This window comes from Aulonocara stuartgranti (assembly GCF_965226115.1).
Source record: "Aulonocara stuartgranti genome assembly, chromosome: 4".
Lineage (NCBI taxonomy): Eukaryota > Metazoa > Chordata > Actinopteri > Cichliformes > Cichlidae > Aulonocara > Aulonocara stuartgranti.
In genome coordinates, this window is record NC_138942.1 from 15,930,497 (window position 1) to 15,998,720 (window position 68,224).

General features: G+C 39.7%; 8 protein-coding genes across 10 annotated transcripts; 4 read left to right on the forward strand and 4 right to left on the reverse strand.

Annotated features, from left to right (window-relative positions):
- Positions 1-6,279: 6,279 nt before the first annotated feature.
- Positions 6,280-8,968, forward strand: LOC309704267 (lipid droplet assembly factor 1-like). Its single transcript, XM_082529325.1, has 5 exons — positions 6,280-6,437; positions 6,693-6,806; positions 6,919-7,087; positions 7,176-7,321; positions 7,917-8,968. The coding sequence occupies exons 2-5, from the start codon at positions 6,714-6,716 to the stop codon at positions 7,983-7,985; spliced, it is 477 nt and encodes a 158-aa protein (XP_082385451.1). The 5' UTR covers positions 6,280-6,437; positions 6,693-6,713; the 3' UTR covers positions 7,986-8,968.
- A 5,261-nt stretch (positions 8,969-14,229) lies between these two features.
- On the reverse strand, positions 14,230-20,311 carry LOC309704343 (ER lumen protein-retaining receptor 2). Its single transcript, XM_082529433.1, has 5 exons — positions 20,004-20,311; positions 17,865-17,965; positions 17,609-17,767; positions 17,240-17,492; positions 14,230-15,561 (listed from the first exon to the last, which is right to left on the reverse strand). Exons 1-5 carry the CDS (start codon positions 20,092-20,094, stop codon positions 15,527-15,529), a joined length of 639 nt encoding a protein of 212 aa, XP_082385559.1. The 5' UTR covers positions 20,095-20,311; the 3' UTR covers positions 14,230-15,526.
- Positions 20,312-21,272: 961 nt separating this feature from the next.
- Positions 21,273-24,695, forward strand: LOC309704342 (uncharacterized protein). Its single transcript, XM_082529432.1, has 6 exons — positions 21,273-22,004; positions 22,112-22,408; positions 22,485-22,582; positions 22,684-22,731; positions 22,941-23,051; positions 23,181-24,695. The coding sequence occupies exons 1-6, from the start codon at positions 21,920-21,922 to the stop codon at positions 23,232-23,234; spliced, it is 693 nt and encodes a 230-aa protein (XP_082385558.1). The 5' UTR covers positions 21,273-21,919; the 3' UTR covers positions 23,235-24,695.
- Positions 23,487-31,186, reverse strand: mfsd13al (major facilitator superfamily domain containing 13a-like). 2 transcript variants are annotated; one of them, XM_082529430.1, is made up of 8 exons: positions 30,370-31,186; positions 28,716-29,030; positions 28,204-28,632; positions 27,527-27,681; positions 27,337-27,420; positions 26,703-26,846; positions 25,326-25,451; positions 23,487-23,575 (listed from the first exon to the last, which is right to left on the reverse strand). In XM_082529430.1, exons 1-8 carry the CDS (start codon positions 30,535-30,537, stop codon positions 23,566-23,568), a joined length of 1,431 nt encoding a protein of 476 aa, XP_082385556.1. In that variant the 5' UTR covers positions 30,538-31,186; the 3' UTR covers positions 23,487-23,565. The 2 variants fall into 2 exon arrangements, with proteins under 2 accessions (XP_082385556.1, XP_082385555.1); XM_082529429.1 differs by lacking the exon at positions 23,487-23,575 and having other exon boundaries at positions 24,810-25,451.
- A 26-nt stretch (positions 31,187-31,212) lies between these two features.
- cdr2a (cerebellar degeneration-related protein 2a) lies at positions 31,213-37,996 on the forward strand. The gene is made up of 7 exons (XM_082529431.1): positions 31,213-31,415; positions 33,495-33,607; positions 34,377-34,525; positions 34,666-34,842; positions 36,088-36,402; positions 36,563-36,839; positions 36,976-37,996. Exons 1-7 carry the CDS (start codon positions 31,337-31,339, stop codon positions 37,249-37,251), a joined length of 1,386 nt encoding a protein of 461 aa, XP_082385557.1. The 5' UTR covers positions 31,213-31,336; the 3' UTR covers positions 37,252-37,996.
- Positions 37,997-41,175: 3,179 nt separating this feature from the next.
- Positions 41,176-51,970, reverse strand: sdr42e2 (short chain dehydrogenase/reductase family 42E, member 2). The gene is made up of 12 exons (XM_082531055.1): positions 51,831-51,970; positions 50,795-51,239; positions 50,060-50,155; positions 48,440-48,497; positions 47,188-47,306; positions 46,931-47,006; positions 45,357-45,439; positions 44,724-44,861; positions 44,553-44,618; positions 44,364-44,427; positions 44,191-44,264; positions 41,176-42,128 (listed from the first exon to the last, which is right to left on the reverse strand). The coding sequence occupies exons 2-12, from the start codon at positions 51,230-51,232 to the stop codon at positions 41,880-41,882; spliced, it is 1,461 nt and encodes a 486-aa protein (XP_082387181.1). The 5' UTR covers positions 51,233-51,239; positions 51,831-51,970; the 3' UTR covers positions 41,176-41,879.
- A 144-nt stretch (positions 51,971-52,114) lies between these two features.
- LOC309705313 (uncharacterized protein) lies at positions 52,115-57,262 on the forward strand. Of its 2 annotated transcripts, XM_082531056.1 has the most exons (14): positions 52,115-52,349; positions 53,122-53,147; positions 53,457-53,542; positions 53,691-53,723; positions 53,820-53,909; positions 54,321-54,392; positions 54,501-54,589; positions 54,702-54,804; positions 55,063-55,165; positions 55,245-55,297; positions 55,405-55,483; positions 55,705-55,908; positions 56,375-56,568; positions 56,677-57,262. In XM_082531056.1, exons 2-13 carry the CDS (start codon positions 53,141-53,143, stop codon positions 56,380-56,382), a joined length of 927 nt encoding a protein of 308 aa, XP_082387182.1. In that variant the 5' UTR covers positions 52,115-52,349; positions 53,122-53,140; the 3' UTR covers positions 56,383-56,568; positions 56,677-57,262. The 2 variants fall into 2 exon arrangements, with proteins under 2 accessions (XP_082387182.1, XP_082387183.1); XM_082531057.1 differs by lacking the exon at positions 55,705-55,908 and having other exon boundaries at positions 52,218-52,349.
- A 1,404-nt stretch (positions 57,263-58,666) lies between these two features.
- On the reverse strand, positions 58,667-62,666 carry LOC309705654 (uncharacterized protein; the record flags this gene model as incomplete). Its single annotated transcript, XM_082531579.1, has 5 exons — positions 61,501-62,666; positions 61,136-61,232; positions 60,652-60,762; positions 60,047-60,213; positions 58,667-59,714 (listed from the first exon to the last, which is right to left on the reverse strand). Exons 1-5 carry the CDS (start codon positions 61,854-61,856, stop codon positions 58,667-58,669), a joined length of 1,779 nt encoding a protein of 592 aa, XP_082387705.1. The 5' UTR covers positions 61,857-62,666.
- Between the last annotated feature and the right edge of the window lie 5,558 nt (positions 62,667-68,224).

A 68,224-nucleotide genomic window follows, 5' to 3' on the forward strand; every position in this document is an offset into this window, starting at 1 on the left:
TTTCTCTGCGCATTTGTGCAAGCGAGATATTATGCACATGCACCTGACAAATTTGTTTGCATCATAAAGGATCTGTTTAAACACTGACAGACCACTGCCCTGCAGTTTGATTAGAGGATGTTCCACCATGTGGAGCACTGCTATAACCTCCAAAAAAAACACAGGAGAAAATCATCTCTTTTTCCTGTCCAAATCCTTCACTGATGCACAAATCCCTCCCTTTGCTTCAAAACAATCAAGTTAGGTTTAATGAGCGAGTCCAGTCACTGACAGTAAAGCTGTAATATATGGCCAGAAGACTCTCCCTGCCTTCCTGAGGGGCACATTGTGAAGTGATGGGGAATACAAAAGGACGTCTACAAGTTTAACAGTCCCTTATCGCCATCCTTATTCGTCCCCCATCTTTACTTTCCCCCTTCCCGCTCCTCTTCTCTTCTCCAGGTCAGACTGGCACAAAAGTGAAGCAAATAATGCATGAGGGTAATATACTCTACCATCACCTTTCTTTAATGGTGACCTCTCAAGCCCATCTTCCTTCTCTTATATAGTCTCTCCTGTCTCGAGAGCTGTCACTAATCCTCTTGCTGCTTTTAGCCAACTCCCTCTTTAATCATAATTCAAACAGTGTATCAAAATGCAGGAGCAAAAGGCACCGAGAGCCATCCATCAAAATACTGACATTGAATAAGAACCTGAATATGTGATGAGGAGCAGAAACAACACATTGCAACATTTTGCAGCACAGGTTTTTTTTTTCGTTTTTTTTGTTTTTTTTCTTGCATAAACCCACTGACCCGACTTTGGATAATATTCACTCTACTTTGTTATTCAGTGACGCCTCATAGATTTTGCATGGAATTGATGGCAAAGTTTGTTTAGTGACAGACTGCGGTGACAGTGTTGATTCATTGTAATTGAAAGTGGGGAAAACACTGATTAAGTATCGCAAATTAAATTACCGTCTATGATGTATTTGATGATAAATCAAAAGCCTGATGCTAGGGTTTATCAAAAGAGACGCACATGCTGAGGACAGAAGAAAACAGGCAACATGTGACTCCTAAAATCTAACTCGTCTGGGAAGGCATTTAATTGCCAGAAGGTACATGAAAAGATTGATTCCACATGCGTGTCAGGGCATTCATTAATTTCTGCTCTGAAGAAGCTCACTGTTTTTGTTCTAGGTTGATTTTCTCACAGTAAGGATTAACTGCAGATGCAACTGGGTACTAAGCAACTCAACGGTTTGATCAGAGAAAAGTTCGCCTGCATGAAATTAATCTTCTCCCACCGTATGCTTGAATAAATGACTACCGTGGTTGAGGATCAGACAGTTCTCTGTTATAAGGATGCAATAAAGTCTCTCTGGATACAGAGCACCAAAAAATGTTCATATGTACACTTCATCAAGTACACCTTGCTGGTGCGAGGTTGGAGGCCCTATTTTTTTCTTCAGAACTGCCTTAATTCTTTGTGGCATAGAGTCACCACGATAATGAAAAATTTTCCATATTGACATTAAATATCACACAGTTGCTGCAAATCTTTCAGCAGCACATCCATGATGTGAAGCTCCCATTCCATCACATCCAAGCGTATCTTACTGGATTGATATCTGGCGATTTTTAGCGAGCCTGTGCAAACTGTTATTTCAGGTTCCTGTTCTGAGGGGTCTCCTGTCCCTCGCTGACTGAAACACCTCCAGATTCTGGCCAGTGATGCTTCCAGCCTTGCCAATCAGTTTGTTGACAACCACTGACAATGAGAGAACACTGGTGTTTTGTCCAAGACATCTGCGCTCCAGGTATATGCATCTGTGCAGCACATCCAGACAGATTCAGCTCTCTAATCAAACCTACTAGCACTGGCTGACAAAAAAAACAACCCACAATGGCAATACGAGAAACCAGTAGGTTAGGAAATCTTCGTCCATTATTCAGGCTACGGATTCAGCATAACTGGTGAGCTTCGGGGCTGCTGCGGTCATTTTTCTTTTAAAAATACCACCTTTATTGCCACGAATGGAGAGCTTTAACCAAGTACACATTATCTCCTCCTGTGTCCCCTCTTGAGGGAGGGTGCAGTGGTGCTGCTGCTGCTGTTGGTCAGCTTTAAGAGGCTGATGAGGGCTCTGACTTCATCCTCTGCAGCGCCCTTTATCACCCTCCAGGGAGCTCCCTTTGAGCCTCTCACTCAGCCCAGTCGGAGGACAGGAAGCACAAACAACCCCCTTCATCTGGCAAAATGACAACCACTGACAATGAGGGCTATCGTATTTGACACAGGGCAGACTCCAAAGACATTTTGTTCTCCTGCGGCCAGCTGTTGGACGAACACGCCTGTGCAACTTCAAAGAGAGGCGAACAAAGTGAGGAAATGTGAGAGAGCGGTGTGGGTATTGAATGGAACAAGCCGAACACAGACGAGTAAAAGCAGCAGGTCCCTCGCGTTTTCTCATAATGCACAGAAGGCACTGACTGCAGTGTGTCAGCGAAGGGATAGACATCAGCAAACAAATGATATAAAAAAAAATGCTGGACATGCACCAGTTAACAGGGCACCACTGGAGATTTCCAACTATTTCATGGTTCTTCATCGCTCCTCCTCTCGCAGTGATTAGTTTTTACAATCAGCGAATGCAAATTGGAATTTGCTGACAGCCCATCAATCACATTTTGGTTGCAATCTGTTGAGCAGCCTGACACATGCCAGGAGACATATCGTGCAGTCAATTTGCTCTTAGACAGTCAAATATATCTCCGTGCCACATGTATATGAGACATATTAACAACATTCCGTTTTCAACTACGCTCAAGGGAGAGCAGGCTGCTCGTCACACATGTCATTCACTGTTTCTCCAGAGCCACAGAACAGCTCTGTTGCATCGAGATGTCTTATTTTGACCAGCGCAAAGCATATATGAATTAAACCTAGCGCACAACCAAAGTGATAATATGATTTCACCTCATTTAAATCCCATTTTAGTTGTATATTTTACTTAAAGATCTTAAATGAGATGTGAAAGAGGGTTTGTTTTAGAAATGCATGGCAATTCACTTCAGTCACATTGGTCACAGAAGGGAAACCCCCTTATTAGTTCTGCTTGACATTTATTATTTCAGCATCAGTAGTAGTTTCAGCCTTATAAAAAATCAGTACACGGGTTTTATAAGAAACTGAAAAGACACACTGCTTGAACCAAGTGTAATATATTTTTAAAAAACCACTGCTGAACAAAGTGCCTTTAATTTTGCAGACTTAAACCACATGTTTTTGGCCTAATGAGCAAAAAAGCCCATAATTACCTTCTAGCATTGTGTAATGACCATGTACTTTGAAGGTGATTAAACCTCTACACCTCCTCTAGCTCCAATTTAAGACTAGATTTTTTTTTTTTTTTAATCCAGATGGTAAGCGAGGACTGATCCGAGCAGGTCAGGTGAGTAGCATAATGTACTGGTGAAAGGGGACATAAAACAGAGAGGTGGCAGCTGCTTGAAGGTTTGTTGCCCACTGCAGCTCTAAGTGATGAAAAATGAATGCTGCACTGCCATGGTGATTTGATTGATTTCAACATGTTTCCTCCTAAATAATGCATTACTACAAAACACTGTATGATGGCATGCAGCGCAGCAGTGCACAATTTCAGGCTCGGGGACAAAACGCATTGGAGGAGATAATCCAAAGAGAAAAGTAATTAGAATAATATTGTTTGAGTTCTCACCTGTTGTTTGTTACTGAATAATTGTAATTTAAGGGGGGTGCTTTGCTTAAACTGACTTCAACTACAAAACAATATTAAAGATTTGCAAAAAATAGGCTGTCAATTGCTTCAAAGGTGTCATTTGTTTCTTAATGATTTATTGATTACTGAGTGTTTGACAGATGACTGAGATTTGAGGCTGGTCTCCCTGCGAGATGTTTCACAGCTTTGGCAGAAGATGAAGCTTAATGCAGTTCAACAAGCAGACAGGCAGGGTCGTGTTAATGAAGCATGCATTGGTTGGCAGCCAGAAGTTATGTGGAATGCAGTGCAGCAGCCAGCCTGCAGAGTTTCCCACTATGAAATGTGTAATCTGATGGGAAAGAGCCATAAAGATGAAAGCCTGAAATTCAAGGAGATTGCAGAGGGTGGGGTGAAGGGTGCAGGGCTGAGTTATTGGGAATCCCTTGTTGTTTGGGTGCAGATGCACTAACTGCATACACAATCTCCTTTTGTGTAACTCCTGTGTGCCTCCTGAAAAGCCTTGGTTCACTGAGTTCACGGTGTTTAGCAGTCTGGAGAGGTGGATGCTGGGTTTTTTTCTCTCCCACCGAACCTTCCCCCTGTACACAATACCAAACAGCGTGATTAATTAGTATGGCCAGCAGCTATAAAGGCTCCAAATAAGTTGTCATCACTGGTCCCAGGGGTGTCTCTCTTTGGTGTAATTCAGAACAGATCGCCCTGCCGTTTCGCTCGCCCATGCCTGGCAGTTATGTGCTCACAAAAATTTAATGCCGTCCAAAACTCGAGGGACTTAACGTAATTTGTGGGCACCTGTGGTAATATCTGCTATCTTTTACCGAGGAAGTAATCAGCGGCGGGGTGAAGCTCAGTCATTTGATATTCCGATCAGTCTTCAGAGAGAAATCTTACTGTTGCCATCTAATAGCAGCACAGAGCTGAGAGCTAAACAGTGTGGTCATTATTTTTAAAGGGCCATTTCAGCCCGACAGACTCTAAGTGAAATAGGAACTCCCCCTGCAGGATCTCAGGGGAACTGCTGATAATAAAGCACCTGCTACAAAGCCTCGGCAGTCAATATGAGGGCATATTCAAAAGGTACCGTTTGCTGAGGTTACTCCACATCAGAGGTGCTGAGTAACCTCAGATAATGATGTCACCTGCTTGTGTTTGCTTTCTACTGAAGCACACTTCCAGAAATGCACGTTTATTCTTCGCTGATTTCCGTTTTGCTCCCGTGACAATAAAAACAAAACGGCAAGAACAAATCATTTGATCGTTCGTGACCTCGTGACCAACTCAATTAAGTCCATTTGTGTTTTATGGCACAATTAAGCCGAAGCAGAGAAGGCTGGCACCGGCATCCATCATAATTACTGACTGCATCATTTAATGACAGTGAATAATATGTCTGAGGAGGAGGGGAAGACACGCAGCTGTGCAGGTGGAAATACATTTGAGGGTATAGAAATGTCACCGCTGAAAAGGAACAGGAGAACAACCTGGGAAGAAACTTCACTGTTCCAATAATCAGTTAATGGCAAAATAAGAGGTAGCATCAATATAACGTGAAGCAGTGATCGTAAGCTCCACATCATTATTAATGCATTAGCAATGAAAGTATTACATGTTATTATCAAGTTATTATTTGTTTTTACATTTTAACATAAATGACTGTATCAGTGATGTTATGGTGTGCAAAGTATCATTTTTGCCACTAGAGGACAGTAAATATACATGAGTCTGTCTAGGGTCAGGTACAAACGATATGTGTTTTTATTACTATATACTTAATTCTACTGCCTTATGGTTACCTATCTGTATATGTTTCCTTGTGGGAAAAATATATTTCCCTAATATTAGGAAATAAATAAGTACACATGACTAGCCATGCTTATTTTGGAGTTGCTGCTGGTTTATTATTTTGGAAGTGAAATCTATTGTTCACATTTATTTTCTCATTTATTTAACTTGATTTAAATCTTTTAAAAACGGTTTTAGAGGGCAATGCAAATATTTGGTCACTCCAGATGTTTGATTCCTGCATCCTTGCATCCAGATTTTATTCTGCGGTAGAGTCACAGAGTGATATCATCAGTCACAAAGTGTCTTGATTCAAGTCTTCAGGTAGGGAAATCCCAAAAAGGAATCCAAGTGAAGAAGACCCTTGGATGAGTGACGCTGCAACGTTTCTCCCACTGAAAACGATGAACAGAATCCACTTTTTGGGGCCATCAGTCATTTCTTTTCTCCAAAACAAATGAAAGTGCAGGGTGGGGAAGAGCTAAAGTTTCATTTTACAGAGTAAGGAGTGTATTTAAAAAAAAAAAAATTAAATTCATTTTGTATTATTTTGTCACTGTTATAATTATTAATATTTTATTTTTTAATGCACTCCCTCACACGACAAAGCCTTCAGTATGGGACTAGGTTACCTTTATTGTAGATTATACTGTTTTTAATTTTCTTTGCTCCGTTGCTCTTGCTAGCCACCTAGAGCTGCAATACCTGAGGCCACCACTAGGTAGCAGCGTTAACATCGAGAACCCTTTCTGAGTTTCTGTGAAGAGGAAGAAGGAGGAGGAGGGACGAGAAGAAAGGAGATGTGCGTTTTTAAATGGGTGTGTTGTTTCCGTGGACGTGTTTTAAGCAGCCACGAGACATTCGTGATTTCTCTCTCATGTTGTGAGCTGCCGAGACTCCGTTTAAGGTTTGTACCTCACAGCAGAACTTGTGTTATATGTTTTAAAAAGTGTGTAATGAAAGTTACTTTCGTCCAGTGAACGGCAACAGAAGTTCACAACAGTTGTTAGCTTTATCCCAGATTTTGTTTCTGAGCTAGTTTTTATTGTTACTGGGGCTGAACTGAGGATGTGTTGAGCCGTTGGAGTAACTTTTAAATAGGAAGCTAAGTGTTGGGATTTAAGCAGCCAGATTGACTGTGTGTGCTTTTCCTCCTTCTCAGTCACTTCAGACCTGTGTGAAGATGCAGAGCAGCAGCAGTGAGAGTGGGGCTGACTTTGAGCAGCTGAAGAAAAGATGGACGGCCTTGGTGAAACACTTTAAAGATGACCCCAGGGTAAGCCAAAACTTCACACCTCCACTTGTCAAAGTCTTTTATGTTTTCACTAATTTGTGTGCATCAGCTGATGGTTTGTCTTGCAGCTGCAATGAAACCTGATCTCTTACAGGTAGCACGGTTGCTGAATACGAGACTTGGGCGGTACCTCAGCAGCCACTCGTTTGTAGCTCTCACAGCTCTGATGTTCTGCGCTATGGCTGCAGTGCCTGTTGGACTCTTTGTCACTTTTGCTGTTGTGACCATGATGATATCTGCAGTGGGTTTTGTTTTCTGTGAGGGTAGGTGTGCTCACCCTTGCGCTGTAGCATTTTATGACACCGCACCACCTGGTAGTCACAAACCTGTCACCTGTGTTTGCTCTCTCAGCATTCCTGTTGTTTGTCGGAGGGTTGGCTCTGCTCTGGGTGCTCTCTGGTATCGCCCTCTTCGCCATCGTGGCCTCGGCCGTCGTCAATGTTTTGCATGTCACCACTTTCAGCCTGTTGAACCGTTATTACCCACATCTGACAAAGGTAACGTACTGACAATTAAGCATGAGTTTAGTTGCCTTGTTTGGAACAAAGTTTGTGTTGTAAATTAAAGTGGATCTATTATACTCATTTTAAGTTCAATGTTATTATTCATGAGCTCTACTAAAGTAGCTCTGACATTCATCAGACCTTCATTCACTGTCTGAAACAACCTTTTAGCTCCCTTAAAGACATCTCTCTTCTGATTGGCTGCCTGAGAGATGAGCTACTGGCTCACAGGTGTTGCTTGCAGATAACTTTTGACTTATTAAATATGAACTGTATACATTCAGTCGTCACTTTATTAGGTACATTTCTTCAGCTTCTTGATAATGGACCAAAATCTGAGGAATATTTCCACCACCTCGTTGAATCTGTGCCATGAAGAATTAAGGCAGCTCTGAAGGCAAGCAGGGGTCCAACCCTGCGCTAGTAATATGTAACAGAAAATAAGGAGCATAAGGAACATGGCAGGTCCTTTTTAGACATAAACAGGCATACATTTTCATATCATCGGGTAATGTTAAAAAGTTTGTAGCTTGCATTGGAAACGTTTGTTTTCTTAGTGGATGTAATCAGTTTTTCTCTTCGATAACAGAAAGGTGTAATCGAGGGCGAGAAGACAGAGTGTGAAACTTCAACAGAGAAGGATTCGAAGGCCAACTAGTTTTTCTTCTTCTGCCTGCCTGAAGTTTTGAGTCAGCCCTGCTGAATCCAGGAGGTTGCGATGCAGTGATACAGACTCCTGAACGTGCACTATGGTGTTTTGTTTGAAATCTGCTGTTGTAACAGATCTCATTGTTATTGTATGTCTTAAGCCTAATATTGTTATTATTTCAATAGTCTCACTGTAGTGGAGAAAGAGAGAGACCCATGGAATAGCTAATATTGAACCTACCTCATTTGCTAAGTCAAGCAGCCTTGTTTTAATCAAATGCCAAAGACGCAGGCAGCGTTCCGATCTGCAGAGTGAAGCCGATGACGAGGTGTTTTAAACGTGCACTCTTTTAATGGCCACTCCTTTGATTGTGTGAAGACTTACAGCTGTGTAGTAGTGTGCCTGTGTTATTTATCCATCCCTTATTTGTAGCGTCCAGTTTTAAAAGCTCTCAAAAAACATTCAGTGTGAGGGCTCATTGACCAGTGAGGGAGGCTTTATGTGAGGCTCATTTCAAGAACTAGAGAAAAGGGGGAACTCATGCACTTGCAGTGTTACTTTATTTCTCCCCTCCCCTCCAAAGAAAAAGGTCATGCACTACTTCATTACAGATGAACATTTTGTTAGAATGGAAATGCCGATATGTTTGTGTGTTCGACTACAGTGTACAGCTACTTGATGTTAAGTGAAATGCACCAAAATGACTGTCATGTGTTTATGTTTGCTGTTACGTGTGAAGAGGAACGCTGTCTTCTGTCCAAACAGGGGTGAAAATATTCTGATGGGTCGCTCCAAAAAATAAAGAATGGTGACAAATGTTGTGTAGAACATGCAGTTGTAGTTATTTACTGTACACAGCTGTTTATTGGTGTGATATCAATCATAATGAGGCCAAACTCCATGTACTGAGAAGATGTTTATCCATACTGCATATTGTGCATCAGACTGCATCATGACTGAACACAGATTAAACATTGTTGGGGTAAACTGAACCCAGTGCACGCTGTATGGTATGTTTCACTATTCTATCAACATTTCTGTACTTTATTTCTCTTATTATCAAAAACCATCTGGTCTTCGCTTCATCCAAGTCACATCTGGGGTTTATCTGGCTTTAGCTGGAGTAAGTGAACTCTTGTCGAATTTAGCGATAATGATGTTCATTAGTTGTTTGATCCCTGGTTTGTTTCTGGGAAAAGACATGAATGCAGCCTCGGGAGGGGTCACGAGCCTGCGTAAATGGGAGGTTTGCGTCAGGAAGGGCATCTTGTGTAAAATCTGTGCCAAATCAAGTGTGGATTCATTTTGTCCGCCCTCAGGGCAAGGGAGTAGCTCAAACTATGTTAGTGTTTCTCCAGTGTTTTCTATGAAAGCTGAAGTGATAGAGGCGTTTTGGACCATTCCTCCCTGGGCTGTATCACATTTGATGATACAGCCACTCAGGTATAACTGCTGGAAATGGTGTCTGCTACTTGCAAAGGCTATGTTATAGACAGAAGTAGAAATTAAAAGGAGGGAAGCAGCATGGTTTACACCAACTCTATGGATGCTTCAACCACCGAAAAAAATTCTCAAAATATCTTACTTTCAATACAATAAACTGAAGATTTTGAATTATTGGCGGCAAAAAAAAATATTTTTCTAGTGGCAGAAACAAGCTCCCACACCAACCTTCTTTCAGTACAAACAGCATAGAAAGGGCTCTGGTACATTGCAACCATGCTTCCAGTACCATCTCCAAAACCTGGAAAACCTGCTCCCGAGTTGTTCTTGGAAGAGTTACTGGGACAAGGATGAGAAAGTCCAGGCTGAGGCTGAACACACCACGTGTACTCGACAGTATCTTCAATTCGAATATATGAAAAGTAAGAGTGAGTGATACGGAAATCCTGACAAATCCCATTTTGTTTAAACTGTATATGCTGGAATTTTATTGCAAGTAAATGCTGCTTTACTTTCCCTCACATGCTCTATTTTGGTTGGTTGTTTTTTAAGCAATTCTATTCACTCTGTAGCAAGTATATGAATTACTTTGTGTAGTAGCCCTAATTTTGACTGGGTTGGTGTTTGGAACATGGCTAAACAATCATCAACTACCTTCATTTTTATACACAGGACATATGTGACTCCACAAAGACTTAAAGCTGGCCCAAATTGTACCCTTTGCATCTTAGATTCCTGGAGTGTCCCTGTTTCTTTTTTAAATGACTTAATAAATTAAAAAATTAATAAATTAAAACTACATGAGGCTCAGAAACACTTGATGGTTGACAGTCACAAGCCAGAAACTTCTGTTGCTCATCTTGAACTGTCCACAGCCAAAGGTGTGGAGGATCTTAAGTCTTTATTTTTATCTCATTTATCGCACGTTCTCCTTAAATTGCTTAAATTGCTGGCTGTCTGAGTGGTGTCCCAGAAACGATGTGGGCTTCATAGCTAATTGGCAAACCTTCTGGAGGAAACCTGGACTTGTTAGGAGAGACGGCATCCATCCCACTTTGGATGGAGCAGCTCTCATTTCTAGAAATATGGACAAATTTATTAAACCCCCCAAAATATGACTATCCAGAGTTGGGACCAGGAAGCAGAGTTGCAGTCTTACACGCCTCTCTGCAGCTTCTCTCCTCCTGCTACCCCCCCAAAAACCCATCTCCATAGAGACTGTGTCAGCTCCCAAACAGACAAAAAACAAACTAAAAACCAGCAACAAACAACTTAAACATAAACAATTACAAAGAAAGAACAATACAGTATCCACATCTGAACCAAAGAGTAAAACAGTGAAATGTGGATTATTAAATATTAGTCTCTGTCCTCCAAGTCTCTGTTAGTACATGACTTAATAATTGATCAACAAATTGATTTACTCTGCCTTACAGAAACCTGGTTGCAGCAGGATGATTATGTTAGTTTAAATGAATCAACACCCCCGAGTCATTCTAACTACCAGAAATCTCGAAGCACAGGCCGAGGGGGCGGTGTGGCAGCAATTTTTCACACCAGCCTATTAATTAATGAAAGACCAAGACAGACTTTTAATTCATTTGAAAGCCTGATGCTTAACATTGTCCACCCCAGCTGTGAAACTCAGAAACCAGTCTTACTTGTTATCATCTATCGTCCACCTGGGCCTTACACAGAGTTTCTGTCTGATTTCTCAGACTTTATATCTAATTTAGTTCTGAGCTCAGATAAAATAATTATTGTGGGTGATTTTAACATCCATGTAGATGCTAAAAATGACAGCCTCAACATGGCATTTAATCTGTTATTAGACTCAATTGGTTTCACTCAAAATGTAAAAGAACCCACCCACCACTGTAATCACACTCTAGATCTTGTTTTAACATATGGCATAGAAACTGAACATTTAACAGTGTTTCCTGAAAACCCTCTGCTGTCTGATCATTTCCTGATAACATTGACATTTACAATAATTGATTACACAGCAGTGGAGAGTAGACTTTATCACAGTAGATGTCTTTCTGAAAGCGCTGTAACTAAGTTTAAGAATATAATCCACCCACTGTTATCATCTTCAATGCCCTGTACCAACATAGAGCAGAGCAGCTATCTGAACGCTACCCCAACAGAGGTCGATTATCTTGTTAATAATTTCACCTCCTCACTACGTACGACTCTGGATACTGTAGCTCCTGTGAAAACTAAGGTCTCTAATCAGAAGTACCTGACTCTGTGGTATAATTCTCAAACACGTACCCTAAAGCAGATGACTCGTAAGCTGGAGAGGAAATGGCGTGTCACAAATTTAGAGGATCATCATTTAGCCTGGAGAAATAGTTTGCTGCTTTATAAGAAAGCCCCCCGCAAAGCCAGAACATCTTACTATTCATCACTGATTGAAGAAAATAAGAACAACCCCAGGTTTCTCTTCAGCACTGTAGCCAGGCTGACAAAAAGTCAGACCTCTTTTGACCCAACCATCCCTTTAACGTTAACTAGTAATGACTTCATGAACTTCTTCACAAATAAAATTTTTATCATTAGAGAAAAAATTACCAATAATCATCCCACAGATGTAACATTATCTACAGCTACTCTTAGTACCATTGATGTTAAGTTAGACTCTTTTTCTCTAATTGATCTTTCTGAGTTAACTTCAATAATTACTTCCTCCAAACCATCAACGTGTCTTTTAGACCCCATTCCTACAAAACTGCTCAAAGAAGTCCTGCCATTAATTAATTCTTCGATCTTAAATATGATCAACCTATCTCTAATAATTGGCTATGTACCACAGGCCTTCAAGCTGGCTGTAGTTAAACCTTTACTCAAAAAGCCATCTCTAGACCCAGCAGTCTTAGCTAATTACAGGCCAATCTCCAACCTTCCTTTCATATCAAAAATCCTTGAAAGAGTAGTTGTCAAACAGCTAACAGATCATCTGCAGAGGAATGGTTTATTTTACGAGTTTCAGTCAGGTTTCAGAGCTCAGCACAGCACAGAAACAGCTTTAGTGAAGGTTACAAATGATCTTCTTATGGCCTCTGACAGTGGACTCATCTCTGTGCTTGTCCTGCTAGACCTCAGTGCAGCATTCGATACTGTCGACCATAATATCCTATTAGAGCGATTAGAACATGCTGTAGGTATTACAGGTACTGCACTGCAGTGGTTTGTATCATATCTATATAATAGACTCCAGTTTGTGCATGTAAATGGAGAGTCCTCTTCACACACTGAGGTTAATTATGGAGTTCCACAGGGTTCAGTGCTAGGACCAATTCTGTTTACATTATACATGCTTCCCTTAGGCAGCATCATTAGAAGACATAGCATACATTTTCACTGCTATGAAGATGACACCCAGCTCTATCTGTCCATGAAGCCAGATAACACACACCAATTAGTTAAACTGCAGGAATGTCTTAAAGACATAAAGACCTGGATGGCCGCTAACTTTCTGCTTCTTAATTCAGATCAAACTGAGGTTATTGTACTCGGCCCTGAAAAGCCTAGAAATATGGTATCTAACCAGATTCTTACTCTGGATGGCATTACCTTGGCCTCCAGTAACGCTGTGAGGAACCTTGGAGTCATTTTTGACCAGGACATGTCTTTCAATGCACATATTAAACAAATATGTAAGACTGCTTTCTTCCATTTGTGCAACATCTCTAAAATTAGAAATATCCTGTCTCAGAGTGACGCTGAAAAACTAGTTCATGCATTTATTACTTCCAGGCTGGACTACTGTAATTCATTATTATCAGGATGTCCAAAAAACTCACTGAAAAGCCTTCAGCTAATCCAAAATGCTGCAGCAAGAGTACTGACAGGGACTAGAAAGAGAGAGCATATTTCTCCTGTTTTGGCTTCCCTTCATTGGCTTCCTGTTAAATCCAGAATTGAATTCAAAATCCTGCTCCTCACATACAAGGTCTTAAATAATCAGGCCCCATCTTATCTTAATGACCTTGTAGTACCATATCACCCTATTAGAGCACTTCGCTCTCGCTCTGCAGGCCTACTTGTTGTTCCTAGAGTTTTTAAAAGTAGAATGGGAGGGAGAGCCTTCAGTTTTCAGGCCCCTCTTCTGTGGAACCAGCTTCCAGTTTGGATTCGGGAGACAGACACTATCTCTACTTTCAAGATTAGGCTTAAAACTTTCCTTTTTGCTAAAGCATATAATTAGGGCTGGACCAGGTGACCCTGAATCCTCCCTTAGTTATGCTGCAATAGACATAGGCTGCCGGGGGATTCCCATGATGCATTGAGTTTTTCCTTTCCAGTCACCTTTCTCACTCACTATGTGTTAATAGACCTCTCTGCATTGAATCATATTTGTTATTAACCTCTGTGTCTCTTCCACAGCATGTCTTTTATCCTGTCTTCCTTCTCTCACCCCAACCGGTCGCAGCAGATGGCCGCCCCTCCCTGAGCCTGGTTCTGCCGGAGGTTTCTTCCTGTTAAAAGGGAGTTTTTCCTTCCCACTGTCGCCAAAGTGCTTGCTCATAGGGGGTCATATGATTGTTGGGTTTTTCTCTGTATCTATGAAGTGCCTTGAGGCGACTTATGTTGTGATTTGGCGCTATATAAATAAAATTGAATTGAATCTCTGGCAGTTCATCTACCTTTCTTCCTTCATTTCTTTCCTCTTGCCTCCTTCGGGACCTATTTTTTTTTTCTTTCTCTGGTCATCATTCGTACCTTTGCAGATTATATATTTAACAAAAGACATTACAATTCTGATTGGAAAAAGGAAAAATAAAAATCACTCACACACACTAGATATGATTCTCATAAAATCTTTAATGGAGGTGATAACATGCAAAAAAAAAAAAAAAAAAAAGAAGAATAAAATGAATTATTTAGGAACGCTACTATAAAAAGAAACGAGAGGCCTTTTTAGCAATGCACCCGTTGGTGACCATCGCACCTTCTTAATAACTGAGCCATACAGGTAACAACTGAGATGTGACAATATGCTGGAGGATAAACAGGGAAGCATCCCCAGTGTGGGAAAAGTGGCTGTTAGTTTTGTCCCCATTCCCAACATTTCAGGATCCATGTAACTGGCGCGTCGCCACCGGAAGGCATTCATGAGTTTGTTGCCGGGGTGCAGTGAGAGTTTGTGCTCTGTCGGCATCTAGAAATGTGATGCAGCATTTATTCAAGACTGTGTGAAGCTACATAACAAAGAACAGTGAGCAGAAGAAAAACCGTTACCAAGCATCCTTATTCGAGACAGCCACCATTGGGAAAATACTGATACCTGCCATGAAATGATTGCTGGCATTAAAGTCATTCATTTCATGGGTTACTTCTTGAATTTAAGATCAAACCATTAATTCTGTTAAAATGTTCATTTAGAAAGCCATGTTTTACAAAATAATGAGCATGCTGGTGCGAAATTATGTTGACCTCTTTAAACATTACAGAAAAAAAAACTTGATACATGTATTAGAGGATATGCATACCTTAAAAAAATGCAAAAGTAAAAAGAATTAAAAAAAAAAAATACTGTGAGAAACTGTGAGAACTTTATCAGGCACTCTGATACATCACTCTTTATCTCACGCTTTAATAAGACTGTACATTTTGTGCATTTCATTACCAAGTCAAACAAGGTACTTATCAAAGTCGACCACCATGGATGATGTTTTTCTTTTAAAAATAAAAATAAAAAATAAAAAAATTTTAAAAAAAAGGAAAAAAAAGAAAATTAAAAACAAAACTTTAAAAAAAAAAGGAAAAAAAAAAAGCGCATACACCTCACATGTAGCGGAAAAACGCACAAAAACAAAAAACCAAATCCTTTTCTCCTATTTGAACAGCAATGAAAAAAAGCTTAAGGCAAGATGCTGAACACAAAAATCCAATAGTTGATCTGGACTGATCTTTGTTCAGCTCTGGTGTTTGTTGGCATTTACCAGTTCCATCAGTAATCATCAAGAAGACTAGTGTTTTTTCCCCCCGATAGTTGGCTCTCTGTCTCAGGCGTCTTTTACTACAGGTCATGAGAATCCATGACTTCCTCTCCACACCTCCTGAGTCTGCTCGGAGTCGCCGTCTCCTTCCATGCTTTTTTACGCTGGCAGGCTCAGCTTCTTGCCTTTCAACACTGAGGGATATAAAGTTAGACAGTCATCAGGTGAGAGCCATCTTTATTCCTGCAGCCACACGTTATTTATTCCACTATGCACTGACACTACACATGTAAGATCACTTAAAAGTGGACCATTCCTCAGTCTGTGTTCCCTCTTTGTGGCTCAAAGGCTTTGGGAAAGCTGTCTTTTAAAGATGAACCGATCACTAATGCTACAAATTAAACATTAATTTTAAAAGGAATCATTTTCATTTCCAGCAACTCTCTCTTTTGCATTCAAACAGTGTGACGTTACCTGATACAAGCTTTCATGTTAAAAAGGTTAATTGATCATTAGAAAAATCCTTTAAACAGCAAACAGAAAGATGTGTGAGCCCCCATTGTGCGGGAGCAAAAGGACAAGTACATCCAAGTGTGTAGTTTTGCGCAGCCGTCACATTTGATGAATACAAGCGTGAGTTTTCAGGAAAAGCCAGAGATTTTCTGGGTGACGTCAAGCTTGTTCACAGCAGTTAAGAACGCCCTCTGGCTCTTTTGAGTTAAACTGTTCCAGGAACTATGTCCCCCGAGCAGAGAATAAAAGTTCCTCTGACGTGTTGATGAATGAAAAACACATATTTCTCATGTTCAATCCACTTGCTAATCATTTTTTATATGGATGCCTTAAATGAGAGCCCTGGTTTATTTCTGGGAAAGGACACAAACCCAGGGGGTCACAAGCTATGGGACGAGCCTGATTAAATGAGATTGGGATTGCGTCAGGAAAGGCATCCAATGTGCCAAATCAAACATGCGGATCCATCAGCTGTGATGACCTTTTAAAAAGGTCAAAAATAAGGGAGCAACTGAAAGTTCCAGATGAGGATGATAAAAAAATCATCCAAAGTTGCCCCAATCAACAAGCTACAACTAACAACCAACAAAATGAGATCCATTTAAAAAAGGAACTTAAAAAATATCAACTAAGTTGAGTTAAAATGTAACAAACTTACAAAAAACATCAAATTTGAGTTTTAAAGATCTCTGTAGTGACAAACGAGTGTCTCCACAGATGCAGCAGTTTTCTCTAATAACGCTGTTTAAACAGTGAATTGGTGTTAATGGCTCTGAAAGCCCTTTGACAGACTGGCGAGCTGCTCGGGCTGCATCCTGCCTTTTGATTTGTGCCAGCTGGGATTTGCTCCAGCCACCCCCATGAACCTGAATTAGATAAGCCGAAGGAAATGCATGGGTGGGTTTTCAAAGCACTATAATTTGGCTTTGTAAAATAGAAAGAATATTAAATAATAATAAAATACAAGTTCAGTTGACGCTAACAACCATCAAACCAGCTGGGAATTTCCAAATCATTGCACAACATCTCCTTTATGCCTTTCCCGGGACACTCGATTTACAGTAAGATAAGGAGGGAATTTTGTCTTAAACAGCCATAACTTTGGAGAATTTTCTTTCAGGAAACTTGCGCTGCTGAAACGTCAGATTAGCGTAGCCTGAACTCTAGGATGAGGGTTTTCCAGGGAACAAGACACTGGATGTTTACACTCATCCCTTTCATCAAATTTAAGGAATGATTTCAGGGCCAGCGAGGGCACGAAGAGCAACTACATCAACTAAAGTGTCCCCACATATTTCACGTCTATATAAATAATAACAAATTAGCCAATATCTGAATAATATCGATGCTTAAACCCACCTTTGGTGACATAAAGATAGAAGAAGTCACAGTAGAGGACAGTCTGGACCACACCAGCCACTATGGCAATCATGTCAAAGAAGCCCTCAAAGTAGAAACGCCAGATCCAGTTGAAGAGGTAAAGGGCCCGATACAGCCCCAGGCAGAACAGGTAGTGGGTGGTGATCGTCTCAGCCTCCCCGGTCTTGCTGATCATGAAGAGCTGAGGCAGAATTGCCACAGACTCCAGGTAGATGGAGAACGTCCACAGGATCTGCAGAAGACATTTACATATTCAGGAACACAATTTTACATTTACTCCCAAAATGTCTGGTTTGGAATAGATCATGTGCCTCACAATTTGACTGCGATACAGCAGTTTGAACTCACCTCCAGGGGAGAGAAGTCATGGTTAATGAGAACAGAAAGACCCCCGACAGGAACCACCAGGAACTCCACTCTGAAACTGTCGTGGTTTCCATCGTAGGTGGCCCTGAACTTCGCGTAGATTAGGTATACGGTGGCATATGCGCAACCGATGTAGATCAGCTGGTAAACAGCAAAGAACAGCCTGTCACTGGAGTGTTCTGGGAGAAATGGTGAAACCTATGTGAGGGTCAGGGCTGTGTGGTTGGCGGTGTCTTACCTTCATGCATGTGTTATACAGGGAGATGAAAGAGGTGAACAGATCCAAGTAACGTGTGGTGAACACAAGAGCAAACAGAATTTGGCTCTTTCCAGAGATGCCTTTAAGAAAAATATCAAGCAGAAACACAGTTTAGGCTGACATATACATCAGCAGTTCACACAAAGCTTCACAAACAGCCTGGGCAAAACAAATCATGTTTTTTCTTTATTGAACAGTGACATCTGCTGGAAAAAAGATGAAACTCCGAAGTCTCAAGAGTTCAAAAAACAAGACCGTTTCTTTTCGTTTGGATTCATTTTAAAGGGTTAATGGAATAATGAGTGATGTCAGCCTGTCCTGATTTGCCCATAGGACAGTTTTTCCCACGTATTCCAAATACATGGAGATTAGATTTATTTATTTTTTTAAGTGGCTGTGAATTGTTCATATCTGTGAGCATGAGTAAAACTGTTATCAGACTTCATGTCCTGTCCAAAGTGTACCCTGTATCTTCCCATGATACATGGTACACATGATGCAAGAACATGATGCACCACCTCAAAACCACAATCAGGTCCTAATTCTCCAGGAATCTCAACTAGTGTTTGCTCGACATTCTTCCTGATAAACATCGGGGGTTTTCAGCAAGTGCCATCTTCACTCTCTGTGGCATGTTTGAGTTTGGCGTGTTTGGTGTGTCTTTTTGGAATCGATAACAATCTTTCCTGAACAACGTCAAATGTTTTGATCCATGTTCTTTATATTCTTAACTGATATCACACTTTTTAAGGGTATTTTGGGTCGGTCATCGTGTGCCCTGATTTACTGGTGGCAGTGGTAAGAGACAGGCAACGTGGGGAAATAAATAAAAATAAATAAATAATAGGAGACACTCTTTATAAACAGACGTGGTTTTTCAACCAGTTTCTACCAAGCAGACAATATTCAAAATTATTGGTCATTAAAATCAATGACCTCAGATCAGAGGATGTTATATGTTAAGAGTGTATATTCAGAAAAAAAGCTAATTTTTTGTATGTTCATTGTATGTTGATGTCAGGCTGAGTGCATATTCATTGTCTTTCAATTTTAATGACAGACCAGTTCAATTAACAGCCTCTCAGATTCACTTTGAGTAATCTCTTCCTCAACACAAGTTAGATTTTCCCTTGGTTTCGTTTTATTGGGGATCTCCATAAGGAGTCGTGTAAGTGACTGTTAAGACCTATACGTTTTAATAAATCAATCAATATTTTAAACTTCCAGTACCTCCAGATTTAACACAAAGCTACATATTCTTCAGGTTTTAGCTTTTCACCCAAAACGCATGCGTCAACTTTTTTAATCAATCACAAATCTTTATCGAAAGTGGGACACAAAACCGCCCCCTTCTATGACTTATCTAGGACTTTAGATAATCATAGACTGCATCACTGCTGCCTATGTTGTTAGTTATTATTATTAATGCCTAAATTTTTATGTGAGTCTATAAGCATAAAATGCATTTTTAAATAAGTAAAACTTTGTACAAACTCTTTTTAGCAGGTATCTACTTCCGTAGCGCTTTCTAGAACGCCACGTCAGAAGCCAGACCCAAAAAATCGAGCCCCTCACACTTAAACAGTCAAACTATCCGAGCAGGAGTAAATGGATGTGAGGTGGAGGGGGTGGTGCTGAAACGTAGAAGCAGAAACCGCAAAAAGTTATTCTAAATATATTTGTTAAAGGTTCCATTAATGTGCTTAATTGTCCAGTAAGCAGTAGGAACCCAACTGACCGCACTCAATCCACAGATCGGAGAACGATTAACGTACAAAAGGAATTCCTTCAAAGTCAACCGTTACTTTGATGTGTCTGCGTTATATTTTCCACCAACTTTAATATTTCACTGTCTAACTGCAGCAAACTTAGTAGTAGCTTGTGATGGAGATGCAGGCAGCACTTTTTAGCTGCCATCATCAGTTAGCCCATTCAGCAGCTATTAGCCGCTGCTTCAAATGAATGAAGAGGAAACGTTAGCATTGCTAGGTAGGTAGCTTAGAGGTTGCTGCCTTAAAAGATCAGATTTTTTTTATCGATTAACACAAGTGAAACGGAACTAGTGACATTAGAAAACCTCACTGTAGCATTTATATTAAAGCTATATCCAGTGCTCACCTGCACACGACCTGCTTTTCCATATTTTGAGTAGCAGGATGATGATAGCAGCCAGATGAGAAAGATCTCCTGTGAGCCTGAAGATGTTCATAGCTGCAAAAAGAAAAATAACAGAGACACAGCTGAGAAGCTAACGTGGACTTTGAAACGGGTCACGCTTGATCCTGCCTGGTGTGAAAGATTCTTCTGCTCAACTTGGAGGCACAACACACCGGGATTCACGGGCTTGAAAATATGGCGAGAGTGCAGGTCGACGTGGAAGGGGGCGGGACAAAACACATAGACAGATTTGCATTGGACCAGAGAATGAGTGACAGCAGGAGAGGACCCGCCCACAACAAGCACGACGCTGAGAACATGAGCCCTGGTTGAATGAGGAGGGTCATCACAGACTTGTAAACCCCATAAACCTAATAACTGGCTGTGCCATCCTTGGCAGCAAGAACTGGCTGTTGATATGATTTTCTTTTTATGAAATGCTCTCATCAAAATGTTTTTTCTGGCATATGTAAGACCAGGCTTTGTGATCTTTTTAGTCATCAGTGGTTTTCTCCTCCCATGGAGGCCATTTTTGCCTGGTCTCTTTCCTATTGTTGAAGCATGAACTCTGACCTTAACTGAGCCAAATGAAGCCTTCGGTTCCTTAGATGTCATTCCGGATTCTTTTGTAACCTTGTGAATTAGTCCTCAATGCTCTTTTGGAGTAAGTTTGGCTCACAGGGCACTCCTGGTAAGCTCACCAGTGTTCCAAGTTTTCTCCATTTGTTAATAACGGTCCTCACCGGGTGGTTCACTGGAGCCCCAAAGCCTCAGAAACGTGTTTTTATTTTTTAACTCTTTCCAGACTGATAGATGTCTATGACTGTTCCTCACCTGTTCTTAAATTTCTTTAGATTGGGGCATGATGTGCTGGCTTTTTCGGATATTTCTACCCCACTTTACTGTGCCAGATATGTATTTCTTGAGTCAGCAGGTCTGGCAATTGTCAGGCCAAAAATATGGTTAATCACAGTTAAGTAATGATTTACAAGAGGGTGAAGGGAAGTGGCATGAGTGTCTGGCAGTACTTGCTGTCAAATTGGTCACAACCTCATAATTAGGTTAGCGGGGCAATTTTTTAGGCAGGGCTGAGTAGGTTTGGATAATAGATAAATGAAAAGAATCATTTAAAAACGTAATTCTGTTTTTACTGAGGTTGTGTTTGATTATTATGAAACGTGAAATGTGACAAATATGCAAAAAAGCTAAGAAGTCAGGAATGTGGTAAATCCTCTTTCAAGGCAGTGAAGATGCATAAATAACAAAATGTGGGGAAAATAAAATCAGCGAAAACAAAATTCATAGAATTTACTCTCTTGTGTGAGCACGATTGCTTCATACATATTTCTCCAAAACTACACATTCAGCTTTATTGACTTGCACTGAGTTATTTACTTTCCGCATAACCTTGCATGATATTATTACTGCCGGAGTCCTGTCACCAAATCTCTACACATTCTCAATAATTCAAAGTTATTGTTCTACCGTTCCTAGATTGCGCCATCATGTGTGCACAGCATGAGTTGACATTTGTGTCTACACGCAAAAATGTTGCCCATGTTGGGTAATAAGGGGTGATGGGGCTATTTGTGATTCCCCATCGCCAGCGACACCAAACCTCGCAATCCTTCATTTAAGAGCGTGAAATCAATTAAATGTACTTACATTTTAAACAGTAAATACTAGTAGTACAGTAGTTCATAATATCATGTTACCATAAACACAATAAACGCTTTGAATATATACAAATCCATTAATTGTACTGTAGAGCTGCACAATACAGGAAAATAAGAAGGAACTAGTAGACTTGAGGAAGTTCAGTCTACCACTTCCCATGTTGTCAGCCATTTAAAAAAAAACGGCTGATACAAGGAATCATGAGATCATTCAGTGTCTTTCAAGCCGCAGACATGGACCGGTTGTTTTGGCTGTCTCTCCTGCTCGCCCACCTGTTGGTCACAGGTAAGATCATTTTCATATCTTTGCCGTCTGTAAATAATTCCTCTAGGAAATATATGTAAAAGGCTGGGTGTGATTCATATTGATTCTCTTTTGCCTGTTTATTGCAGCTGGCGAGGATACATGTCATGTCAACATATCACAGTCAAACAACATAATCTGGAAGAAAATAGGGGAAGAAGCTGTTTTCAATTGTACAGTTATTTCCAAGTGTTCAGTAGAATTTTACTGGTTCAAAGAGAATGTCTCTCTACCGCTTCATATGAGTAAAAAGTACCAAGGAGAAGCGTCTTTTCAAATTAATTCACTTAAAGCGAGTGACAGCGGGATGTACTTCTGTGCCGCAGCAACTCAGAATGGGTGCTGCACACCGTTTGTAGGGGAGGGAGCAACTCTTGTAGTGAGAGGTAAGGACTGTTTAGAGAGAAAACTCATTTTACAGTCATTAAAATGAAGACGACGCCTTCACTTTCTTTTTTTTAGAAAATACTAAAACAGTGATGGGAAAAATCGTGTTGGTATCATTTGTCCTCTTGGCCGTCTACAGCTTGACTATAGTGACGCTCATCATTCTAAAGAAGGTGAATCACAGACACATTTATTTTAATGTGATCTATTGTACAAGCCGGACTGAAAGTCAGTTTGTGCTCACGTGAAATTAACCTTTCTCTTTCTGTTCTAGTATGGCTGCAATATGAACATCTGCAGAAAGACATCCAAAAACGACAAGGTCTCTCTCTTCTGTTTTAACTCATGTTTGATGAATCCATTGTTTTCAAAATAGGGAAAAGCCCACAGATGCAAAAAAAAAAAAAAAAAAAAAAAGAGGAACAGGAACGAACTAAACCCTCTGTAAATACCAAGGCAGAAAAAAAATCCTAACCCCCCCTCCAAAAAAAGGGCTTTATAATAAATTTTTACTCATCTTTTCCCTTATAGAAAAACGCAAATAAAAAAGTACAGTTCCAGGACGTGCTGAAAGAAATGCACAAGAAGAGAAACATGGAGAAAAACAATCAAACAGCAAGCAGAAGCTCTTCTGAAGTTGAGGTAAATGTTGTTGTTGCAGCATGTTGAGGTTAGATTTAGTCAAATAGACAGATTGTGTAACTTCTGCCGCAGGATATCTGTACAAAATTCAATTTAACTGTTTTTGACCAAGTTTTAATATCGTTTCAGCCCTCGAGCAACGACCTGCAGCATTCTTCTGATGACATCTATCAAAATGTCTAAGCTTCATTCAAGGAATTGATGAATTCAGACCTCCATCATCTTGACGGAAAGGAAATTGTAAAGCCATTAAACACCAGCTGGATGATGCTGTTGAGTCTGAGGAAACAAGCAAGTCTGCAAAGGATGCAAGTCATTTGTGCTTCTAATCTTTTCTCATGAAATGAGACATAAAAACTACAAAACCAGCGTGGACCAGGCGACTATTTCCTCTCTAAACGTCAAGGCTCTTACACAACCCGCCTCTCACAAAGCATTCGAAGTTGTGTTGGTCTCCACCGCGCTTCCACAGCTTCCTTGTTGCTCATAACAACTTTTTCCAAGGATTTTATTTTCAGGACTTTCTGCAACACAAAAGGGGGATAATTAGACGATCCACATTAGAGGAATTACATCTGAATTTCACTTCTACAAAAAGCAAAATGTTACACCTTTTATTGCACGAATCATTAATCACGACGATTACTGGCAGTGAACTGACATGAAATGATAAAGCCATTTCTCATTAAAGGGGTCATGGCACTTTTTTGATAGCGCTTAATGTTTGTTACATTATTGACCAAGAATTTCTTTAAAACATTCTTAAAATCTAATCAAAAACATAAATGTACCACGGATAGATTTTTTTTACCATTTTTAATTAGAAACAACACATTTATAGAATCTGATACCAAAACATAGAACAAGATACAGCACATGTCTGTATGTCAAATACAGCTTATGTTATCATAGGAAAAGAGAGGGCCTTGTTTCTCTTTAGAGAAATCACAGTAAACTTATTAGAAATTCACATTAAGGCAGTGTTTAGCATTCTGAGCCAGTTGTGAAGCATATCCCATCCCCTAAATCTCAATACATTTTACATTATAATGTCCATTCATACACTGGATTATAATCCTTAGATTAGTTTTCACCATTTACAGCCTTTATTCAAAGTCTGCATAAACTGCCCCGTTTGGGCTTCTCTCTACTGTAAACTCAAATACAGGTGATGCGAGCCACTTGAATCATGTTTTGTTTTTTTAATCTGCATGGAGGTTATTAACCATCAGGTTTGTGACACTAACTGTCTTTTTCATCGGGTAAAATAAGGCATTTCATTAACTGGCAAAATGAAATTTTTTGTTCTTGATGAATACCTTTCATTGATCATCACTGTTGATGCCAGAGCTTGTGAGACCTGAGTTTAAGTGACAATAATTTCTGATGTTATGTGGCCACTTTATGCGTCTGCATCTGTGAAAAGCTAAATGGAGTGTTTTTACCTTTCTCTCCCTCTCCATTATATAGATGATATATAAAAGCATCATAAACAGACAAAAAAAATGAAACAAAATATTTTTTGTGTACAAAATGATCAAAAAAATCAAAGTCGACACTTAAATGATAGTCTTCAAGAAATAACCACATGACAAGTTTTTTGTTCCAGAGATGCGAAGCTGTTAACTAAATACTTCTCTTCAAGTAGATGCTTGAGTTTGTGTTTCAGTTGACTCTTTAAGGATCGAGAATGTCTCGACTATTTGTTCTCATTGCTAAAGCAGCAATTTAACATCCAACTTCAATGTTTGCATGAGTAAAGTTCCTTTAGTTAAGTTCATTGTTTACTCAGAACCTTTTGGCCTTCCGAACATCCACCTTATAATGTAGGATCCTGATAAGTGTAGCTGAACAGTTGGTGGGATTCTGTCATAAAAATATATCTCACAAACTAATTATAAACTAACAAACTATTATAATGCTGAATTTGTGCCCCACCCAACCCAACAACCAGTAAATGTTTAAGAATGGGAAGTAAAATACCACTTTTAAATCAAAGTAAGTGGGATAAAGTCTAGATATATTTGCACCCAGATGAAAATTGCCATTTAAAACATTTACTTTTTTCCACTTCAAATATTTAAAGCCCCTTGATTTGTTTGATTTTAAGGTACTTGATGATTTACAGTTGTTCCCTGTTAAAATTTCAATATATTCACTCATTTAAATATACAAAAATACTCATTTTAAATTATTCATTTACAGATCCCAACTACAGGCAATTAAGCCAGGTTCTTTGAATACCGAGAATACTGATATTAGCCATCAATATACTTTGTGTCAACTGTGTGACTGTTGCGAATGGAAAACGGCCTCCAAGCCAGGACTTGCAGAGCAGCGACACACATGGGCACCAAGCAAACCAAGTAGAACATGGCTCTGTGGAGGCTCTCCAAGGCACTAAAAACAAGGACAAACAAAGTGTTGGTGTAGTTACATTTATTTACAGCTGAATCATCCTGACTGTCACAATGCTAATTACGGAAACTGCAAAAGCATGCCTGTGCATGTTGACTGTGACTCGTTTAAATGGTGTAAAGAGGAATCAGTGGACGTACAAAACCATAAAGATCTAAGATATTTCAAGAGTCAGTTTATGTGCAAGGAATCGCTGTGAGCCAAAAGCACTCTTCAGATTCCTCTAAACAGTTTATGACAAGGTCTTGGCTCTGAACGATGTCAATGAGAAACACTATCCCTAATATGGCCAATCATGCTCATGGCTATGAGCACAATTTAACCACCCACTGGTTAAATGTTATGTTTACGAGGGTTGCCACTTAGAAGAAAGGTGGTCTAAAGGGAGCTTATTTTTATTTTCACGCAGTGGATCAAGTGAGGGCCTGCGATAAGATATAACAATTAATTGAAACTGTGACACATACAAATCCACTGTAGGAGAGCCCAAGAAAAAAAAACAAACATTGTAGATGGAAAACAAATGTTTCAGTGGTTCAGATTTTAGAAAATTATATAAACAGTGACCTTAGAAAAAAAAAGGCCAAATCAGAGAGGCTGTCTCTTGAAACTGGTGTTTATTCAGTTGACTATAAAGTCGATTTTCTGCATAATAAAACTAAATAGCAACCATAGAAAAAAATGTTGTTCTCCTTCAAATTAAATGTGCCTCTATTTAGATTATCTGAAGTGATAAGGGATCACAGTGGTGGATTTTTGGTGGTTTATTTTACTACTTTACAGTTTTAACTTTTTAGATTAGCTTCTTATTCTGCATTTGTTTAAAATCTAAAACACACTTTAAATCCATCAGTGTCATTACAGTTTATTGGTCAAAGTTAGATTCTTGTTACATGGTGCTATTGTTTTATACAGGATGGATTATCTACATTTCAATAGAAAAACGGGTTATTTATACTATAATGGGATAAACGGCCCCAGGCTTAAAGCTGAATAGTAACTGAACGCTTTGGAAAACGTACTACATTAAACATGGGTATCAGCAGCTGCAGCAACTAAGGCCCTCTTATTTTTTCCTCAGGTTTTTAGTGCTTACTGTACAGCAAGTTATGACATAAAGTATTAACAGACAGACTTAGGACACATGTCATAGATTTATGGGTATAATCTTAAAACCAGCTCCAAAAACATTTGGGCCCATTAAGTCAACAAGTAGCAAGAAACTCTCTGTACCTCGGATCTGAATCCTTTGTGACATCCTTCAGCTGTTCATACCCAAAGTGGTTCAGGATATTTAACACTATCATAGGAGCCAGAGACTGAGCTGGCTTTGTGAACAGTGCATTTGTTCCAAACACCATGGAAGAGAGAGGGGAACTACAGGAGGCGAGGAAGAGAAGAAAACGCATCATCACACATTAAATCATAAACTTGTTTCATTGCGTGTTAGTACACAGATTTGTGAGTGCTTAAATGAAATAATGTTGCATATTTTCCTAGTTTATGTAGTAAAATCAGGAGGTTTTAAAACAATGCTGTAGCAGCCAGAGTTAATGAAGTGGTTTATATTTGAATCTGAGGAATGACTGAATTAGTCATTTGTGCTGACGTTCATATTTATAGTCATGATGATAGTGACACAAGTCAAGGGGATGGCAGGGTTGGTCTGCAGGCCCACCAGTTTGGTCCATCTCTGAATAAATACTAAATAAATACTAATAATATTCCCATCAAACTCAGCTGTTCTTTCTTACATATAACTGACAGAAATAGTGCACAAGGTAAATGTCTCGGCTGATTAAAATTTTGGCTTTGTCGGTATGACATAAAGGACAGTGGTGTCCAAACTGTCGACTGTGTTTCTTACCTGCGCTTGTATTTCTGCAGGTCAGTGTCAATAATGTCAGCCAAAGGCAACCCAAAAAGACTGAAGGAGGCCTGAATTATAACCCTGTATAAAACATAGAAACCGAAAAGAAATAAAATCAATGCAGTATAGTAAAAGAAAAAAATCTTTTTACATATCAAGACAAACAAGCCCAGCAGTAACTTCTTACATGTTAATGGTGAGGAAAAATGCCATGAAATAGTAGTGCTGAGGACCAATTGCTAGCATGACAGCTGCCATTCCAGCCTCCACATAGAAGATGAAGAGGATGATCCTGTAGTAGCCATGCCTATGCAGCAGACTCTGAGAGCTCAGCACTAAAAGCTAAAATGAGGACAGTCAGGAACAAGACATTGGGTTAGGCAAAGCAGATGATTAAAAAGCTGCAAGTATTTTAAAACCCTTTCCTTTTCGGTGCTTTCAGGTGTTTATTTAGACCTCTGACATTTGAGCAAGGTGGAGAGTTGGCAGCCGAATAGCTCTATTTATGAACTATGTGGTAAACGAATATAAATAAATGGTTTTAAGTAGTTATTGCAAATATTTCTGCCCAAAATACTACAAAAACTGTCCATTTAACATTGTCTATATCCCCTGTATTTCAACCTTGTTCCAAATTGAGAACTGAAAACTGGCACCACCTGAGTACGGATTTCAAATTTTCCAAGCTTACCAATTCCTTTATCAGTGCAGTCAGCAGTAAATATCAACTGAAAATGATCTTTGTACCTCACTGTTCAGGACCTGTGACTGTAATGGACTAAAGCAATCAGTGTGGTATTTTAAAGCATTTATTCTAATCTTTATGGGGAAAAAAACTAAAACACTAACACTGTGGGACGATACCTGTGGACAGATGAATGCTGCTCCATACATGATGCTCTTTGCCAATGATGGAAGCACATCTGGAGGAATCAGGTGCTCAGTAAATATCATGGTAAAATTATTAAAGAAGGCCAGCATGAACACCTGGAAGAAGTTCATTAGTACAAATAGCTGAAAGTCCCTGTTGGTCAGGATTTGCCATGTCAACGTTTTCAACGTGGAGAAGGAGCATGCCAATGGATGCGAAGTCTGATCAACAGACGCGGGAGCATCTGATTGAGATGCTTTATTGTCAAAGCGGCTCTCGCTGTGGAAGCCTGTGTAGAGCATGCAGCCACAGCTCAGGATAGCAATCAGCACAGCGAATGCCTGAAAGGCCAAGAAGTCTTCCATGTTGTTGGAAACCACACCACAGAAGAGGACACTGGATGAGCCAATGAGAGAAGCCACCTGGGAAATAAATAAGAAGGGATATGAAAAGAATGACGTGCTTAGGTACATAGAGAGAATAGACGTCAGGATGAAGGGCCTACCTGGTTGTACTTTATGAGTCTAAGTCTGTTCTGATGATGGCTGGAAATCTCTGCAAACAAGGCACATTGTGCCAACAGCACAAAAGTTAGCATGCCATCGAAAGCACACAGCGCTACTGTCAAGTGTAAACCACTCAACCAGTCGCCAGGGGCGTAGGAACGCCATGGGAACCAGGCTAAAAGAAAAGCTAGCGAGTAGAGGGGAGCGCCGTACAGGATGGAGAGACGTCGCTGAGAGCAGCAGGGTACCCTGGAGTTATCTTGCAGGTAACCAAAGAGAGGGTCATTAACTGCATTCCACACCATGTACACCACCTGTGGATAGGAAGCATGTAAAAGTGTTAATAAAAACAACAACAAGGAAATCTGTCAGAAATTTTAAAAAAAAAAGAAGTAAACTTTAAAATAAATAAATAACACAGGAACTTTACTGCCATTTAATTGTTTATCCATTGGTTAATCACTTATGAACTTGTATTATGTATGACAATGTTGGAGGTTTTTATCATCAGGAAAAGCTGTAAAACTTGTGAAAAAAAGAGTTAAGCCCAAAACCTATGCCGTTCTTTGCATTTTCCACATCTATCCCTTGGTCCATATCAAAGTCTTTACCAAGCCGATCCTTGTCTTTGTGACTCCTGCTAGTCCTCCTTTTTCATTATTCCACCCATTTTGTGCAACATATCAGTACCACTGGGCGCAAAACTGCCTCACAGCATAATGCTACCACCACCATGTCCAAAGCTGATGGAGCATTCTTAAGATTGAAAGCCTCAACTTTACTTCTCAAAAATTCCTTGCCACTGTGTCCAAATAACTCCATTTTTTTGCCTTGTTTGACCAGGTTAGGATTAAATCTTTTTTTTTGGCTTGTCCATGTGAGCAGCTGCAGATTTCAGTCTAACTTGAAGATGCAGACTTTGGGGGAGGGGCTTTCTATCTCGGTTGACACACTTGCAGTCCATGGCGATGTAAAACTCACTTCACTCTGGACGGTGACGCTGGTGCTCCAGCAGTTTCCAGTTCACAGTAGCCTTCAGCTTTGGTGGTTTTCGAGCTTTTCCTGAACATCATAACCCATTTCCTATCATCTGAGAGTGACAGTTGGGGTGTTCTTCTAGACCTCTGCAAATTGCATTTGAATAACTTGTTTAAACTGATGATCTTGGAATTTGCATTTGTTTAGAAATGTTTCCAAGAGACCTTCCCATCCTGTGTAAATCAGCAGTTTTCCTGCTTAAATATTCACTCAGCTCTCTGGACTTTCCCATTGTTCTAGGTATTTGTTATTCCACTGAGTGCCATCAAGCAAATCCTTTTTATAGTGGTAGAGAGAAACTACAATTACTATTCAATCATAATCAGTAATCGTTAGGTTACTAAAAGAAGTCATTCCTGGGCATGCATGTTAGACATCGACATCGGCTTATATTAGCCCTCTTGACTGCAACTGAATCACTTCACAGATACTGAAGTGATTTTATGAAGATAGAAATTCCATAGAAATTCTTATGGGTAATCTTTTCTTTTTGATGCTTTGAAGAATTCAGAAGCCAGTTGTTTTTTTATTTTAAGCAACCGGCTCTTTAAATTGTACTCTACAACTGTGCAACTCACAGAGTATTGGTCAAGAAGGACAGGTCAACATACTCACTTGTGATTGGTGAAACGCTCCTTCGGATATCTTGTACCTATTCAGGAAGAGTTTCACATAGTAGAAGCTGAACATATTGTTTATCATGCTAGACCCCAGAGTGGTCATGGCATAAGCCAGCGCTGCAGGGTTCACCCCAAAGTTTATCAGGTGTCGGAAGACATTCATTGTTCCGGTCTGGAAACGCTCGAGACAGGTTTCACCTTCACGCCCACGAGAGCTTAACCAAGTTAAATGTGTCTTTAAACGAGCAAGGAGCGAGGAGAAGTTGTTGTCACCTGCAGCACCGGTTTTACAACGCTACTGCTGTTTAGCATTGCTAACGATACTGCTGTAAGAATAGCAAAATTCCACAGGGCAAAAAAAAAAAAGAGTCTGGTAATGAGACGGATATTGTTCCTGTTCACTAATTCCCATGAATGTACACTTGTTAGGAAGTAACACTTGCTAAATATTTACCCAAGCATTGTAAAAAACATAAAATCTACCCCAACGAAGCTGTTTTAGAGTCACCAACGGGCGGGACTTCAGGATAAGAAACACGATCTGATTGGGCATAAAAAGTTCCTTCCTTATATTTACTGCTTCGTAATTCGTCAATACAAATCTCCGTCAGGCAACGTGGGACGTTACGACAGTGAAACCTGATTTTAAAATATTTAACTGTCATTCCTTATTGTAACTTTATTTAACTGTGCATAAGGATAAAAAACAAGTAAAATGTGTTCAGTGCGTTTTTTAATTAATCGATTAAATTTCGTATATGCTCTTTCTGCCTCCTGCCGGATGCTGGGGTGATTTGCCACGTTGCTGTAGACAACAGACTTTAAAGCCTCTCACACACCGGGGACGATGTGAGTTACGTTTGACCACTCGAGGCGGTGGACTGCGGTCAGCTTCTAGCCGTCAAACTCGAGTGTGTGGGGCTTCTGTCGGGTGGAGTTTTGGGTCACCCCTCGGTTTGAAAATGCTAACCGACATGATTTTGGAGGAAGAATTTGAGAAGAATGGAGAGTCTTGGTACAACCAGCAAGAGCTCGAACATGGTAAGAGCCGCTCAGCCCTGAGGTCGCACCCTAACTCTGACTGTGTCTGTGTGGGCAGGTTGTGTTACTCCAGTTTTATGTTTTATTTTAAATGAGTAAATTAATGAGCGTTACTGCTACTGTCTGCCTATTGTAGCTATTTTTTTAGTTAAGTTTCAGTTAGTCTCCAGAGTGAGTTTGCTTATTAACGTTGAGTTTTTATTTAGTTATGCTATTTTTATGCTAGGTTAAGTGTTAAATTAGTTGGTAGAGGTAATATTTAACACATCCAGAATAGGTATTAGTAATGTAAACACAACTCATTGTAAAACTGACTCACAGCCATGAGGATGTCTCAATAAACTTCTGCATCAGGGCCTCCTCATGCTTGTTGATCACTTCAAATTGACCAACACTAACACTAAACCTAAAACCTAAAACACTAGTTTTAGGTTTGTTCAAAAATATACTTGAAATAATTTTACTATTAGCTGAAGTGTTATCACTAATGTTAGTTGTAAGAGCCTTAGGAAAAACAGTGAGAAAAGCCCCTAAATAAGAGCTCACAGATTAAATTGAAATTGAAGTCCTTGTGGCACAGACCCACAATAGGCATGCAATCCACATGAGGTCTCCTACACAGCCAGGATTTCCTGAGGCTGTCACCTCTGTGTTTATTGTTTTCAGACTAACATGACCCCTGTCTGTGCTTCTAAGCGAGCCACACAGATCATCTAACCAATATCACTGTGAATAAGAAGGAGTAAGGAAGAGGAAGCTGTGACACTGAACATAATTATGTGTGTGGTGTGGCTGATCTGTGAATGTGTTGTTTACATTGTTTGCATTGTTATATGAATGCAACCAGAGTTAGGTTATAATTTAGTGATGTGAAATGGCCAGATAGTTGAAAATAGATGACTGACCAACCAATTAAAGTTTATTTGTAATTTATATCCTAAAATAAAGTAGATTTTCCTTTTAGGATGAGGAAAATCATGCTGCCCATCTTACAAGTATATTTTATCACATCCATCCATCTGTCCAGTCTCTTATGCTTGTTCAATTTCAGGGGTTGCACAGGGCAGAGGCACACCCTGGACAGGTCTCCAGTCTATCCCAGGGCTAAAAAAAAAACAACAACTACTAACTGAGAATTGTTAATCATTTAGTATCATGATTGAATAGATGAACTTGTAGGAAAAATTTGCTGCCTTCACTGGCAGCAGGCGGGAAGAATGACTTCCTGTAGCATTCCTCAGTGGGCATGGATAACAACAAAAATGCTTAGCATTTACACGAAGAGATTTAGGAAGAAATGTATGCCACTTCATCTCCTCCACCAACTTTATGGGCTTCAGAGTAGGATTTAAGATTATTAGGTAGTTCACTTGTTTATTTTACGTTTGTTCCCCACAAAACGTTACTTTATAATCCTGCTGGTGTACGCACTGTTAGTTCTGATTGCACACGCTTAACCTAGAAGATGTAGAAATAAAAGTATGTATGTAAAACGTGTGCAGTGAACACAAAAACGTGTCAAAAGTACATGAGCGTTGCACAAAAATGGAAAGGATAAATGTCCTTTGAGTAGCTACTTTTTAAATTTATACTTTGAGTACACTTCAGCCTCTGTGCTTTTTTTGCTTTTACGTAAGTAAAGAGGTTGCATCAGTACTTCAGCTTCTGCCAGGCCCTTTTCAAACACAATTTCCTGTCCTTCTTGAATGAAAAATGTGTTAATTTTGCCATCTCTGTTAGTGACATTTAAAGTTTATCTTGGCTTGGTTTAATTGCATTTTTATTCCCTGTACTTAGTAGTCCCACAAAAGACCAGCTTCACATGGCTGGCCAAGATCCAGTACTCATGAGAATTTAGTAGGGGAAAGGGGTCACAAGGCATGCCTTAGATTCCTCGGTGAGGGACAATGAGTTGTTGTTGTGGGTGGCACTGGTGCAAGGCTACGCTTACACACTTGCCTAATTCTTTCAGCTGTCTGTATTCGGGCACTGAGTCCATCCCGAAACTTGTGTTTGCGTGTTTTACTTGACTCCTTTTTTTTTTTCTTCTTTTTTTCTTTTTTTTTTTTTTTTGTACAGATCTTCATTTGGCAGCAGAGCTGGGGAAAACCCTCCTCGACAGAAACCATGACTTGGAGCAGGCCCTGCAGCAGATGTACTCCACCAACCAGGAGCAGCTGCAGGAAATCGAGGTGATAAATTTTAGGAAGGAACTAATCTGAGTTTTTAAGGCTCAATATGTGCTCCAGAATTTGTCTGTCAGTGTATGCAGATTCTGGTTGATTTTTACGTGAATGAGTCCATGATTAGAGGTCGCTCATTGAGAAAAGTCCATGCTGAGACATGTGAAAAGCTGTCCGACTGGAAAGTCATTGTGAAATTGGCACAGCTGAAAATAGGTTGGAGTAAAAGCTAATCCTACCCAGTCTGATCTAATAAGCCTTTGGCAAGGAGCAGATCATTTGTCTACCTAATTATTTGAAGACTTTCACTGGTTTTCCAGTAACAGAATACCACTGTTTTACTTGGACACTGTTCCTGGTTTTGATTTTGTGTTAGAGTCAATAAAATTTTGTTTTTGTATTCTAAAAATAATAAACATCCAATAGCAGAGAGACTCATATTTTAGTTCTAAGACAGCGCATGCGTAAACTGCTGATGATCTGAGTTGGAGGACACGGCACTTAGAAGGTCAGCACACATAAGAGCCTTAATTTGTTTACGTCTTCGGTGTAAGGATTTCTGGAGGTTGTTTTGGTAATCCCAATACATCTCTTTGACCCACATTGTACTGGCTACCCGCCTTTCCAGTCTCAGAGGTGTGCTTTTGTTTCACGAAACTACAAAAGGTCTGGAGAAATGCTTGCTTGATTTTAAGTTGGGACATGGAAAAATTTAAGGAGTGGTGCTACTCCAACTTGAAATTATTATTATTATTATTTTCCCTCTCTTCTATACCAGTACTTAACCAAGCAAGTGGAGCTGCTGCGTCAGATGAATGACCAGCATGCCAAAGTGTATGAGCAGCTAGACACGGCAGCCAGGGATCTGGAGCAAGGCAATCAGAGGCTGGTGCAGGACAACCGCATGGCCCAACACAAGATCCAAAAGTCAGTCTACCAGTTATTTGTGAATTACCCTTTCAAATTGTGTTTTAAATAATTATCCACCCAGTCAGCTTCCAATAAAAAATATACCACATTAACATGTTGTCGGGTGTTTGGTTTTTTTTGTTTTTGTTTTCCTTCAGTTTAACTGAGACCATCGAAGCGCTTCAGACCCTCATGGAGGACCTGCAGGCCCAAGTCGGGGAACTAAAGACTGCAGAAGCAGAGCGAAATAAGAGAGAGCTGGCAGAGCAGAGGCGCAGCCTTGGAGCACAGAGCGTGTCCTGTCTTAAAGAGCTGTATGACTTGCACCATGACAGGTACTATTTTCATCATCCACATTTAGCAACACAATGCTAATAGCTCATCTTTAGAGGAACTGTTTTCACAGAGGAAATGGTGTGGTAAACTGTACCTAGCATTGTGGATTAAAGACAGTGAGTTGTCTCGGTACTCTTGGAAAAAGCATCAATGAAACATGGCCTCAAATTATCTGGCAACACCAAGAAATATGATTCAGCGTCTTTCTTCCTTGACATGAAAGCAAAGAAGAAAAGGGAAGCTGAAAGCATCTCAACACTGAGAGCTGGGGTCCGTTTTCTCATGCTGTGGTACCTTCAGTACGCTGCTGTCTCATGTCACGTATGCTGACTTGACATCTTCAGGTCACCCAGAGAGCTTACTTTAGCTATAATCCATGAGGGAGGGAAGCTAATCCTCCCCCATTGTCACTGTTTACTTATGCGGCTGCTGCATCTCACGTCACTTATTTGGTGTATTTTGTAGAACTGTCGCCTTTAAAAATTTTGAACGATCTGTCTAGAAATTTATTTAATGGTTTAGGTGTAGTGGACTTTAAATGACATTGAAAAGAATTATGTAATATTAATGCATTAAAAATTACAATAAAGATTCTTCTCAGACTGCTTAGAGACCCAAGTAACCTCTGCCAAGAGGACAGGGAAATTTACTCTCTGCTGCTAATAAAGCTTAAGTGCTCGAAGTGTATGGTAGTAATTCAACTCAGAGCTTCTCTGAACTAGATTTTGAGGACAGTTTTATTGAAAAAGTCAAAATAGTAACGGGAGTTCTGCAGATTCTTAGTCTTTGGGTATTAAATTTTGTTGAGAAATGTAAGGTCATAAAATGTCTTTGTTGTAAAAGGACGTTAAATTAAAAACCTTAGAAGCAAAAATGACTCAGACCTGTCCTAATGTTTAATTAAATTAATATGACAATATCTACTTTGCATTATGAAGTTTTGTTTTTGTTTTTTTTTTTTATTATTGTCTTTTCAATATTTTATAATTTCCTACACTATCAAATTGGACCTTTTTAAGAAGAATGAAAAATCACTTTCACCATGATAAACATTTCATTCTCACATTGTAAGAGAGTTTGTTAGTGTCTGAGTCCAACCATGTTAGATCCAGTTCAAAGAATATTTCAGTAACGCTGGCAGCACTTATCACTTCAGGATATTCTCAACAACTCACCTCAGTATCGCTTTTGTTACTTGTTCTCTCAAAGTGATGCTCTAATAAGCTCTTTAATCACTGCCTAAGGTATCAAGCCAATGGCAGTCACCTTGTGGATGGACTCTGGTCACCTTATGGCTCGTTTCAAGACCGAAAAAAGCAACCAGACCCAGAGGAGGAGAACGCTGCTCTCCAGCGCTCCATCCAAACGCTTCAAAGCCAGATAGCTGCTGAGCGGAGCCGCAGGGAGGCTGCAGAGCGGGAGATGGAGTTGACAGCAAGGGAAAACAGCACCCTGGAACAGCAGCTGGTCCAGCTGTCAGGCTACCAGGCCAGACAAAAGGAGCTGGAGGCCGAAGTAGAACAGCTGCAGCTTCTGTGGCGCGCCGACTGCACCAAAAGGTTGATGATGATGATGATGTTATGCATGGAGAAGATTCAAACTGTGAAATTATTTTAGCTCTATTTCTGATATTGCTGTTGACATTCAGCCAAAGTGTGTAATTTTATTATTTTATATTTTTTAAATGCGCGTGTTCCCCTTCACTCTCACCCTTGTCAGGAAACCTGACGAGCTGCTGGTGCCTGACACCGTATTCTTTGCCTCGGAGGACAAGCCCTGCCCAGAGCAAAGCAAGCCAGAGGAGAAGACTGAAACTGTCGAGGAGCAGAGCAGATACGGCCGACAGAGGTGCAACAGTGACAGCGTGTTGAAGGCAACAAACCCAGATGAAATTCTCCGTAGTCACGAGCAGCTATGTATACGTCGAGCCGAGGCTGTGAAAAAGAGGGGCATCTCTCTGCTCAATGAGGTGGATGCACAGTACAGCGCACTGCAGGTGGTGTATCTGTGGCACAGAGCATTCCTAAAAAAATATCTTCTATGTCAGAATGTTTGATGCAAAAGTTTTTTGTTTTTTTTTGTTCTGTTTGAAAGCTGAAGAAAGATTTCCCTAAAATATGTTTGTTTTCCAGGTGAAATACGATGAGCTGTTACAGCGATGCCAGCAAGCCTCAGACGAGCTCAGCCACAAAGCTGTCCAGACATCCAGCAGTCCCTTTGCCAGCGGCCGCTCCCGCCGCCGCCTGTCCAGCTCTGCAGCTCTGTCTGATCTGTCCGTGCTTCTTGAAGACGGCCAGCAGCCGGAGTACAAGGCTCTCTTCAAGGAGATCTTCACCTGCATCCAAAAGACCAAAGAGGACCTCAGCGGAAACGAACAACCGGTCAGGGACGATGAATCCTCCAACTGAATGTTATTCATCTCAATATGACTTGCTCTCTGTTACACTGTTCAGAGGGTGCAGGTGCTGTAAATGCTTTCAGGCCCTCAAAGTCTTAGACATGCCTGTTGCGTCCTTATCAAAAATTAAGTGGCAAAAAGTAGCTAGATGTATTATATTTGTTGTGAGAAATATTTATAGTTGGATCAATGAACAAAAAGCACATTTTCACATGCAGACTGACTTAAATCCAAAAGTATTACGTCCGCCTGCAATAGTATTCAGTTTTTTCTTTTTTGTAATGGCTGCCCCGTGACCACTGGGCCCTTTGGTGTTTGGAAGAGAGAGGCACATGTAAGGGTGTTACGCTGTGTTACAGTGTTTGATAAGATGGCGGTTGAGTCAGAGTTGTGTAAACTGAGAAGTTGGACTGTTGTAATATTGGAAGTCTAAGGAGTTTAATTGTTAGTGTAAGTAGGTTTTTTGAAGTTGGCATTAGTTGGCTCACCAGTGGTGGTTCGGTGGCACACTAAGAGCAAAACGTACAGTAAGTGGACACTGGAAAACGAGTGTGTTAACACCAGAAAGACACAGAAAGGCTCTGCACTTTTCATGACTGAGTTCAGTTTTATTTATTTAATAACAAAAGATTAGAGATGATTAAATGTTTATTTATTTTTCTGAGAAAATTTAATCAAAGTGAAACTTCATGTACAATGCGGTGCTTCTTCTATGGTGGAAACACAAAATTAAACAAAGCATAAAAAAAATAAAATCAATGTTGTCTTTAGTTTTTTTTTTTTTTTTCTCTCCCTTTGGACCATTTCTTCCTATGTGGCTGTTTTTACTATTTTTTTTTTTTTTTTTTTTTTTTTTTTTTTTTTTGTGTGTGTGTGTGTGTGTGTGTGCGTGTGCTCGTGCTCGTGCTCGCGCGTGTGTGTGTGCTCGTGCTCGCGCGTGTGTGTGTGTGCTCGTGCTCGCGCGTGTGTGTGTGTGCTCGCGCTCGTGCGTGTGTGTGTGTGTGCTCGCGCGTGTGTGTGTGTGTGTGCTCGCGCGCGTGTGTGTGTCTTTGCTAATGGTGTCAATTAGCAAAGTAAATCATTTCAGGAAAAAAGATGATGCTTCCTCCACACACAGAGTTCATTGTTACCTACAGCAATCCAGCCATTTTTCTCTGTACCATTTCATTTTCACTTGGTCTAGTTTTTCCACACAGACGTCTGCTGCCTGCTATCTGATGGCTTTGTGAGGTTACCACGTGTATGTCTTGCTAAGACCTGTCCCTTAGGGCAAGCATGGTATGCAAACCTCTTGTTAGGAGGTGCACAGAAAAAAAAAATTATATATATTTTTTTCTTTTTTTTAAAAAGGTGCAGACTGTTTTGCAGCATGCTTTTTTTTTTTTTTTTTTTTTTTTCTTCATACATCTAAGAGATGGCATCACTGCATTGTTTTTGAGCAGATATGTTTCAACCTGTTCTTCATTTCAGTGCATAATTGTGAGCTATCAGCAGATGAAAAACAACCTTAGGAGTATGTACCATATGGACTCTTATTTCTTTCCTCTCTTAAACTTCTGTTACCTAATAAAGTGAACACTGCTATAAAAGCAACCGTAAAAAATAAACTCCGTTATCTGTAATGCTGCTGTTTTTGTGGGAGAGAAAATCGAATCAACACACACAACAGTAGTGAAGCATATTTTCTGCAAAGCTCAGAGTTGCCCTCATTCTTAAAGGTCACTGAGACCTTGTGTACGCTGGCACAGCAAACAATTAAACAACCTTTTGTCTCTCTTCATAATTACCCTACTTGCCACTAGTTCCCAATCCTTTAAACCTCCAAACAAGAGGTTTGCATACCATGCTCGCCCTAAGGGACAGGTCTTAGCAAGACATGCACGTGGTAACCTCACAAAGCCATCAGATAAGCAGGCAGCAGACGGCTGTGTGGAAAAACTAGACCAAGTGAAAATGAAATGGTACAGAGAGAAATGGCTGGCTAACAATGAACTGTGTGTGTGGAGGAAGCATCATCTTTTTTTTCCTGAAATGATTTACACTGTTTGAACAATGACCTTTTACTGTATTGGCACCATTAGCAAAGTAGTTTCCATCATTTTGGGGGTGGTCAGCCAGTTTCACAAGAACATAATCCAGTGTTGTTTTGAGCAACAAAAGTTCATTTGATCTGCACCAGATGATATAATTGATTTGATTGAGTGCATATAACATTCACACTTTACTTGAAAACTTCCATATTAAAAATAAAAAAGAAAGGAGTTGCAGCTGGCAGCTGCAGTTACCTGGTCGATTAAGATAAAGTAGATTAAAACAAATTTAATATTGAAACATCCAACAGTGTATAAAATACAGACAGATGAAAGCAACATAAAGTGCATTGTTAAGGTTTATGGACCACCATGAGCTACCAAAGAGCCATCGGGGCAGTAATTAGTCTCTGGATCTGGGTCTCTCCTCACACTATTCCTTCATCTGGAATGGAATAAGACAGATATTGAATGGGTAGGGAGTCAGTGTCACATGGGGACCCATCCAAGTGTGTTTGGTAGATGATATTTATGAGAGGATATGTAGAAGAATAGGAGCTCGTCAGGCAGATGCCAAGAACCCCCTAAAGATATGAGAAGGACTACAGGTGTAGATAGCTCAGTACACCTGTAGTCATATGGCAAACTAATGAACTATCTCTGGCTGCTGCATTTTCTGTTCAATATCAGAGGCTGGAGCCCATCAAACATGTGGGCCCAGGGGTCTGTAAATTAATGAGCAATACAGTGGTAAACATTGTCCATCAAAGTTGTCTGTATGATCGGTTGACTGCAACTTCCCTATCATATGATTCTTATCATTTTAATTTACATTAGACCACTGTGATCATTTGCAGTGATGAACTGAACATAAATCATGAAAGCAAAATGACCTGTGCTGCATATCAGAGCCCCCAGAGGGCTTCAGTGTGTCGTGGGTTTATGCATTTTCCTTTATTTTGTCACCTTATTTTTCTCTGCGGCATATAAAGGCGGACGTTTCTGAAAGACGTGACGAAACGACGCGAACGCATCACAGGTTACACGACCTTACGACGTGTTATTTAAATCTAAGTATCCGAGAACTAAAGGTGTGGTAGCGTGGCCGAGTGGTCTAAGGCGCTGGATTTAGGCTCCAGTCATTTCGATGGCGTGGGTTCGAATCCCACCGCTGCCAAGAATGTATTATTTTCTGGATTAGCCATGACTCAGTTGAGTATGTGGAAGGCCGTAGACAGGTAGATTGGACCGGATGTCATCAATAACATATTAAATGTCCAAGCGACGATGTGAATTTTAACGCTGCAGGTAACCCTTGGCATTCTTATGCAGTGCAAGTGCTCCCCCATGTGGCAGCTTCAAACATGACAATGTTGAGCTTTCAACCAACACTGATCCCGATAGTGGAAGGACAGCCATCCTTCCACTAAGACCACTTTCGATGAGGCTTCAGTGAACAGTTGATAGGAGCTGTTGTATCTCTCGGGTCCTTTGTCAGATCTTTGCAGACTTTGAGATACAGTTCATCTGCTGAACATATTTTTTTAGGCCTCCCACTTCTTTCGTTCTGGACTTGACCAGTTTACTCATATTTCCTTAAAAACTGACCGCACTCCATGCTGAGATATGGCAGTTTTTCCCCTAATACCTCTTCACGAATCAACTTGTTCGTCCACAAATACTATTTTATGTCGGTCAGATAGTGTTATCTCGGCCATTTAAATAGATTCAGCAAAAGATATGTGAACAAATGATGTGTTTTTGTATGACAGGCTACTAGTAACAAAGTCCTGACGATACAATTTAATACTGTCTGTTATGTGTTCACACAACACTCGTTCGTCTCTTGAGTTAGCTGCCTTTTTTATGCTTGAATGATTCATAAGCCAGTGAATGTGGTCAGGTACAAGGACTGGAAGCCAACGTGCAAGTAAAAAGTTTGAAAAACCTTCAGAAAGCCTGAAAAAATAAATTGTGCATAGCTACAGCAAAAGACTATAATAATGTCTTTGAACCAAAGAAATTAAGGGTGACTCAATTCTTTTGCACAAATACAGTATATGTAAATATGGTCTCTGGAGTTTTCTAGATGCTTTTATTTCTAAAAGTGTACAAAATTTGCAGCTACAATAATAACTGAACTCTATGAAATCTCAAGTCTTTATGTTACAAATTGGAAGCATGCTTTAAATACAACGACTTACAGTTCAGATAATTTTCTTTTTGTGATATAAAGTTAAATGTTTGCTTTAAAATAAACCACAATAAAGTCAAATTCCAGAGAAGTCAATAACATTCACATAATACATAATAGTTTTCAGCCGCCTGCTAGACTCACGTTAAACTCAGACACACACTGAGGTCTAAACATAAAAACAGCGGCTGTCTTTGAAAAGGGGAAACACAGAACTTGCATAGCCTGGTATTCTGGAGACGTATTTTTGGAGCACGTTTAGCTGGGTCTGGTGATTTGTTATTATCAGTCAGTCACCACTTACATTGTCACACTGTAATCAGTTAACAGAAGCTGTGTAAAAGCAGAGTCTCTCATCTGAAACTGCAATGCCTGAGATGAATGCAGTGCAGCGGAGCATCAGTGAAGGAATGTTTAGTTCTGACAAATTACGCAACATAGCATGAGTATCACCACGCTGAAACCCATCAGAAGCAGCAGAAAAAGCCGCCGGGGCTGCCGGGAGGTCTGGGACAGGCTGAAAAGCGACGAGGTGTTGCGAGGCGGTCGAGACTTCAGGTATTGCTCCACGGAGTCTGCAAGGGAGTAAGGCTTCGGGCTGTAGCCCAGATCTCGGCGGGCCTTGTCAATTTTAAAAGTGTGGCTCACTGCGATGTTCCTGACCTGCAGCGGAAGAGATGAGGCATTTATAGCTTCTTTTTTGTTGTTTTTTGTATTTCTTAATACGATCAGAGTCGTCCAAGTTAAAGGTCATTCTGTCAGGTTAACGGCTCACATTAGCCTCAGTTTGGCAAACTTAGTTTTACATTGTGATAACCTGTGACTGACGGATGCCTCCAGTTACTGTGTCTTCTTTCCTCTGAGTCTAAGGTTTCGGCATGTGAACACAGACTGACAGAAGAGGTCAAACAGACACCGGTGAGACAAAAAAGAGTTCCTACTGTCCCTTTTCTTTTTTCCATCCATGAGTCACATTTTCTTTAATGATTTCAGTCGGTACACACCTTTTAGGTCTTTGGAGTTTTCCTGCATGACTCATTCAAATCTGTTGTGTATCCACACATTAAGACCAAACTGCTGAATCCTGATTATCCTGCCAAACCTGACCTGACTATATACAGTATTTTTCTCCGTGCATTTCGAAAAGCCTTCAATTTTTCCTTGATTGTCTCACATGGAGTACATCTTGTCTTCCAGGAGTAACTCACTGCCACAGGCACCACTCCAGGACAGAGACTATAATCAAATGTAGCTGAAATGTGACCCATGCATTTGTATTCTCTGGGCTAAAGTACACATCTTACAAAGTACACATATCCTTCTGCAGCTGCTCGGCTTCTTACTAGTGCTTCATCATGGTTTTGTAGTTTTGTGATGTTTTGGGGTTTTGAATTCCTAGTTAATCTTTTCAATTCTTTTTCTGATTTTAACATTCTGCAGACTGAGTTTTGGATTCCTGCTTTGATCTCTTACAGCTGTGGTGATGTTGAGCTTTAGATTTTAAGTGTGATTTCAGCTGTGGTTCCTGTTTAGTTTTTGTTAAGATGGTTTCCTGCTGTGGTGTTAGTTTAAAATTCTTCATACATGTTTAATGTGAGTTTTTGTGTCACCATGTTTTGTCTTTTGATTATTTCCTGTTTTATTTAAAATTTCAGTTGTCCCTCACATCCTGCACCAGAATCTTTTTTTGCCCATCTGCCTGCTTTTCTCTCAGTTTCTTGTGCTCTTTGTATTTGTGTAACTTTTTAGACTTTGTATTTTATTTATTTATTTATTTATTTATTGAGCAGTAAAACTTCTCTGTCTCATGCATTGTCTTTTTTTCTTTACCAAACAGTTCATTTCTGTTGGCAACATTTTAAAATATTCACTTCAAGGTACTTCATTTGAAATTCTATATAAGATATAAGAATAAAACCAGATGCTTAGTTGCTCCTTACAACAGATTGATTCAAATTTTGAAACTGTCTTCCTATGTGCCTTCACAGACCAGGAAGAGGAAAATCTCTGCACATCACACCGTGCCTCAACCTGAGGGTTGCCGGGATCATTTGAGACCGGCCGAGAGGTGGCACAGCCATAGCAACCGCCTCTGCAGTGATGTCACTTCCTGTAAACTTCACCTCAAACTTCCTGGTCTGACCCACAGCAGTTTATGTTTTATTTACAGGGCAACCACTGATCCCCACGGCCAGCAGCTGCCTGAGAGAGAGAGCTGCGCATGCAGGCCCATGGTGCTCAGCTTTGGTTTCTGTCTCATCACACATTCATGAGGACCTCACAGGCCGCATGTGATGGAGGCGCCTTAAGACGTGTCGTACTCCAAGCTGCTCCTTTAATTTTATAGTTTTTTGAGTCAAGTAAATGTACACAAAACCATCACAGATACAAAGACAGAATTAAAAGTTAAGTGTTCATTTATCTGCTGAATTTAAAAAAGGGCTCACTTTAGTTTTTCATAATTCATGTGCAAGAGATAGCATCAGATGAGGGGGGGGGGCTGGGGGGGCTGATCGGAAAATACTAATGGAGTCAGTCTCTGTCGTTGGAGAGACTTAAACATGAATGTTCTCATCAGACAGCGGGTAACTTCATCTCCAAGGTAGATATATGTACCGAGCTTGCCGGTGCTGTAACGTTCTGCAGTATAGAGTGACATCTTGAGTTAAAAATAGCTTTCAGAATCAGACTTAACCTTTATAGAAGAAGAAAGCTGCATAATTACCTCACTTCTGGTGAAAAGGAGCGGCACTGTTATCACCGGTCTCAGGACCACGTGCAGATATTCCACCAGGATGGCTTGAAATAGGAAGAAACACACACACACACACACAGATTTAGCAGCAGCTCACCAAAGTTTCACTCAACTATAGTGAAAGTGAAAGAGAGAAGAGCTACCTGCTGAATAGACGAGTGAAACCGGCAGATTTATCAACGGCTGGCTGTAGCCCAGCTTCTCAAACTGCAACAGAAAGTTGAATTCAAAACAGAGGTAAGAGCAGCTTTCAGAATCAGAGTTACTCTTCAGGTAATCGCTGGTTTTAGCTTTTTCCTTAAGTCTGCTGACAGACGGAGGCATCAACTCACCAAAGGCATCAACCATTCAAACAGATTGACCGAAACGCCATCGTTAATAAAATAGGCCTGTCCACTCTGCAAAAAGAACAGTTAACATGTTAAAAATGACCGAAGCAGCTGTGAGGCCGGAGCAGTGGAACTCATCGTGTTTACTGTTTAAATTTTCTGAGGTGGACTCACAGCGACACAGCTCCTCTTCAGCGTGAGGGCCTCAGCTGCCTGCCTGTGGGCCAGTACCAGGTTATCTACGTGCACCCAGTTCATTTGAGCCCGGGGGTCACCAAACCGGAAACTGAACAACCGACGCTCCACGTTCATCTGAGCAAGGGACAAAAAGCTCGTCTTGCATCGTTTTCTTGATTTAAACATGGACACTAAACCCAAAAATGTGTCAAACTAACATTTTGGATGGTGATATCTGCACAAAAGCTGGGAGAAGAGTTGCAACAAAGGTGATGGGTCTAATTCAAAACCTTATGTTCAACCCAGTGTTTTACTGTCAGTTTTACTAACTCTGGGTTTGCTAATATTTAAGTCCACATGTATAGAGATTAATTATACATTTTATTTCACATCAATTCCAGACTAGTGGTTACAGAGACAAGCAACCGACAGAACATTAAAAGTCAACGCTTCTGGCCTCTTGGCCGGTAGTAAACCCAGAACATAATGTAATCCTTGCAGCCCTTCACCAGACTGTGCCGACAGCCGCCTCGCAGAGGAGACACTGGAAGAAAAGGCATCCGTAACTGGATGCCAGAAGAGCTCCATCAATAATGCAAACTCTTCAGACAGGAATAATTAGTCCCTTACCATCACTCTGTGTAGGTGTCTTCTCTCCTCTGGTCCGTAGATGCCACAGGGCCGCAGGATGCAAGTGTGCAGCAGGCCTCCACCTTCACAAAGGAAGATCAAAATGTCATTTCATAAATATTTTAAAGCTTTTCTTTATTAAAATCTAATTGGGATTTTTTTTCTCCTCTAGAAGTAGTGGACTAAGTACATGCATTAAAATACCAATGTTACAAGTACTAAAATACTCAGAAACAAGGAAAAGGGCTGCATTAAGACTTGTGCTTATTTATATGTATTTATATGATACTTATAATGTATCAAGATAGTTTTATATGTTGTGTGATTAATTAACACAGATTTAAGGCAAATAACAACAACAACAACAATAACAACAACAATAATAATAATAATAAGGAAGAAGCAAAGAAGGAGAAAACTTCTGCAAGATAAATTTGAATGTCTTTTATGTTTATATCATTCACTGTATTTATATCATGCCAATTAAAGGAATTTTGCAATATAAAGAATTTTTAGCCAGGACATGGTAAGAGTGGGATTAAAAACTCCCATTTAACAAGAATAAACCTCCAGCAGAACCAGTGAGAAGCTGTGGCAGGTGAATGGAAAGAAAACGATTAAAAGGAGAGCATGGAGAAACAACAACTATGGCTGAACATTAAATAAGCCTGTGAAGTGTTCTTAAGTAAACCTTACATATAGACTCAATCAGGTGGAGCAGGTGCAGTGGAGCAGATTTACTTAAAAATGGCTTTGTAGGAGTCACGTATGAATTTAAGAAGACAAAGATGTGTATGCTGTTCATTAGATGTTTAAATGGTGTTTGTGTTTGATTACGTTCATTTTTTGTGGTTGGTCTCATGATTGGACCTGATTGCCAATATTAGGGATGGAGTCAGCTGGAGGGCAGAGGGGTTTTTCTCTCTCTCTTCTCATTAATAAGGATTCGAAACTTATTTTGCAATCTCAGCGAATCAACTGAATCAAAACAAAAGTTTGCAGACCCAGTCTTAGAATCTCAGTGACTTTTAGGTTGTTCCTGACATCAGTACAGACATCCTGTTATTATTATTATTATTATTATTATTATTATTATTATTATTATTATTATTATTATTACGCACACAAACACATGACCAGCTGCAGTAGATAATGAGACATGCATGCTTTTAAGCTTAATTGCATGTTGGTGCTCACTGTTGGCGTGCAGGTTTCACTGAAGGAAAGGCTTTATAAATCACAGTGTAAAAAGCAACAATACTGTATGAGAAAATGAGCCATTATATACACTCAAATATATACTTTACATGTGTGTTTAAGACATCAATGTCAAGTGACTGCTGCACTAATGAGACTGTTCTGGCAAGCGCCGAGTTTAAAACACAATCACTGTTGTATGATCGAGTTGCACACCGAGTCTCCATGGAAACTGTTGCCTCTGTCTATTTTCTCTCACTCTTTCAAACACACATTTTTGTTGCTTTTTGGTTTTTTTAAACACAGAAAGCAATTTTCTCTCAATGTGTCCTTTCCCATGTAATTCAGCGATGAGGCACAGCTATCAATTTCACAACCTTTGAGGGAGCCCCCGTTGGCTGCGATGACCATCTGCTCCGCAATCGCTTTAGTTCTGGAGTAGTGGTCAATATGCTGCAACAGAAACATAAATACCGCCTTATTATTTCCCCCTAAAGTGCAGAAAATTGCTGGCAAACGTGTATTTAGTAGAATTGCAGAGCTTTTATTGGTGTGACAAAGGTTTTGCTGGAACATTAGTGATGTGGTTTGTTATCGTTAGGGTGGTGAGAATGCAGTTATTTTAAGTACTCACAGCATCAAGGGGCACATATGGCACCGAAGCCTCATCACCATCCACAATCGGTTTCCCTGCAAACACCACGTTGATGGTGCTGGTGTACACCAGTCTGGGGATGCTCCTCTCCTTACACACTGTATGAGACAGAGGATCACAACAAAGAGAGTCAAATCTATGAATGCTGACATAATGCTCAATATGCCACAATGTATTATGCAGGTGTGCATCCATTTATAAAATGTCACTCTCTAGGCACCTTTCTAAAACCCAAGGTCAACGAACAAAGCATAAAAGACAAACAGTAAAAAGGATAATAAAAAAGCAGTATTAGAAAATAATTGGATTTAATGTTTAAAGAGAATAAGGCAGTATTAAAAAATGGGGTTAGAGTTTTGACTTGAATAAGGGAAGCAAGTCAGTATTCCTGCTATCAGGAGGAAGTGAATTCCAGAGCAGCTGAAACCTCTGTTCTCCATAGTAGTGAGATGGGGAGAGGGAATAATAAGGTGAGTGGTGGATGAAGACCTAAGTAAATAATACAAGAAGGGAGGAGTCAGGATATGGATACATTTGAATGTGAAAAGCTATATTTTGAAAGTGATTCTACAATCTATGGGCAGCCAGTGAAACTGTTGAAGAACAGAGGTGATGTGCTCTCTGGAGGGTGTGCGAGTTGTGATCTGGGCTGCAGAATTCTGAAGAATTTGTAATTTGTAAAGGGACTTGTTGGGAAGATCAAAGAGAAGAGAATTACAATAATCAATCAAAGCAGGGACAAGGATAGCAACAGCATGGGAGGTGAGGAAAGGACGGAGACGATTGATGTTGCGTAAGTGGAAGCAGGCGAACTGGGTGATGTGATTAATATGAGACTGAAACGGCAAAGTGCTGTCGGGGATGACACCCAGACTCTTAACCTGATGGGAGGGAAGGATGGAGGAGTTGTCAATATTAATGGGAAACTTGTGGGATTTGGTTAATGTGGAAGCTGTGCAGGCAAGTAGAACTTCAGTTTTATTACTCTTGAGTTTGAAAACATTGGAGGTGAACCAGATTTGACCTTCATGAGGCAGTCACAAAGGGAGATGAGTGGAAGGGTGAAATTGGGTTTGGAAGAAATATACAGCTCAGTCTCATCTGCGTAACAGTGATGGTTAATATTATATTTTTTATATATGTGATCAAGTGGAAGCATGTAAATAAGGAATAAAAGAGGCCCCAGTACCGAACCCTGGGGCACACCAGCAAAAACAGAAAATTTTCTTACCATTTATGACGTTATTGGTTCCACCAATGTTGACGGACTCCACCTGCTCTTTCCTCAACTAAAAGCCAGAGACAAAGAGGAAGGCTGTTACTCCTGACTGCATATTTTCTCTTCTATAGATAATACAGCCCTTGTTTCCACCTCTGCACAATAATGACTTTACATCCATCTCACTTAGGCTCTCATATTAGATTTGAAAGAAAATCAACTTTGAGAGCAGATAGAAGCCAAATAGCATTAAATATAGTAAAAATAGACACAAAAATAGGAAAAATTTGATTGGATTTTGAGTGATGTACAACAGAAGAGCAAGAATACAAGTATACAAGTCTGCAGCAAACAAATGTGTCCATGTGATGGCAATTTTTTTTTCCTCACTGACTTTTTTATATTTGGATTTGGAATCCAAGGCTATGGAGACTAAAGATGAACTACGTATTTGTATACATCAATGCTAGCCACTGTAGATGAAGAAAACAAGGCATAAGCAATATAAAGAGCAGCCTCAGAAAAAGTCAGAAGCTACATCAGCTGACATTAAAGAGCTGAGCTATCTGGCTGTCAGACTGAACTGTTTGCAGTCAAACTGTTTGGTGGGCAATGCAGTATTTAAAAAAAGAAATTTGTGGTCATATGTTGTTTTGTGTTTATGAGCTCTAAAGCAGAAGCCGAATGGCTAAACGGGAGGAGTACTCATTTATAAATGTTCTTTGTTTATGAGCTTTGCTGTTTTTTTATGGAAACTTGGTTCCCTCACTGAAAAAAAGACATCCATAAGTCAGAATTTGGGGTTGTTATTAAAATTTCAAGTGAATAACTTGAAATTAGGATTAGCGTTACTTACTGACTTGAAATGCCAAGAAAATAACTCAAGATTAACCCCCATAATATCCTTTGAAATTCTGTGTTATTAGGTTATTATTTGAGAAAATAAAACAACATTTTAACTTATGGAAAGCAAAATATAGTCTCATTTCTTTTGAGGACTTGGTAGTTATCTTATGCGTAACAGACACTTCATTTCATAGCTATGGCACACAGCTGGAATCCTTTATAAGCGTATGAACTATTGAGGATATCCACACATTTTTTAAGCACTTGTCCAGCTTTTGGGCGGCAGGAGGCTGGAGCCTGTCACTGACACCCACTCCTGAAAGGCGGGGTACACACCAAAAATATGATGCATGATATTAGATAATGTAAAAGAAAAATAGAAAATAAAAATTACATAGCTTGTGTTTAATATGCAACACTGGGCACATTTATTTGTACATACTTAATTCATACTTTTTAACACTTTTTGACTTACACAGCTAAAACTTACAACAGGTGTTACATGTGTTTTTAAAATATTGACTTTCTGTCTTTAGTCTGAGGATGAACCTTGAGGTGCTATTTTTCCTGCTGCTAGTAGCCTTAAGCAGCTCCTATGATTTGCATCAAGAGAGCATGGAAAAACAACCAGTCGTGCAGGTCAGCCTGTCATGTGTTCACGGTTTGAACAGAAAGCGTGACATACCAAACAAGGCTGTTCCTCCACAGGAGGTTTAATAAGTGAAACATGACTTGTTTGAATGACTGGCTGTTGGGGAAAAAAAGCAGAGGAAGGCATGAAGTCACCTGCTCTGGGCCAGACATGCCATAAGACGCCGTGTGGAACATGCAGTCAACCCCTTCACACACTTTATACAGGGAAGAATAATCTCGAATGTCACTCTGTAAGAAAGTAGAACAAGACAATCAGATAATTAGTTATAACTCTGAGGACACAAAAGATGCCTAATCAGATTCTTCTGGGAGGATGAAGGTAGGCTTGTACTGTTGATTTGCTTGAAATGTACAACAGCAAAACATTAACACCCAGTGCTTTTCATGTAAAATGGTCAATATCTAACCCCTGAAAGGACAGTTATAATTAAGGTAAGTGTGCCAAGAGGAGTACAGGTGAAACCCGAATCATGCTTCCACCCTCTTTGACCCAGGCAGCAGCTGGTGCGCCGAGACAGATCAATCACCCGTGTCTGTTTCCAGCCAAGACACATACAGACCGAAGAGGCACGCTAACACGAGGAAATACTAGAATTCATTTCCTCGTCTCCACATGAAGTTGTGTCAGTTAGGTGGAAACAAACCATACCTTTATAACCCAAACCTGTGCTATGAGTGACACAACAGGCTTCAGACCTGGACTTCAAATGGCTTTTCATCACCATGTAGAGACCTGACATGTGTTATAAGATGTTATCAAACAATAGGTGTCCTGTGCTGTTACACTGCAGTATAGTATTAAGTGTTCTCCAGGGCAAAGCTATAAGGAATGTGTGGAGAAGAGGGGTAAACAGAGTAAAGCCATACCTGATAGAATGTCGCTCCATCGGGAATATCACAGGGAGGCTTATTCAAGTCCAGAAGGATTACTGAAAACCCTTCATTTGCCAGTTGTCTCCCAAGCCTGAAACCAAAGTATCCCCCTCCTCCCGTCACTACCACTTTCCCCTTTGGGATACCTCGGTGCTTTTCCTCTCCCAGTCTGGAGGCCACACAGTCGGGGCTGCTGCAGGTAGCAGCGGTGGCGGTGTTTACTCTGTTTCTCACAGCCACAGAGGGCCCCGGCCCGGAGGCGACTGCTGGGGCTGGATGGATGACCCACGGCTGCTGAGCGAGGTGGGCGATGTTGTGCCCGTGGTGCCCGTTGGTCTGCAGGCGACAAATGGGGACACTTTGGCAGGGAAACTGCTTCACCTGGCACAGAGAGCCTCCGCTTTCAGTCATGCTGGGACTGCACAGCTCCATGGATGCTCTGATGGGATTTTAAAGAGGAATAAAATGCATATTCACTGTTTCGGAATCATTAAAAACTGACCGGTAATGAGTATTTATCTTAACTTTCTGAAAGTGTCCTGTCATTTATAATCCCTTTGTTTTCACATCATTCAAGTTCCGACAGCTGTACCACTTCAGAGTCTTTCATTATTTAAAATAGAGCTCAGTGCTCCTGAACACCACTTTTTTCTCTTTGTTGAGTTTTGATAAAGAAGATGTCAGAGATGACAACTGGTCAGACATTTCACTCATAAATAATAACGTTATGTTTTATAGACTGCATATAACACACGGATATTTAAGGGGGTGGGGAGGGAGGTATTCTGAAAGAAGAATTTCTGATACATATTTTTACTGTATGTGTGTATATGTATTTTTTATTTGCTTTTGGCCTGTAGTTAATAACCCCTTCATGTTTCGCCAAATTAGGCAGAATATCACGTGTTTTTCGCTAAAATAAACGAGCCTAATCTATGAATAAACGCAGGTCCGACAGCGATGACGTGCACTCTTTAATTAAATAAAAATACCTTCCTGATAGTCATCTCTATATGTCACATCTACTCACCCGATTGCTCCTGTCCTCCTCGCACATCCGTACCCGTGCTGGTGGATTCATGCAATAATACAGTCTATACCTCGCCGTCGGGCCCTCTCGATGCGTCACCTTTCTCACCTGTCACACACCTGCACTTTACATCTGCTACCGTAATGTCTGCAGGCAGTGCGCAGGCCCGCGGCAGCGAGGATCACATTTCTAGAAGCGCCGGATGGACGAGCAAGCACCTCATTTCAGTTTTTTATGTACGGAAGTTGTTGGGGGGGGTTTGCCACACGGACGATCTGATTTCCTCGTGTCAGCATTGTTCCCACATCATCATAATTAATGTTGTTCCAGGTTCAACATTGCAAGTGACCAATCACCTTCTTGTGACGTCATTCCTTTGCGACTTCGAAATACCCGCCTTCGATTATTTCGAAATACAAGTGAAGAAGCGAAAAACCGCCGCCTGTCCGCCGAATTTGAAGTCAATTCGCCTGTCCGCCGAATTTGAAGTCAATTTAGGATACTTTCCTTTAATAAACGGTAAGCATTATACATATGTTCCTCACTTGGCTTGCTGTTTGTTTGCTAGCGATAGGCTACTTGACGACAGCATTAGCTAACCAGTGTTCCCCAACTTTTTGGGTGTTTCGTGGCCCGGGGGTTGGGTCAGGCAAAATTGCAGTAGCTTCCCTGATCATTTTACAAACATAAGTGAAGAGAATCTGGACTAAAAGGCCTAGACTTATGGTTGTGTGCTGAATCTATGAATCAAACTATCACCTGGAAACATAATTAACTGGTCCATAGCTGTGAAACTGGACATGAGTTCTTGATTCTATGGAGATTAACAGTAATCCAGAAATTTACAAATTTGTCCTGGTACATCGCGTAAATGTTGTCCCAGGGACATTGCGTAAATGTTGTCCCTGGGACATTGCGTAAATGTTGTCCCTGGGACATTGTGTAAATGTTGTCCCTGGGACATCATGTAGAAGTTGCCCTGGGACATCGTGTAAATGTTGTCCCTGGGACATCGTGTAAATGTTGTCCCTGGGACATCGTGTAAATATTGTCCCTGGGACATCGCGTAAATGTTGTCCCTGGGATATCGCGTAAATGTTGTCCCTGGGATATCGCGTAGATGTTGTCCCTGGGACATCGTGTAAATGTTGTCCCTGGGACATCGTGTAAATGTTGTCCCTGGGACATCGTGTGATAGCTTGTAAATAATGGAATGAAAATTATTGATTGTTATTAACTTGTGAAAAAGAAGTGTAACAAATCCACATGTTATGTTCTTACACCCTTACAGAAACTGTGACTCCTTCACAATGTCAGGTAAATGTCAACTCATGTTGAATAATCAACCAATCAAGCCTTTTATTATCACATGCAATGTTACACGTACAACTGCAATGAAAATTTCACCCCCTTCTGACCATACATATATTGCTTAAACATCACATTGGGAAGACAGGTCGGAAACAGTTAGGAAGGTCAGAAAACAATTTAATTAATAGATGAGGGGAGAGGAGGAGAAAAAAGAACTACAACCAGACAAAGCTCCTAGAAGACTGAAATGGATGATGGTTGCAGCATGCAAAAAGAAAATGATATCTGTTGACTACAGCATATGCTTTCTCACAGATTACCTTGTGGGAGTAGCTGGACCAAACTCTATTGGTATTTCAAGTTTGAAATCCCTGTTTGACCAGACTAACATTTCAGATGAGGTACCTCTTGACATAAAAATCCTTTTATGTTGTCATAAAACTAATGTTAAATTCTGCTTTAAATACACTTTATTGTACAATTTACTTAATGAATCGTATTCCTTAGTTCTGTTTTTATTTATATGTATTTATTTATTTGTTTTATAAGGTAATAGATGGCCTAATCTATTTGCAGTGTGAGGTATGTTGAAAAGCTTGTTTGATCATAATGACATAGCATGTTTACGTTTTTTGTAATGTATTTGAAAACATAGGTGTATTTATGTTATTTTTATAGAATTTCCCTCACATTTATCCAATACCAAGCCAAATCACTGGAAAAATTTTGGATGGGTCCACAAGAGCACAAAGTGCATACTTTTTGAAGGTATGACTTGGACTGTGGTAACTATGTTCTTATCACAAAGGGTTTATAAGTTGCCACTATAAACAAACAGCATTTTCCAAAATTGAAGCCTTGTCAGAAGAACCTGAAAAATACCTTTCTGAAACCTTTTCTGTGTAAAGACTTGTTCAAAAGCAATGCACACAGATTAAAACATTTCTGTCTTGGCCAACTGATAAAGAACACCAAAAATTTAGTGGTGCGTGTTGAGTCTGTGGTCTTGATTTGTTTTGTACACACTATAGAAATTAATTAATGTAAACCAAAAATGACACTTTCTATATGTTTGTGTATCTGCAGAATTAATTACAAGTCTCACCTGACAAGCTTTTGCAGTTTTGCAGTGTCATTCTTGACAGAAAAACATACTTGTCACATTATTTTTATTTCCAGAAAAACATCTTTCAGATGTATGAGAAATTGATTGGAGCCTGTCTGGAAAACGGCAGCCACTGGACCTTGTTTGTAAGTTGCACAGATTTTGCACTCTCTCTAGTGCATGATACTTTTCAGTGTCCCTCATTAGGAAAGCTCAAGGCCCAAGCCTACCATATCCATCTTTTTACAAAACAGTTTTGTGACATACCCAAGAGGACCATAGTCTATATGAATTCATTTGGCGAGTCGGAGGTCAGAAAAAGTGCGGTGTTGAAAAACTGGAGGTAATTAATTAACATATTTAACATAACATATTTAATTTAATTGAAATCATTACCGAACGTGGTTATTGATTTCTCTATATGCTTTTTATTTGTAATAACTGCGATCTCTCAGCTCATTTGCTTCAGCAAGAGGCTGCGCTGGAGAGTGGACCTTGTCACATGTGAGCCACCCACATCAACAGGATGGGAACTCATGTGGAGTGCATGTCATAATGGTACTGAAAACTATAGCTTTAACCTATATAAGTAATGTTTACATTTTTGCCTATTCAGTTTTTAAAGCCTTAGAGGCAGGATGGTAAAATCTCAATTTTTTTTGTAGATTGAACCATTTCAGCAGTAATGCTTTGCTTTGGTTGCTCTGTTTTTTTTTTTTTCTCGGGGGGGGGGGGGGGTTAAAAACAAACAAACATTTCTTTGTTAATCTAATTCTTTTTGTTCTTTTTTTTTTTTTTTTCTTCGTCAATTATTAGTTTGCCCAATCTCTCATTGACGGTAAAACACAAGTGGAGGAGTACAACACTGAAATCACAAAGCTCAGGTCCCGACTTTGCCACTACTTATTTTCCTCAATAGGTAAAGATAAAATTAGCTGCCTTCTTTTTCTCTAACATTGGAAAATGTAACTTGTACTTAAACAAATTATATTTTGCAGATCGAACTAGGAAGTGCAGTCAGTGCTGGTGTGTGATTGCAGCCAAAGACCGGGTACACTATGACATGTCCTTAGCCATATAGATTGTTTATTTAATGGACTTTGTTCATTTGTTTTTTGTTTGTTTATTTCTTCTTCTTTTTTTTTTTTTAATTCACAGGTGCAGTGCCAGAAATGTGGTGCATACAAGCACATGCGTTGTTCAAAGTCTGTTTGTGGCATCTGTATCTTCTGTGAGAGTAAGTCACAATATAACTAAACAATGTCCAAAAATGTTTAAAGTGAATTTTTTTTTCGTAATTTTGCCTTTGCACACCAGGACTGTGTAATTAAAGTGGACGTTTCAAGATCCAGTTTTTACACAAAACTATTTTAGACATAACTGTGTCGTATTGTGGGGATTTCTCTTCACAATTAAATTGATATAGTGCTGTTTATATCATTCTTCTTTATGTAACAGCACAGTGCAGCACAGCAGAGGGAAAGGAGTTGTGCAGCATAGTGGGTGGCTATACAGGAGGAGCAATAGAAGTAGCCAGTGAAGAATGTCATCAGGGAAAGCATCAGGCAGCGAATGACAAAGGAAAAGTTCCTAAGGGAGAGAACATCTGCAGCAAATCGACAAGTAACAGTGAGATAGGAAGACTGACAGTCAGAGATGAAGGTACACAGACTGAAGACAGAAAAAGAAACAGAAGTATACGGCACAAGTCTGAGTACAGATAATGCTGCTGCTGATGATGTTGACAGGATCGATGCAGATACAGAATTCCAAACTGATTCAGAAGGAACTAGTACAGTTTACAGAGTGCATGGTCGCTTATCTGTACCAAGCTCAAAAAAGAAAACCTACACAATAACAGAAGACGAGATCAAGCGCAGAATCAACGCAGAGAACATGTCAGTTCATGTTTTCAGAGGTTTGATTGGGGTAGATATACATTTCGTGATTTTGATGTCACCTGAAATAAATCCGGGTTACTCGTATCAATGAAGTGACAATGTGGCTGGAAATTGTGCATTTGCTGCAACATATACACAATTACACCATGTAAACAAAAGCATTTAACTTTGTGCGCGTGTGTGTGTCTCTCTCTGCTCTTTTGGTGTTTGCACTTTTTCTTTTTTAGGGCCGTAAAGCCAAACTGCCCGCAATGATTCTTGACAGGCCTAAGAAGGCCAAAACTAAAGTAACAGTGTTTAGTGTTCTGAGTGAAGAGGAGGCTGGGGAGCTAGCCCTCGGGTTTGCCGGAAGATTGGCCTGCGATGTCACAACAGACATGGTCTGTAAAGGCATCGACCATTCAAGTGCTGATATGACAAAGTAAGTTAGTAAAACAATATGAAAGTTGTATCTTTTTTGGTATTATTTGTCATTTCCCCGTATTTGGGTTATTGGTGTAACATTGTTAATCTTACTTTCTAATAACAGACAGACTCTTCTCAAAATCCAACACAATCTTAAACATGAGCTGACTGATTCCTCAACCTTCAGTTTGCTGACACACACCTTTGGCCCCGCTGCACTGGATTCTGTCATTTCATTCCTGTGTGAAAAACTTGATCTTGTTTCTTAAATAATGAAACCTTTTGTGACTTTTGTTTGTTCTGTAAATCAGAATCTTGAAAATTGTTCATTGTTGTTCTAAGTTTGTGTTAACTATTTGGCAAAAATGATTGGTTCCTAATCCAAACAGCATAATGACTGTTCTAACACATATCTTAAAAATGCTACAAAGAAAGAAAATTATCACATATGTTTCAATATGAATGTAATTGTGTCACACTCGGTTTGTAGTAACTTTCCTGTTTTATTTTGAGTTTTGGTATGTTTACACTGTTATTTTTATTTCCCGTGTGTTCGTCTTCCCTTATTAGTTTTACTGTATTTAATTAGTCTGATTTAATAACTTATAATTATTTACTTTCCAGTGTTTATATATGCTCCTCGTTTGGATTATTGTTTGTTTGAGTTCTGCCTGTCTTTTCTATTAAAGATTTGGACTTTTGGACTATTAGTGGACCTCGTAGGTTTTTATTCTGTTCAATTGGTAATTGACTGGGTTTAATTTAGTGGCCTGGAAAACAGGCCGGAGGGGTCTGGTCATTTTAACCCCCTAAGACCCGAAATCTTCCATGGCATGCATTTTTAATTTCTCTTTGATATTTGGGCCGATTGGAACCCGATGAATGTAAAAAGAAAGAATTACCAGGTTTTGTTTTTTTTACCTAATTTTTGTTTCTGAGAAAAATGAGAGCCACATATGAGGACATTAATTTGAAATTTCGATAGAACAGTTGCAGTATAATGTCCTCATAACTGTATATCAGGCACTTGTTGATCAAGATTTAGTATTTTGGTCTAAATAACCCAAAATGTGATGTCCACATGTGTGGACGCCAGGCTGGAGTAAAGTGTTAGAGCTATTTATATCTATGTAAACTTTTATACACTGGTTTTTACCTGTCTTGTTTCAGAAAGGTTTAAAAGGGTGATGTCCACAGTTTGTTTATTTATTTGTTTGAATTCCACATATTTTATTAAAGTAATTGAGCTTGAACACAGAAAAAACTGAATCAAATAATCATAAAATCAAATCACTTGCATATACTGAAGTCTAATCTACTCTGAGCTAATGCCGGTTTCCAACACTAATGATCGGGTGAAGGAGAGAGATGAGGGTGTGCACGGCCACTGGTGCTCTTATCCCTGTTCTTTGTGATACAATCCAACAGGAAAGCAGTCAAACCCTTGGACATTAGCCAAGTTAACGTTCACAAATATATACACACAGAGGAACTCTGAGCCCCAATGTCAGCATTAGCACAAACATGCCACTTCATACCAAATCTCAGTGTGAGGTCAGGTGTTAGTCTCATTCCATTATTCTGGCTATATTTTCTTACTCATTACTATTAAACTTATACTTAAGACTAACTATTAACAAAATCACACCCCAATAACTCTGTTATTACACTTTGTATTTAATCATAAAAAGGCTGGATGTTGAAACCTTTTACTTCTATTTTGTATGAGCCAGGATTCTCAACAGCTGATACTCTGTCCAAAAAGTGACAGGTATCGTTTTATGGAGCAAAAAACTTAAGAGCGCATATTTTATAAATAATACCAACAATTACAAATGCAGACCTTTAATAGTAATAAGTAATCCTTTATTTATAATGCATAGCAATATAAAAATAGTAACATATGAAAATATTACAATGGGCACAGATGAATTTGTATCAAAAACAGCAACCAAGCCAAAGTAATGAATAACACACATAAATAACAACTGCTTGAGAGACCAAACAATTTCTTTTCAACTGTTCCTTGGCAGAAAGTTAAGACAGCTATTCAGCTTTAGGTTTCAATAAACAGAAGTAATGGATGCAGTCCCTTTGAAATGTCACACAAAAGTCTACTTATGCATATACTTAGCTTTAACGCTTCTCTTTTTTGTTTTGTATTCCAAAAGGTTTTCATTTTCTCCAGAGGATGTCTCTCTTTCAGTGGTTATCGACTGTTCACATTCATTTTCACAGACTGTTGGAATGTCGATGCTGGCCGAACGTTTCTTGCTAGAATACAATGGCCTAATTTTGCGTGCATTCTCTGTCGTCTTTATTTCGTACTGGCATATACTTTTGCCTACTTGTTTTGTTTTTAAGACATTTGTATGCAGTTCATCTATCATTGGAGTAATACCCTCTGGAATGAATGCCCACTGTTTAACTGTGTCTAAAACAGCATTTAGTTTTCCAACTGCATCTTCTGTGCATTTTTTGTCTGTGCTTTCAACTACAGGAGTGTCATTCAAAGTTGATAGAGGACTTTTCAGAGAGTTTTTCATTTTTTTAAAATGGCTACAAGCCACCTTCAGGCAAGCACATGTGTTATAGTGAGAGAACGTACAACAAGTGCACTGAAGTGTTTCAGCCGATGCAAAAAAACACAGATTTCCAAACAAACTTGGCATTTTTATCACTTTCAAGTCCTCACAGTGTACAAAGTAATGCCTTTCTTTCACTGCAATTCTTGCCAAGGTAGAAATGTCTGTTTCCATGTTTGGATAGATGTCATTGTCAGCCTCTGCTAATTTTGCAAGTAACACTAGATGCTTGCAAAGAAGTCCTCGTAAGCCATATGTACAGTTGCAGTAGGACTCAACAGGGCAGACGTCATACACCATGTCTTCTCTTGACTCAGATGGGACTTGATATGCATTAACTCCATGGCTGTTCTTGACTGTAATTTTAAGAGCCCAACCACTTTCCATCAGTCTTGAAGCAGAGTCTGAAACTTGAGACAAGGGGTCAGCAAACCTGTTTTTCATGCGGCCCACATCTTGCAGGGTTTTTATGACTGAGAAGTAGTCGTCGGCCTTCCCTAGGAGCACTTCAATCAGATCATCCAGACGCCTATTCTTGTAGCCAGATAAAAACTGGTATTTCAGGCGGTGGAAAAATCTGAAAAACAGTTATTTGAAATGATTAGTAACTGTAATTGAAGGAATTTAAAGTTTTAATCAAGACTGTATTATTTTTTTAAAAATTGGAATACCTATTGCACACGTCTTTTATAAAGGAATGCTCTGTGCCGGTTTAGCTGATTTAGGCAAATCCACCTACTCTGTTTTTTGTTGTGATAACATAAAAAACGCTGCTAGAATTTAAAGGATTTGCCTAAAACCTGTTCTGGCAATGACATGACGAACCTACTCAGTTTAGCCTCTTGGATTAAAGCATAATATCTTTTTTTCAGCAATACAATCGAATGAGGTCAAAATAATAAATCATACCTTTCAATCACATTGTTTGTTTCAGAACGAGCGTGACTGAAGCGACGGCCGTAGTCACACCACATGTGGCCAATGCCTTCCCAGTGCTTCTGAAAATACTGGCACACCAAAGGGTATTGCTTAAATGTCTGGCAGAACTCTGCTGATGTGGCTTTAAAGTCGTCCTCCTAAGAGAATTGGATGCAACAGAATATATTTCAATCCATTTAACAGACCTATTGAAATCTTTAATATTATGTATTGAAGCCCTTTTCCTTTTATTGAATAACATTAAGAATTTTAAGTTATTAATAATATGTCGTGTTTTTGTATTAAGAAGCAATTATTTCTTCCCTTACAAGGAACACTAAACCTATAAGCATATTTGGTTTCAGCATCTGTCTGTGAAAGAATCCCACTCACAAGTTCTACTGCACAGTGGGTGACACAATGATGGTCTGCACAGCTTAAGTACTTGTTTTGATAAGCAAGATAAGAAGCCAGTTTTAGAAATTGTTTCAAAAATCTATTTTGTATCTCTCTGTAACTTTTTTTAGCAACTGAAAGTTATTATGCTCTTAGTGTAATCAAGAAATCAAAATGTGAAATAGACAAATTACATTTACAGATGTGCAAGCTTTCAGCTTACAAAAGAAAGAAATGATTTCATTTCTCTTTTGGGTGTTAGAAAGCCCATGGACCCCGGACTCTGATTTTGAAAGCCATCGATTAACAGCCTGTGAATGTAAGAGAAAAAAAGTTAATCTGGAGAGAGAGACAGAGGAGCAGCTGTACAAAAAGCATAAAAGAAAGCTGACGTCCAAAAATAACTTTGTCACTCACTGGACAAGAGGACCTGTGCATTACAGAAATCAACCAGGCAAACATATTTTTAAATGTCAAAAAGAGCTTTGGGAAGCAGCCACCAGAAGATGAGTGCACTGTGGTCTTAAATGGATGGACATAGTCACTCAACATTTTATCCCTTTATATTCATTAACCTGAGTAGGTGAATATCACAATGAGGCAAATCATGACAACAGGACCCTGTTGTAAAAATGTGTTTCAGGTGCATCTTAGACAACGTGAAAAGAAAACAATGTGGTTTACCTGCAAGACATGGTACCAGCATAGAAGGATAGCTGACTCTGGAAAAACCTTCTGCAAAGCATTTATTTCCGCAAAGTCTTTGTCAACCATAAATGCTCTACAGAAAAAAAGAAAACACTAAATGAGATTAAACAGTATGAAAATGTTTTTGCTATCTCAAAGCACCACTTCAATGCCAAATTAAACATTTCAACTCACAAGTAGATATATAAAATACTGCATACAGCCTATAGGAATAACTTTAACAACTGGAAAGGAAAGTTTTTTGCAGCCAATGCTGCAGCTATAGCATTAGATTCTGGCATGTTATAACTTTTTTGAAAAGGAATTATTTCAAAATCAATAGCTGTCAAAGTATTATTTACCTCGGGGAAGTTGGGAAATGCTCACAAACTATTCCAAGAACAGTTTCCAGGGTTTTCTGACTTTCGTTGCTGACAATAGCATAGGCCACAGGGACTCCATGCCCATGATCATCTCTTACAACAAGTGTGAATAAGGGAAATGAATACTGGTTAACGCAGTGCGTGGTGTCAACAAATACTAACTGTTTTGCATAGTTCTCCATGTTTGATTTCATTACAGGTGTCTGCAAAACAATCATTAGTTCTTGGTCAGATGTGTATGGTTGATAGAAGAGAACATGTTCTTGATGTTTTCCATTAAGTAAGGTATGTACACTTTGACTGTCTCCACAGTTAAAGTGCTTCTTCCTCATCATGCAGGTTCTAACACTGTCAATGTCACGTGGTGTGACAAAATGCTCTCTGTTGTGAAGATCTCTGTGTCCATGTTCTTTGGCCCATTTATGACATTCGGTTAGTATGATGGCTGGCTTAGTTCCAAGGGAAAGCAGTTCCTCAATCTTCCTCCTCAAATCACTGGAAATATTGTTGAAATGTGCGTCTTTTGGGTCCGAAGGATCATGCCCATCATGCTTATCATATGTACGCTGCACGATGACTGTGTGGTCTTTCCAACATTTGAGTACTTTAAATGAAACATAGGCCTTACAGCCCACTGCTCTGTAGCTGTTTCGACTTTTTTCCCCAGCTCTGATGCAGTTGAATTTGTAATAGTCTCTTTTCCTGTCTTTACCTGAGGCAACATTTAAACATTTATAATGTCCATGAAGGGTTAATGAGTTCAATTTTTCTAACACAACACTGAATGGGTCCTCCTGGCATTGTGACACATGCACACAAAGTTGTGTGTCTTTTCCAGTTCTTTTTTTAATGTGGCCCTTGGGAAAATTAATTCCTCCCTCATGATCTAAAAGCTCCAGGGTCACCTTCTGTCTTGTGGTAAATAGACTGGTTCTTTCTATCGTGCTTTTCTACTCTACTTGAGTACACAAAGCTCTTTCTACAACATATTCCATTCACACATGCACTTTTTTATGCCTAAGTGCTTTCTGTCTAACAGACACCCTCCAATGGGCACATGGAAGAGCAACTTGGGTTCCAGGATATTTGACATGCAGATTTCAGCAGCCAAAGATTGAACTACCAAGCTTCCAATTAGTAGATGCCCTGTTCTACCTCCTGAGCTACAGCCACTTACCTGCACTTTGTCCATACAGCTCTGAGGGCTAACTGATAGTAGAGGCAATAAGGATCAACAAATACTTAACCAAAAAAGTAACTGCTAACTGTGTTCTTGCTGCCTCCTTTACTTGCAAACACTCTGCAGGGCATCTGTGAGCAGCTCGAGTAAAGTAAAAGAAATAACATCTGATAGAGCACAAGATGAACCAGGCTGTCCTGTTTTGCCTTCTGTGACAATGGTGTGGACTGGTGATGTCAAGTTGCACAGGCTTTTTAACTCAGTGCCACAGAAGGAAGTTTAATTTGTATCTTTTTACCCGCTTGACGTGACACATCCTACACAGTGTTTTCCCAAAAAAGAGACATTATAAAATAGAGCGATGGCACTCATAGAAAGTAAGCCAGAAAATTCTTTGGGTAATTTACATCAGATTTCCCTACGCCCATCTTTTGATGCCTGCTTCCAGCAGGATAACATTTGGGATGTGATGGAACAGGAGATTCACAGCATGGATAAGTCTACAGCAACTGTGCGATGCTATCATGTCAACATGGATCAAAACCTTTGATGATGTTTCCAGCACCTTTTAATTTGTGCCATGCAGAATTAAGAGAGTAAGGAAGGCAGAAGTGATCCATCCTATCAAGGTGTACCTAAGAAAGTGGCCAGGAAGTGTATTTTCTGGTGAGCGTTTGCTCATCCTGCCATCATTGCAGCGGTAAGTCAGCAGTCTGCATAAATATCAAGGACAAAAAGAAAAGGGAAAGTCTTATCTCTTGATAAATGCAAGGAGTTGTTTCTAGTACACAGTGAGTAGGGGCACCTGCTTTACATATCAGCAAATGACCTTTGCCAACAATTCTTTACTTGGAAGGTTAAACCATTATTTAGTATTGTATCCCCACAATCAGAAATTTCCTTAATTATAAAGACTAGGAGTCATAAAAGGCACTGTGAATTTATTTGTACATGTTTTAGACTCACTGGCTGGTAGTAAACTTATGGTTTTTCACAAGACAAGATTAAAGAGACTTGGAAGGATTTAGAACAAGGTACCAAAATGAATGAATGAATGAATGAATAAATAAATAAATAAATAAATAAATACATACATAAATACATAAAAGTAGTAAACGCCTATGTTTTTTTAAAGAAATTCCTCAAGCTGACATTTGGCAGCAATTTTATTATGAATGAATATTCATCAGTGGACGAATGTTCATTAGTTCCTCAGTTTCTGCTGCACAATAACGTCTGAACAAATACATTTTTGAGTGTTAGTGAATAAATGTGTTTTAAGTGTGTAAAATGACAGGTACAACTCACAAAAACCATAAAAATGTAATTACAGTGAGAGTAAAGCATTCAAACACTTTGAGTTTACCTATGTGAGTCAGATCGCTACGAGAAAATAACAGAAAATATTTTCATTGAAAAAGGGAAAGAGAAAATGTGGGGTCAGGCATCGAATGACATCTCTAACTTGATAACCGGTCAGGTAAAACACTCACTCCTCGCCCTGGGCTTTTGGAGAGGACAGAAATAGAGGGCTCATTTCTTATTTAGCAGACATTGAATACACTGAACGTAATTAAAGAGGTGGGGAGGAGGAGTCTTAAGCAGCTGCCGAATGACTGAAGCTGTCTCATATCAGAGCCATTTGGAGACAAGCTGCAGTAAAAAGCATTGTGGTGCACTTACTTTGTCTTTTAAAGAAGAGCGCATTATGTGCTGATTTAATTCAGACCTCATTTTGTTCAACTGAAGTTTCGACTGTGCTTTTTGTATCTTTTTGTAGAAGCATGCACACATTTTCTAAAGTTAACTAAGTTATTCATTTATTTAAGTCTCAAGCAGCTGCCGAGACGACCGGAGCTGTCTGGTGTCGGGGCAATTTGGAGACAAACTAAAAGGATTGTGGTGCTTTTTGTATGATTTTGTAAAAGCATGGACCCATTTTTAAAATTTACTTATTTATTCATTTATTTATTTATTTACATGCAAGTATAGATGCGTAACAAAAGCCATTAAAAAAAACAGACCGCTGGACAGAGGCCATACCTTTTGTTTGCCATCCAGGTAACAGTGAGTAATGTCGTGTCATCAGCAAACCAGACCTGGTAATGATTCTTTTTTAGCACATCCACAACGCATGTCATCCAACAACAGTTCAAATGAAGGCGACTGCTACCCCCAGGTGTAGGTGAGGTACCAGCTACAGCGGCCTGTGCCTGAGGGTAGCAGGTATCTACAGTTGTTAGTGGTTGAAGTGAGTGAAGGAGTTTGTTGTGGCTTTTAATATTTTTATTATACATATATCATCCATTAAAGACTAGTGAATAAGCTGCATTAGGGAAAAAAACTGCGTAATATAAAAGTTCTGTTTTCGAAACCTTGACCTCAGCATTGTGACGCTCAGGAACAATCTGATGAGGACTCCCAGATATTTTATCCCTAATGGTGTCGCGCCTTTCGCTCTGAGCCAAAGGGGTGAATAAAGGTGGGGAGCATTGCATACGGTCATTCACTTCTTACCTGCTCTTCGTGAACCAAAGAAGTCCAGTTGCAGTTACATAAATCTTTGATTTATTGTCTGTGTCGGTGTGCATACCATAATGCGAGCCATACAACACGAACACGTCTTTCCCCAGCTGCTCATTTGCTATTTCAGCACTCTCTGTGATATAAAAAGGCTTGAGTTACTCTCATTAAAGTCTGTCCAGCACAGCCATGAATCACAGTCGGCAGGGAGCCTTCACCTTGTCTGACCTGCTGCCGCAGTGAGGGGAAGGAGCGCCGTGGTACAGACAGACCTCTCATGTCTGCAACCTTGCCGAGCTCTCCGCTGAGGTGAAGTTCACGGCGAGGACTGGAAATAGGATGAGGAGCTCATTAAAGTTCCAGTGCAGCGAGCAGAGGGACAGCGGTAGGATGTAAAGTAGAAGGAGATATGTCAAATCTGCAAGTGACAGTGTAATTCAAATGTAAATCAACTGTAATCTTAAGATTTAAGAGTTCAAAACGTCATAATAAAGCTTGTCCACAGTGGACTGTTAAAGGTGCGTTTGAGAAAGTGTGTATGCATGGACAAAAGGTTCGTCTGTGTTTGTGTGTGTGTGTGCATAACGATTAGACAAATTCCCTCTTGGACAGCTACTAATAAAAATATTTTTCTGGTATATATATATAACTCCACTTTAACTCTGATGACATCAAAACAGGCAAACAGTAAAAGACAAACGAGTGGCATGCCAGTTATGTCATCAGTCATGAGGTGAAATCATGGCTGGTGAAGCTGGGATGTTTGTAGATTGGACACTTTGTAAGAAGTGAACAAGACACCTTCATGAATATGTAATAAAGCTAAAGGCTAGCCAGCATAAATTAGATTAGAAACTGAGCAAAGACAACCAGCAGCGTGCCAATCTCTGCTTTTTCTCACACAACAACACACTGGAGAGTGTGTGAATGTGATTCTTTACAGATGTGACTGGATGTTTGTCCATTTATAAAGGAGGCTGCTGGTTAAACTCCGGATTCAACATGAGTGGAATTATGCAGCAAAGCCTGTGCGGAGTTCTCCTGTGACACCAAGAAGAGATTAAAATGAATGAAAAGTAAATGTGTGCTGGTGATGCTCTAGGTGGTTTGGGGGAAGCTGAAACAGCTGTTAGTTAAAGTGCTTGCACATATTACTCAAATGCACTTGTTTTGGAAAGGATGGCTCTACCGATCCACCAGAAAACACCAACAGGCGTACAGGTTTTCTCAAACAGCAGGGGGCGCTAGACAACAGCTTATAAATACACCCAGAGCCTTAAAGGCCAAAAAGGTTTCTTGTTCTTTTTAAGTTCACTTGATACTGAATGATACGACTTAAAGTCACTCTGTGAGAAGACGATCTGATGCCAAACCAGTTTCTCCTGTTTGCTGTAGAAAAAGAAGTGACCACGTGGGCAGAGGTCGGTGTATGGGTGATGTGTTTACTTCTTGGGTATTGATTTAAGAAAAAACAAAAAACAAAAAACAAAACAAAAAAAAAAACAACGACGTTCTTGTTCAACAGGACTTCAGTGAAAACATCAGCAGTGATTTATAATGAATGAGATTCAAATAGCTGAAGTGATGAATTTAGAGCAAGAAGCACGTGAAGCAGCTCTCTGACAGCTCTGAGCTCTTTAGGAAGATGACCGCTGGATGATGGAGCCACTGTGTCATGTGGGTGGAAGGTTTTCTGAAACCCAACCTGTCAAGCTGCACAGGAGTATATATTGCAGGAGCTCGCGAGTGACAGCTAAAATACTAAAGAGATAAATATCAAAGGCAAAATCAGAGCATTTTCTCTTTCCAAAGAAATGCAGAAAACGTTTGCACTTTTACAATGTGAGAGACAATAACACACCACCATTTAATGATGCCCACAATCTACTAGACAATAGAGCAGCGATTTAATATCCTTGCTAAAAGCCTTAAGTGAAGGTTGTTATTTCAAAAAAGCCTTTATAATCCTTTCATTTCATGCTCATTTTAGAAAACAGGAGCTGCGAGGTCACATGGGAGAAAAAGCTGTTTGAACGGAGAGTGCACCGAGAGGATTTTAAGCCAAATCAATTAGCGTGACTTTATGCGTAACCTCCCTCAATGACTTGTGTGATGGAAAGTGGGGCGCTGGGAGAAAGGAAGCTGTGCACGGTGGAGAGGTTAGAGAGTCGGGCGATTATCGTGAAGCAGCGTTTGGGATCGTGAACCGGAGGATCACGGAAGCAGAAGAAAGCAGGAGTCTAGGCACATGCGGTCACTCTGTGGAGCTGAACTAAGACACTGCACTTTATAGCTAAATGCAAACATTATCACATTACTTCAGTGTGTTTACAGCTCAGTGTTAGGCTGGTAACATTTACAAATCTGCATTAAAGCAAAGTACAACTACAGTCAATACAGATTAGATTCGTTTTGCAGCTAGACTTATTAAGCAATAATCCTGTGAAGACCAAAAACGTAATGGAGAAAAGACGAAGAAGAGTCGGCAGATAAAAGATGGATACACACTCACCAGCCTATTTTAGCTACACCTGTTCAAATGCTTGTTAATACAATTATATAATCAGACAATTACGGTGCTTGTTAGGCTGAATATTTAAGAAACTGCTCATCTATCGGGATTTTCCTGCACAACCATCTGCAGAGTTTTCTAATCCCAACAGTGGAATTGTGTTCATTTTAAAGACAGTTTAACCTAAACCTTAAAAACAAAGCCAACAAAATAACTATCCTTATGTTGTCTATATTGTGGGCACATCTTACTTTAAATAAGCTTTTTAGATATTTATTGATGTAATAATGGTGCTGCTAAACTATGTAAAATAATATATAGAAAAGCAAAAATTTTGGAAATCACATTTAGTTGTATATTTTTAGATCTTGGCAGTAGAAAGAAGAAGTACAAAGAAGTCCAATCACATCTTTAGTCGCCCTTGATCTATGACATCATTAAACACTGATTTCAATGGCTAATTTCAGGTCTTATTGAACACACATTAT

What these genes read in the sequence shown, in the direction of transcription:
- LOC309704267 (XM_082529325.1), top strand. Translation starts at nt 6,714, where the DNA reads ATGCAGAGCAGCAGCAGTGAGAGTGGGGCTGACTTTGAGCAGCTGAAG. An exon ending in GGGTTTTGTTTTCTGTGAGG is followed by an intron (nt 7,088 to 7,175) that starts GTAGGTGTGCTC and finishes TTGCTCTCTCAG; the next exon opens with CATTCCTGTTGTTTGTCGGA. An exon ending in ATTACCCACATCTGACAAAG is followed by an intron (nt 7,322 to 7,916) that starts GTAACGTACTGA and finishes CTTCGATAACAG; the next exon opens with AAAGGTGTAATCGAGGGCGA.
- LOC309704343 (XM_082529433.1), bottom strand. Translation starts at nt 20,094, where the DNA reads ATGAACATCTTCAGGCTCACAGGAGATCTTTCTCATCTGGCTGCTATC. An exon ending in GAAAAGCAGGTCGTGTGCAG is followed by an intron (nt 17,966 to 20,003) that starts GTGAGCACTGGA and finishes TTTTTCTTAAAG; the next exon opens with GCATCTCTGGAAAGAGCCAA. An exon ending in ATGACTTCTCTCCCCTGGAG is followed by an intron (nt 17,493 to 17,608) that starts GTGAGTTCAAAC and finishes TGTCTTCTGCAG; the next exon opens with ATCCTGTGGACGTTCTCCAT.
- LOC309704342 (XM_082529432.1), top strand. Translation starts at nt 21,920, where the DNA reads ATGAGATCATTCAGTGTCTTTCAAGCCGCAGACATGGACCGGTTGTTT. An exon ending in CGCTCATCATTCTAAAGAAG is followed by an intron (nt 22,583 to 22,683) that starts GTGAATCACAGA and finishes TTTCTGTTCTAG; the next exon opens with TATGGCTGCAATATGAACAT. An exon ending in AGACATCCAAAAACGACAAG is followed by an intron (nt 22,732 to 22,940) that starts GTCTCTCTCTTC and finishes TTTCCCTTATAG; the next exon opens with AAAAACGCAAATAAAAAAGT.
- mfsd13al (XM_082529429.1), bottom strand. Translation starts at nt 30,537, where the DNA reads ATGAATGTCTTCCGACACCTGATAAACTTTGGGGTGAACCCTGCAGCG. An exon ending in GACTCATAAAGTACAACCAG is followed by an intron (nt 28,633 to 28,715) that starts GTAGGCCCTTCA and finishes TTTATTTCCCAG; the next exon opens with GTGGCTTCTCTCATTGGCTC. An exon ending in CAGCATTCATCTGTCCACAG is followed by an intron (nt 27,682 to 28,203) that starts GTATCGTCCCAC and finishes TCCTCATTTTAG; the next exon opens with CTTTTAGTGCTGAGCTCTCA.
- cdr2a (XM_082529431.1), top strand. Translation starts at nt 31,337, where the DNA reads ATGCTAACCGACATGATTTTGGAGGAAGAATTTGAGAAGAATGGAGAG. An exon ending in GCCCAACACAAGATCCAAAA is followed by an intron (nt 34,526 to 34,665) that starts GTCAGTCTACCA and finishes GTTTTCCTTCAG; the next exon opens with TTTAACTGAGACCATCGAAG. An exon ending in TATGACTTGCACCATGACAG is followed by an intron (nt 34,843 to 36,087) that starts GTACTATTTTCA and finishes TCACTGCCTAAG; the next exon opens with GTATCAAGCCAATGGCAGTC.
- sdr42e2 (XM_082531055.1), bottom strand. Translation starts at nt 51,232, where the DNA reads ATGGAGCTGTGCAGTCCCAGCATGACTGAAAGCGGAGGCTCTCTGTGC. An exon ending in AACCAATAACGTCATAAATG is followed by an intron (nt 47,307 to 48,439) that starts GTAAGAAAATTT and finishes TGTCTCATACAG; the next exon opens with TGTGTAAGGAGAGGAGCATC. An exon ending in TGAAGAGGAGCTGTGTCGCT is followed by an intron (nt 44,619 to 44,723) that starts GTGAGTCCACCT and finishes TTCTTTTTGCAG; the next exon opens with AGTGGACAGGCCTATTTTAT.
- LOC309705313 (XM_082531056.1), top strand. An exon ending in GTGGAGTGCATGTCATAATG is followed by an intron (nt 54,805 to 55,062) that starts GTACTGAAAACT and finishes GTCAATTATTAG; the next exon opens with TTTGCCCAATCTCTCATTGA. An exon ending in CTACTTATTTTCCTCAATAG is followed by an intron (nt 55,166 to 55,244) that starts GTAAAGATAAAA and finishes TATATTTTGCAG; the next exon opens with ATCGAACTAGGAAGTGCAGT.